This window comes from Arachis hypogaea, chromosome 20 (genome assembly GCF_003086295.3).
Source record: "Arachis hypogaea cultivar Tifrunner chromosome 20, arahy.Tifrunner.gnm2.J5K5, whole genome shotgun sequence".
NCBI classification, from domain to species: Eukaryota; Viridiplantae; Streptophyta; class Magnoliopsida; order Fabales; family Fabaceae; genus Arachis; species Arachis hypogaea.
Genome location: NC_092055.1, coordinates 116476406 through 116548494, shown reverse-complemented (window position 1 = coordinate 116548494; position 72089 = coordinate 116476406). Strand labels below are relative to the sequence as shown.

Sequence of the window (72089 nt, the reverse complement as noted above, 5' to 3'; positions counted from 1 at the left end):
CATCGTTTCATGCGTGCGCGTATGCCATGCGTGCGCGTGGAGTGAATTTTTCTCAATCCTTGATTTTCCATGATTTCTCCTCTTGCATGCTTTTCCTCTCCATCCCTTTGATCCATTCCTAGCCTTTCCATCCTGAATTCACTAACAAACATATCAAGGCATCTTGTAGAATCAAAGGTGAATCAAAATTAACAATTAAGGGCCTAAAATGCATATTTTCACACTTAAGCACAAATTAGGAGACAATCATGAAACCATACTATTTCATTGAATAAATGTAGGTAAAAGGTCATAAAATTTCCTAAATTAAGCACAAGATAAACCCTAAAAATAGGGTTTATCAACCTCCCCACACTTAAACCATAGCATGTCCTCATGCAAAATCAAGAAGGAAACAAAGGGTATCAACATTTATTCAATGCAAACTAACTAAATGCAACCTACCTAAATGCAACTATCTATATGAATACAACTACTTGGTCAAAATAAATCAATTCCGAAGAGAACATATATAGGCACAAGGGCTAAGGCAATAGGAAATCTAATCCACAATTGAATTGAGTTATTAGATATTTTTATAAACTTGCAAGAAGAGATGATCATAGTTGGAGACATGTAGTTGAGCAATCGAACCCTCACCAGATGTGTATCCGCTCTAGTCGCTCAAGTGTTTAGGGTTGATTCTCTCAATTCTCTCCTAATCATGCTTTTCAAGATTTGTTTTTCATCTAACAATCAACATTTATTTCATGCATGCATACAATTATCATGAGGTCTTTTCATAGGTTGTAATGGGGCTAGGGTCAAGGTAGGATGCATATTTGGTCAAGTGGACTTGAAATTTGAATCCTTGATAAGCTTAGACTTCCCACCTAACCTATGACATCCTATACAATTTCAAAGCTAACCTAACTACCCATTTTTCAATTTTTCACATACTCATGCATTTCCTTTTCATTTCACAACACTTATGCATTGATTCTTATTGAACTTTACTTTGGGGCATTTTTTCCCTTTTTATTTCTTTCTTTTTTTCTTTTTCTTTTCTTTCTATTTTTTTCTTTTGTTTTGTTTTTCATATATATATATATATATATATATATATATATATATATATATATATATATATATATATATATATACTTTCTTTTTCTTTATCATTCATTTTTCTCTTTTTTTTTTCTTTTTCATTTCAAACTAAAATATATATAAGAGCATCAATGCATATGGTTTTACATTTAATTAACACATGAGTATGTACCTAATTTCTAAATATAGAATTACAAAACAAAAACACCATTTTCTCTCAACCAATGTCCCAAGTTTCCCACACTTGAATGACACACACTAGCCTAAGCTAATCAAAGATCTAAATTAAGGACATTTATTATTTTTCGCTTCAAGGCTTGTAATGTGCTAAAATTAAGAACAAAGTGGGTTAATCGTAGGCTCAAAGTTGGCTAACAATGGAAGATAAAAGGTAAGGCTATTTGGGTGAGTGAGCTAATGAAACAATGGCCTCAATCATATAAATGCATAAATACACAAAATAATGGATATATAGAATTAAACAAATCAAGGATTACAATCATAGGAAGAGAACAATGAACACAAGAAGGAAATGAAGTGGTTATAAGATGTAACCACACAATTAAGGCTCAAATCTCACAAGGTTGTGTGTTCTTAGCTCAAAACATATTCCATAATATATATATAATTCAAGCAAGTTCAATGAAAAGTTTTCACTCAAATCAATTGGAATGTCAATGCCCTATAGATAATTTCCTCGAAAAATTTCATTATTTTGACTAAGCTTATTTTGTATACATATGCAAAATTAAGAAAATGAAACTAAAAATCCTAAGAAACCTAAAAATGAAATGCACAAGTGTTGGGCTTAGAAAGTTGTCACAAAAAAAAATGCCGACTGGTCGGATGACCTCCCCACACTTAAAAGTTTGCACCGTACTCGGTGCACTCAAAGATGAGCAAGGGGGTACAACGACTCTTCGGATTGCCACATTCAGCTGGTAGATCAACCGGTTGTTGCTTGTTCTTTCTTTCGCTTCCGTTTTTGCTTGTGGTGCATCATTCATGAAAAATAGAGAACAACACCATAAGATGAGAAAATACAAAGCAAAGAAGCGTAAATTATTGGAATGAGGTAAATCACTAGAATGGGGTGAGTGAATTAGTGTGACATTAATAAAAAATAGGTGTGTGACTTCTAAATTGCACGCGGTTTAGAACACACACTAGCATGAAAGGTGATGTCACAAAAGAAGCATGCACGTCACTCATCCTAGCGTGCTTGAGATGCTCCAAACTTGCGGCGAAGACAACCAAACAAGCGATAAAGAAGCTTGAAAGCATTCAAGCCAGAAACATATGGATGCATATGATCATGAAATACAATGCATTAAGATAAATGCACAACATCCATCAAGAAATTGCCTAATCAAAGAAAAGGATTCAAATCACATGGTGGCCAAATCATGCAATTCAAAAAAGATTAACAAGCTTGAAGGCAAAGTCATATGTACTTGGTGTTCACAAAATTAAGCATTAAAAACTCAGACCAAGTAATAATTAATAACCTCAACAAGGAATCCTACAACGAATAACAACAATGATTATGCTAAGATAGCATTCAATTAGTAATAAGCAGCAATATATAGTAAACAAAATCAATAATCCAACACTTATCATGAAAAATAGAAAATTAAACAAAATTTAAACCATCAAAATAGATAACTAACTAAACTAACTAATGGTTGATGGTGTATGGTAGTGTTGGATGAGGTATAGGAGAAGGGAAGAAGAAAGGAGAAGAGAAGAAATGGAAAGATGATGAGAAAAGAAGATGGATAAAATAAGGGCATTCACGCGTACACGTGCATCACGCGTGCGCGTGGGAATGGTGCAGTGGAAGCGATGCGTACGCGTATATCATGCGTGCACGTCGATGGCTTATTTGGAGAGCGACGCGTACGCGTCGTGTACGCGCACGCGTGAGTTTGTTTTGCGCGAAAGGCACAATGTTCGCGTGATGTAGGTACAACTCTCGGGCAAATGGCTTGGAAGTGAAATTTTTGCATCCACGCATACGCGTGGATGGTCGAAAATGCTTGTTCCATGCGTGCACGTGATGTACATGTACGCGTGGGTTGGTGCTATATTTTTCAAAATTTTTCATGTTTTTGTACCAAACCAAGCATTCCAAACCTCCAAACAGCTACCAAAACACTATAAAACCTTATTTAACATACCAAACTACCAAATAGACTCAACAAACTAACCAAACATGAAATTAAACTAATTACCAATATGTACAAAGAGAGAAAAAGGAAAGATTTTACCATGGTGGGGTGTCTCCCACCTAGCACTTTTATTTATTGTCCTTAAGTTGGACATTGGGTGAGCTCCTCTCAAGGTGGCTTGTGCTTGAATTCATCTTGGAACATCCACCAATGCTTGAATCTCCAATAAGTTCCATTCTTTAAAAATAATGACTCCAAGCCTTGATGGAGTTCCGCACAAGCTAGGGGCTCCCAAATTGGATCCTCATCGCGTAATCCGGGGTCCCACACTTTATTTTCACACCCGTCTTGAAATTGATCATTATTGTTCCAACCGGGTGGCAAGCAGGATGAATTCTCCATGAAGTGCCCAAAAATCCTCCTAGACCCATCTAGTTGAGCACTATTCCAACCTTTATATTTCATGTTTGATGTATCAACCATAATGAGCCTTGATTTACAATGCCAACCACGAAACATATTTCTCTTACGCTTCATCCCGCAAAGTGTTCTAAGTTGACCATCCGTTTCAATCAAGCCATATTCAAGTGGGATAATATAGAAATAAGTTTTACCCACTCAAATGAAGGAGTAGATGGCAACCTAGGCAAAGACGCTTCCAAGGGTCTTAACAAAGCGTATCCAACTCCCGTCCTTCTCTTTCTAAGGATTTCTACCTCTTCACAAGTTTTCTCAAATGTAATCCTTTGTTCAACAATTTTATAGAAGCCTTTTCCCTTACTCGAACTATAAATGGGAGGGTGAGAAAAATTTACCTCCATAACGCTTTCAAATCCACTGGGGGAAGGTTCTTCATGCTCAAAGGATTCTTCACCACTAAGACTTGATGCTTGATCTTCATCACCAATGAAACTCAATTCTTGCTCTATCCCGTCCAATTCTTCATATGGAACATGCCTTAGAGGTTGTGCACATTCCCCCTTAGCATCAAATTCAATCATCTTGGAGGGGTTTTCTTCAACTCTAGGTTCCCATGGAGGTTTTGCATCTCCTAAGTCTTCAACCACTTCTTCCTTGTCTTCAACAATTATAGCTTCCTCTAATTGTTCCAACACAAAGCAATATTTCTCATCATCCAATCTCTTTTTCATGTTATGCTCTTCCTTAGATTCTTCACATGTAGCCATGTGAGTTCCTTGAGTTCCTAAGCATTGGGATGCTAACCGGTTTACCACCTCGTCCAAGGCGGCCGTGAATTACTATACATCCCTTTTCATCTCCTCTTGCCCTTGAAGAAGAACACCAAGGATGTCATCCATTGGAGGTTGGGGTGGATGAGAGGGCTCATTATCTTGGGGAAGGGGTTCATAATAGGAAGGTGGTTCATCATAGTAAGGATGTGGTGGTTCCATGTTCTCCATTTGTTCTTCTTGTTGCTCAACACACTCCAATCCATTGTTTTCAAGTTGAGATTCTACAATCCCCTTCAAACTACCCTCTTCGGTTGCTCTCCCGCAATCATCCGTGGACATGTGGTATGAGTCCCATGCATCTAACTTTTGATGGATGGTTGCTTGAAGCCAGTCCATTGCCTCCTTAAAAGATGGACATGGATACTCTTCCATGGAGGGTTGTGGTGGAGAGTAGAATTCATCTTGTGGTTGAAAATTAATGTATATTAGAGGTGGCTCATCTTGGTCATGGTATGGAGGAGGTGATTCTTGGAAGTATTGAGGTTGGAATGGTGGTGGTTCTATATGTGACTCATATAGCTCAAAAGGTGGTTAGTATGGTAGATATGGATTAGGGTCATATGGAGAGTATGGTTGAGAGTTATGGTAAAAAGGGGCTTGTGAGTATGGTTGAGAGTTATGTTGAGGATAAGGTTCATAAGCATATGGTGGTGGTTCTTGAAAGTCACAAGGAGATTCACCATAACCATTAGATTGATATGCATTATAGAATGGCTCTTGTTAATAGTGCATTGGTGGGGGTTGTTGCCAATAGGATTGATCATATGCATATGGCTCCTCCCACCTTTGATTGTCCCATCCTTGATGCACATTCTCATTGAAGCTTCCATTTCCTACAACATAGTTTTAATCACACTCATAGCCAAAGTGAGAATTCATAATGAAAAGAGAAAATAGAAACAAAAGCTAATAAGAAAGAATGAAACAAAGTCCTAAAACTAGCAAAAACTAACAAGAAATCCAAAAATCAAGCTATTCACAATATTCACATATATACAATAACCAATAACATAACACCATTGCAATTCCCCGGTAACAGCACCATTTTGATGATGGATTTTTGACGGTTTAGAATTCACAAATGAAATCTCGTTGCTAGAATAGTTTCTAAACCAACAAAGAATCCTCTCATACAAAAATTTGGTTGTCACAAGTAACAAACCCCTATAAAAATAACCGAAGTATTCAAACCTCGGGTGGTTCTCCCTAGGAATTACAATAAAGTGTTCTTGTTATTGGTTATGAAGTATGTTTGGGGTTTTTGAAATAATAGACAAGAAATATAAATGGCAAAAGAAATAAACTAACATTTAACAATGCTCTTGGCAAGGTATGAGAACTAGAAGTCCTATCCTCATTATCCTCCTCAATTGTGACAACAATTGTCCATTTCTCCCACTTAGTTAACCTCTAACTATGAAGGAAAGTCAAGTGGATGAATTAACTTGATTCCACAAGTCCTAGCCTAATCATGATGAAAGACTAGCTTTAGTGGCATTCAAGTTAATTAGCAACTTCTAATTATCAATCAACAAAAGAATTAGATAACTCAAGAGTCACTAATTACTCTACCTAGGCCAAGAGGAGAAAAACCTACTCTATAATCCAACCAAACATTTTGTCAAACACTTGGGATGCATAAAAGGAAAGTAAAATCAAATTGCAAGAATTATAAATCTATAACTACTAATTGCAAGGAATTAAACAACAACAAAGCAATTCAACAATACAGGAACATGAATCATAAATTGCATTAAAAGAGAAATAAGAGGAACAAGAGTGCATCAACATAAAAGTAGAGAATTACAAGAATTAAATGTTAAACTAGAGAGAAGAGATATAGAAGAACAAGAATTACAAAAGAGAAAGTAAATCAAAGCATGAAATTAACCTAGATCTAAGAAATCCTAATCTACCTCTAACCTAATTCTCGAGAGAAGAGAGAGCTTCTCTCTCTAGAAACTAACTTTTCCTCCAAAACTAAACTAAACTAAACTAATGTGTCTAGCTTGTTGATCCCTCTTCATTCCTTGGGTTAAATAGCATCAGAAATGAGTTGGATCTGGGCCTGGGAAGCCTAGAATGCACCCCCAGCGTTTTGCCTTTAAGTGAGTCACGTGCGAGCGTCGACGCGTACACGTGGGTTACGCGTGCGTGTTGATGAGCGGATAATTTATACGCTTTTTGGCACTATTTTTAGTATATTTTTAGTATATTTTAGTTAGTTTTTATTATATTTTTATTAGTTTTTATTTAAAATTCACTTTTCTGGACTTTACTATGAGTTTGTGTGTTTTTCTGTGTTTTCAGGTATTTTCTGGCTGAAATTGAGGGACTTGAGCAAAAATCTGATTCAGAGGCTGAAAAAGGACTGCAGATGGTGTTGGATTTTGACCTCCCTGCACTCAAAGTGGATTTTCTGGAGCTACAGAAGCCCAATTGGTGCGCTCTTAATTGAGTTGGAAAGTAGACATCCTGGGCTTTCCAGAAATATTTAATAGTTCATACTTTGCCCAAGATTTGATAGCCCAAACCGGCGTTTCAAGTCGGCTTAAGAATTCTGGCGTTTAACGCTAGAACTGGCATAAAAGCTGGAGTTAAATGCCCAAACTGGCACAAAAGCTGGCGTTTAACTCCAAGAAAAGTCTCTACACATGAAAGCTTCAATGCTCAGCCCAAGCACACACTAAGTGGGCCCCGGAAGTGGATTTTTACACTAAACACCCTAGCTTACTCATTTTCTATAACCCTAGGTCACTAGTTTACTATAAAAACTACTTTTAGTGATTCATCTTGTACCTCATGACACTTTACACGTTTTTTATATTGTATTCTCTACGGCATGAGTATCTAAACCCCATTGTTGGGGGTGAGGAGCTCTGCTGTTCTTCATGAATTAATGCAATTACTACTGTTTTCCATTCTATCACGCTTGCTTCTATTCTAAGATATTCATTTGCACTTCAACCTGATGAATGTGATGATCCGTGACACTCATCATCATTCTCGCCTATGAACGCGTGCCTGACAACCACCTCCGTTTTACCTTAGATTGAATGCATATCTCTTAGCCTCATGATTCAGATAAGAGTCTTCGTGGTATAAGCTAGAATTATTGGCGGCCATTCCTTAGATCCGGAACGTCTAAATCTTGTCTGTGGTATTCTGAGTAAGATCTGGGAAGGGATGACTGTGACGAGCTTCAAACTCACTTGTGTTGGGCGTAGTGACAGACGCAAAAGGATCAATGGATCCTATTCCGACATGATCGAGAATCGACAAATGATTAGTCGTGTGGTGACAGCGTATTTGGAACATTTTCACTGAGAGGACGGGAAGTAGCCATTGACAACGGTGATGCCCAACATAAAGCTTGCCATGGAAGGAGCCTTGTGTGCATGAAGAAGAAGATAGTAGGAAAGCAGAGATTCAGAAGACAAAGCATCTCCAAAGCCTCAACCTGTTCTTCATTACTGCATAACAAGTATTTATTTCATGTTCTTTTACTTTTTACAATTAAATCTGAGAATTATTAATATCCTGACTAAGAGTTACAAGATAACCATAGCTTGCTTCAAGCCGACAATCTCCGTGGGATCGACCCTTACTCACGTAAGGTATTACTTGGACGACCCAGTGCACTTGCTGGTTAGTTGTGCGGAGTTGCAAAAGTGTGATTGTAATTTCGTGCACCAAGTTTTTGGCGCCGTTGTCGGGGATTGTTCGAGTTTGGACAACTGACGGTTTATCTTGTTGCTTAGATTAGGAATAATTTATCTTTGTTGGTTTAGAGTCTTTTATTTGAGTTTAGTTTCACATTTTAAGTTTGGTGTCAATTGCATGCTTTTATTTTCTTTTAATTTTTTGAATTTGCTTGTTCCTAGTCCTTTCTTGATCTTTAAAAATTCTAAGTTTGGTGTCTTATTTGTGTTTTCCTTTAAATTTTCGAAAATTTGTGTTTTATCTTCTAAAAATTTTAAGTTTGGTGTTTTTGTGCTTTTATTTACTTAAAATTTTTTTTAAAAATTTGTTCTTAGTGTTCATCTTGATCTTCAACAAGGAATCCTACAACAAATAACAACAATGATTATGCTAAGATAGCATTCAATTAGTAAGAAGCAGCAATATATAGTAAACAAAATCAATAATCCAACACTTATCATGAAAAATAGAAAATTAAACAAAATTTAAACCATCAAAATAGCTAACTAACTAAACTAACTAATGGTTGATGGTGTATGGTAGTGTTGGATGAGGTATAGGAGAAGGGAAGAAGAAAGGAGAAGAGAAGAAATGGAAAGATGATGAGAAAAGTAGATGGATGAAATAAGGGCATCCACGTGTACGCGTGCATCATGCGTGCGCGTGGGAATGGTGCAGTGGAAACGATGCGTACGTGTATATCACGCGTGCGCGTCGGTGGCTTATTTGGAGAATGACGCGTACGCGTCGTGTACGCGCTCGCGTGAGTTTGTTTTGCGCGAAAGGCACAATGTTCGCGCGATGTAGGCACAACTCTCGGGCAAATGGCTTGAAGGTGAAATTTTTTCATCTACGCGTACGCGTGGAAGGTCAAAAATGCTTGTTCCATGCGTGCACGTGATGTACATGTACGCGTGGGTTGGTGCTATATTTTTCAAAAATTTTCATATTTTTGTACCAAACCAAGCATTCCAAACCTCCAAACAGCTACCAAAACACCATAAAACCTTATTTAACATACCAAACTACCAAATAGACTCAACAAACTAACCAAACATAAAATTAAACTAATTACCAATATGTACAAAGAGAGAAAAAGGAAAGATTTTACCATGGTGGGGTGTCTCCCACCTAGCACTTTTATTTATTGTCCTTAAGTTGGACATTGGGTGAGCTCCTCTCAAGGTGGTTTGTGCTTGAATTCATCTTGGAACATCCACCAATGCTTGAATCTCTAATAAGTTTCATTCTTTAAAAATAATGACTCCAAGCCTTGATGGAGTTCCGCACAAGCTAGTGGCTCCCAAATTGGATCCTCATCGCGTAATCCGGGGTCCCACACTTTATTTTCACACCCGTCTTGAAATTGATCATTATTGTTCCAACCGGGTGGCAAGCAGGATGAATTCTCCATGAAGTGCCCAACAATCCTCTTAGACCCATCTAGTTGAGCACTATTCCAACCTTTATATTTCATGTTTGATGTATCAACCATAATGAGCCTTGATTTACAATGCCAACCACGAAACATCTTTCTCTTACGCTTCATCCCGCAAAGTGTCCTAAGTTTTGTGGTGAGTATCCCACAGTCCTCTGCCTAGTTTTCATTTTTCTCTTTAAATTTGAATTTGGTTTGGGTTTTGAGAAAATCTTATGATTTTGGTTGTTTAGGAGTGCTCTAGTATGAGCCATTGGTGAGTTCCATCAACCAATTTTGCGGGTTAAGGTAAGGAACCCTCTAATCCTTGTGATTTATCAATTTCATGAACCCTAAGTTGATTATAAGTGTGAAAATTGATTATGTTAGAGTATTGGGTGATTTTGGTGCACAATTAGAAGATTGATATTGCTTGAGGAGCCTTGGTGAGACTTGGAGATAAGGGTTGGTAGAGACTCTCAAGAAGAAGCTCAATTATTTTGGCTACAAGAGGTATGGTTTAAGTTTCATTTAAGTACCGTGTGGTGTGATGAGAATTCCTAGGCTAGATGCCCCTAGGATTAAGTTTGGATTGTGTAAATGGTTGGTACTAATATGCATAGTTGATATGTAATGTAAATTAATGATTGGGTTGAGAATTGTGTGAATTTGTATGTTTGGTGTGTTGAGGATTTGATGAATTGGATAATGAATATCAGTTTGTGGAATATACATTTAAATTGTGAATTTGGGCCGGAGGCCATGAATCCTGGGCTGGAGGCCGGAAAGAGGTAAGGAAGGTAAGTTGATGTGTGTATTGTGTGATGATATAAGAGATTGGATGGATTTTAGATATTAAATGTGTGAATAATTGGTTTGATTATTGAATAATAAGGTTTGAGGAATTGAGGTGTGGAATTTGATAGTTTTGTGTGAAATTGTGTAGATGAAGTAGGTTTAGTTTTGGTTGAGTGTAATTATGTGAATATGGTTGGGTTGTAGTCATTTGGATGAGTGGAAATGAATTTGGCTTGTGAACATTAGAAAAATTGGTAATTTCTGTTTTTGGGTAAAAACTGATTTTTGACCAACTTCGGTGGTCCGTAACTCGGTCCTCAGAGTTAGGAATTCTTAAAAATTTAATTTTTATGAAAGTTCATTCAACGACCTTTCCAATGGTACAGAAATGGTTGAAAAAGGAATTTTGTAGAAAAAGTTATGTGTGTCGGAAGTTTGGGGTTTGAAAATATAATCCTGCAGCTTTTTAACTTAGTAAAATTTTTAAGAAAATGTACTCCGATGCGCACGCATGGCTGACGCGCACGCGTCACTCACGATTTTTACTCTCTCACGCGTGCGCCTGGCCGACGCGTACACATTGATGTATGGATGCAAATGCCCAGTAGAAAATCCAGAGAGTTGCGCTGGTATTGTGTTGGTTTTGTGCGAGGAGCACAAAACGCACTCACGCGTATGCGTGGATGATGCGCACGCATCACTTGATCTCTCTGCTTTCCATGCGTGCACATAGACGATGCTCACACGTCACTTCCTTTTCCGCTTTCCACGCGTGCGCATGGGCGATGAGCACACGTGACTCTATTTTCAGCAAAAGTTGATTTTGAGTTTTTAAAGCCGAATTTCAGACTTTTAAGCCTCCATTCTCACCCTTTAAGTCTTAAAGCCTTATAGTAGGCCTAGAAATGAGAAGTGACTAGGAAGGGTGGTAGCTTGAGGGTGAAGTAAAGGGAGAGTAATGATGAATTATCATTAATAATGATTGTATGAGTTGCTGAGGGTGGTGATGGAAGTGCAGTGTATGCCGTGAGCCAAAGGACTGTATTTAATACTGATTATTGGCTGGTTATGGGTTATGTTATGAGTCGGATGTCTATGATAAATATTGATTTATGGCTGGAAATGAAAATATGGCTTTGAATGATTGTTTTATCTTGTGCTCTCTTTCTCGAAAGTGCGACCCCAGAGAGATGAAGGAAGGTGAGGATCCCCTTCCTTGTTCCTCCTGGTATTGTAAAATCACTCCCAACGAGATGATGGAAGGTTAGGATCCCCTCATTGGTTCCTCCTGGGCATATGAGAACGTACCTCCTGGGTAGATACAAGGGTTGTGGTTGCGTCCCACTTGTTCCATGTTGGTTAGTATAGAGCTCCCCGGGTGGACGCAAGGGTTGTGGTTTTGCCCCCACTTGCCCCGGGTTATGATGAATGATGTATAAAATGTGTAATTATGTGATGTATAAGTGATGATATGGTCACGATGAATGATTATGGACTGTTATGAATGAATGTGAAATGATGATCTAAGATATGAGTTTCCCTGGATGAAAGCAGTGACTAGCCACCACGTGCTCCAGGTTGAGACTCGATATTTTACTGACCCTATGTCATAAGTGTGGCCGGACACTGTGAAAGTTCTGGATGAGCTCGCCCCCGTGGATAAACACCAGTGTGGGTGTTGTATGATTATGATTATGATTATGTTTATGATTGAGAATTACTCGAGTTGGGGATGCACGACAGAGGGACAGTCCAATGGTTAGCTACCAGGACTTGTCGGGTTGGCTTTATAACCAACAGATGAGACTCATCAGCCATAAGGCAGGCATACATCATTTGCATATGCTTGAATTGTTTGCGTTTGCCTATTTGTTTTGGATTGCTATATCATATATGCTATGTTACTTGATTATGTGCTACTTGTTCTGCTTGTACTTTAATTGTGTATTGCTTGCCTGTATTACTGTTATTTGTATAACTGAGAGGTCCCTCATGCTGGTGTCAGTGGATATTGAGGGCTGTTCTTGATAAGATGAGTTGATGATGTAATTGAATAATGATGATGATTATTGAATGAGGTAATTGAGCTCCCTGGGTAGACACAGTGATGTGATTTCACTTGTTCCAGGTAGAGAATGAGATAATTTGAGTTCCCTGGGTAGACGCAGTGAAGTGATTTCACTTGCTCCAGGTAGAAAATGAGATAATTTGAGCTCTCTGGGTAGATGCAGTAAAGTGATTTCACTTGTTCCAGGTGAGGATATGAGGTAACGATATAGAATTGCTAAGACAGAATGGCTGGGGATGGTTTCGTTTATAATTCTAATTGTGAATTATCAGAGAGTTAGAAAGTTGGGAAGCATGAGGAATATGAATCAGATATAGCATTCCCTTATGACAGTTGCCTATTCATGGATTAGCGAGAACATAAGAAGAATATTTGGTGAAAGGAAATTTAGGAGCTCAGTGAATTTTTATTATAATGCATTATATTTATTTGGCACTTTTACCGTATTGGGAACCCATGGATCGGGGATTCTCATTCCGTATATATCTCTTATTTTTAGATGCAGGTCCAGGTGCTCAGCAGTGAGCTGTGGTTTGTCTGAAAGACGGCGAAGAACTCTAAGATCTCTTATTTACTTTTGCTTAGATTCTCTCCACTTTTGTTTTTAAAGAACTCATGCTATGTATTTAATCCTTTTGAAACTTGCCTATAGAGGCTCTTATGTTTCTTTTGGGAGAGATTAGGAGATACTGTTGTCAACTACTTTCATACTGTACCCTAGCCGGCCTAAACTTCATAGGTCGCGACTAGTGGCTATTTACTTATATTTTATATCTATATAATGTCCTTCTCTTACTCTCCTTAATGCCTTTAGCTGCATATCGCTTTTGACTTTATGCTTTATCTTTTAGTTGTCGATACTTGAGTGATACGACTTCGCGATTTTATTTTTACTCTTTTCAGGCTTCTTGATTAATACTCCTTTCAATCTTACTTACAGTTATGTATTAAAAATCTCCCTTAAGAGTCGTACCACCTTATTATCATTGACTTATGACTCGAGCATAAGGATTTGAATATTAGGGTGTTACATATTTTGCTCGAGGACGAGCAAAGTTTTTAAGTTTGGTGTTGGAAAAGCTTTCCTTTTTGCTTTTCATTTACACTCATGGCACCCAAAGTCGGAGAATCCTCTAGAAAGAGGAAACGAAAAGCCATAGCTTCCACCTCTGAACCTTGGGAAAGGAAGAGATTCCTCACCAAGGCTCATCAAGACCACTTCTATGAAGTAGTGGCAAAAAAAAAGGTGATCCTCGAAGTACCCTTTAGGCTCAAAAAGGATGAGTACCCATAAATCCAACAAGAAATCTGGAGAAGAGATTAGGAAGTCCTAACCAATCCTATCCAGAAGTTGGATTACTACTGGTGCAAGAGTTCTTCGCTAATGCATGGGTCACTAAAAGGCATGATACTAGTGTAAACCCAAGCCCTAAGAATTGGCGCACCATGGTCCGAGAGAGACTCTTGGATTTCAGTCCGGAGAGTGTAAGGGTGGCGCTCAAATTACCACAAATGTTGGGAGACCCACACTCTTACACTAGAAGGGTCAAAGTCTTATCATATATTACCTTTTATTATGTTTATAGTTATATCATTGTTTGATTTGCATTTAGTTTATTAGCACACACTAAGTGCAATTGTGCATTCTCCAAGTTATTACTATATTTGTTTTGAAAAAATTGAAATAATATACACCAACAGTAAGTTCTTTTAACCTGAAGTTAATTTTTTTTTATTTTGGTACTGGTTATTGATGGCTCTTTTACAACTAAGATTCTTAGAACTAAATTGACTACTTTATTGTTCATCTCTATGTATTTGCATAATTTACTTTAACAAACTTGATGGATGTTACTTAGCAATTGGAGAAAAACAACAATCTAAAAATATGTTGCAAGCAAAAGCATATTCCAAGTAAGAATAAGAATGTCTGTTTGGGTCTTTAAGATACAAAGAAGCTAGTCAACCAAATGGGATTGTATTTGTAAGACTCCGAATTTTTGCAAATTAAATAATTAGTTATTTATGAGTTATTATGTTTGTTGAAATTTTGTTTTTAAAAAAAATTATTTTAATAAAAATAATTAAATAGAATTTTATGATTATTGAAATTTAATTTAATTATAATTATTCTATAAATTTAAATTATTTATTAAAAATTATTTTGATAAGCACACATTTAAATTTATTATTATTGTTGTTGTTGTTATTGTTACATTATATATATTAATACGAGTATATATATACATTCCCAAGAAATATATATGTATGCACAAAGTCTCTAATTTCATGGTTATTCATTAAATCACCATTCATAATCATTATTGCCATAGTATCATTCATTTTTTTTTTGGTGAAGCCATTAAAAAAAAAAAACAAGGAAAAGAAAGAAAAACGTGGCTTGTATATATGTGTTACCTTGACACCTAATGCATGACTTAAAATCACAAATCACATTTGCTCTTCCTCTTGACTGAACCACTCTTAGAAAGAAAAGAAAAAGGAAGAACCGAGAGAGAAAGGAAATGTGAGAAACTATGGAACCTCTGAACTTTCGACTTCGATTTTTTTGTGATTCGTAACTCCAATTAAAAATTTAATTCGGTAAAAATGTTCGTATCCTCCTCCTTTTCATATTGGTGTTACTCTTGTCCGGTAGAAGTTAATGGTGATATAGCTGCCCTTCCCCTAGAGTTCGGCCAATTGGAGTTCTAGGAGGAACAGATGATTTTTTGTCGCTTTCCTCTTCAGCAGTTCAGTCAGAAAGTTTTTCCAGAGATTTCGTTGATTTTGATTTCATACAGAGGTAGGGGGTTTTGTTTTTAAAATTACAAGTTTTTAATTTAAAAATGCCAAAAAGCTTATTGAGTAATTGCAGATAATTTACATGTATTTTGTGTGTCTAATTGATGGGAATTGATTGTAATTGTGAGTGTTGGTCAATTTGGTGTTGCTTGTTAAATTGAAATGTGATTTGAGTTTATGAATTTGATTGGAATTGAGACTGTGTTTGATGCTGGAATTTATGGTTTGGAAGTGGATGGTAACTGATTTTGGTATTAGTATGATGGTGAATAGGTGCTAATGAAGGGCTAGTAAAAATACGCAAGAAGGTGATTTTGGTTAGTATTAAATGTTAAACGAGTATGGTCAGAGGGTTTTGTAAAGTTTGAATGAAGAAATAAATTTTCTTTAATTTCGAAAGCAAAATATTTGAAACGGGCTAATTTTATTGAAATAGAAAGAGGCTTAGCTTTAAAGAAAATGATTTGATTCTGTTTGATATTTTGAACGGTGTGAAAATTGAAAATGATTTGTTACTTGGAAATGTTTTGAAAAGGGTTTGAAAGGTAGTTAGGTTGGGACCCTTGAAGGGTGGCAAAGCCCGGATTTTAGAGAAAATGCTGCCAAATTTTTATAAAATTCTAAGACTTTATTTAAAGTATTATTTAAAAGTAAATCTAATTTAAGAATATTACTTGATTTTGATTTATTACGAAAAGAGTTTTGTTTTCAAACTGATTTATTAAGAAAAGTATAATGTTTTAAACTGAATCTTTTGAGAAGGGATTTTGCTTTAAGTTATGTTTTGAGTTTGGTTTGATAAGAAAGAAAAGAAGAAGAAGAACGAAAAGTAAAGGAAAAAAAAGATAATTAAAGGAATCTCTGCCACAAGAGAGCAGAGAATAAAGATTAAAGAATATATTAACTAAAAGGATCTCTGCCGTAGGAGAGCAGAGAACAAAGATTAAAGGAATATATTAATTAATGAAATGACTGCCACAGGAGAGCAGTTGTAACATTGTTTGGGCCTTAGTGCCAAATGTAAAGTGGGGACGCCTACACACTGAGAACTGTTTTCCAGAAGTACGCTTATTGATTTGGAAAGTCACACTATATGCGGCCTAGCCGTACGACTTAAAGTCACACTGTATGCGCCTAGCCGTACGACTTATAAGCACACTGTATGCATCTGGAAAGCCATATCTGAGACTCGTGCCCGGGTAATGTCGGAAGCGGGTAGGCAACCGACACATGAGCTCATGGCCTGCGTTAGGGATAGACATGCATCATCATTGTTTGCACATTTGCATTTGATTGTGTTTGCTTATCTTGTCTCTCTGTGATTGTGCTGTTTGTCTTATTGCTATTTGTTTGTGTGTTGATCTGTTTCCTGTACTATTAGTTTGTGTGTTGAGGTGACTGAGAACTGAGGTTGTGATTGAGATTTGTCTTAAGTTCAGAAATTTAAAGAAGGTAATTAATTATATAAAGCAATAGTAAAAAGTATTTTCAAAAGGTTTGACAAAAATATAGTTTTATTGAGTAAAGTTAATTATGTGCATTTTATTTCATTACTCTTACGACATTCCCATTTTCTACTGAGAATGCGTGATTTGTTCTCACCCTAAAATCTTCCACCCTTTTAGTGACACAGGTTCGAAGACTCAGTTTGAAGCTGCAAACGGTTATTAGTTTTATTTGAGTTAAGTTATGAGTTGAGTTGCTTTCATAGAATTCCCTCGCCTTTGTTAGTTAAGATTTTATCTTATACAGAGGGATAGGAGTTGTATTTGAGTTTGATTTGAATTCTTTTGTATGATATTTATTATTCTTACTAATTATGTGACTAGTATTGCTTGGAGATTTTTTTATATATGATTTTAATTAATAGAAACAAAACTTTTCGGCTTCTTCTTAAAAATTGAAACGTGAAATCGAACTAAATGCTCAATATTAAATAGTAAATACGGAAAATAGGTCAATAACGCCTCACTTTTGGTACGATCATGATGTGCTGAAAGTTAGGGTGTTACAGTATTAAAATATTTTAGTTCTTTAATAATGTTCTTTTAGTTCTCTTAGTTCTGCCTTCAATATATTTAGCATGCTTTGGGTCTTTTGGGATTAAATTCATGCCTACATTGTCTGTATTTTGTTTCTTGATTTTAGATTTTTGTGAATAAAACAATGAACACCAGATTTTTTTAATCATTAAATCTTAAAAAGGAAAGACAAGGAAAAAAAAACAACTAAAACATAAATAAAAAAATATAAAAATTTCAAAACAAAACAGGTTTTTATTTATCTTACCAATTAGATATTTGCTTTGTGTCTTCATTTCCTCTTATAGAAGTATAGACACCTTTGAAACCTAATGTAAATTGATGGATTAATTTCTCTATACTTTATGGGAATCATTATATATTTTTTATTAGTATTTTAAATTCAAAGAAAATGAAATAATCATGTAGATAAGTGAAGGTGTCACTTGTTTACTTAAATTATTGCTCTAGTCTGATGCAGAGATGAGTAAGATTGAAACAAAAAACTTGCATGGATGTGGATTATGCAGTTTATTTGCATATGGCTATGTATACTAAAATATGTAATGATTATGTTTAATGAAACTCCATTATGTATATATGTACAAATGATTTGGATCCGGATATAGACGAGCCTGATTGGAAATATAAGATTATAAAAATGTCTTATGTATGATATTTAGAGGTATAGAGACTCAACCCCAAAGTTGACCCTTTTTATTTTTGAATGAAAATTTAACTTTTCATTTAGAATAAATTAGAGTGACTTTTCCACAGAATAGGTAATATTCAAGATGGTGTAAGACCCGGTTAATTAATGGCTAATTAACTCATAAATGAGAATTTATTCTAGAAAGCCAAAAATATTATTTTTATGGCTAAATGTGATAGAGGAAATTGAGACGAGAATTTCGGTACCAATTTTATAGAAATCGGACCAAGATTGGACCGAACGGGCCAAACCGGACCAACCGGACCCAAGGTGGGCCCTTGGCCCAACATAACTAAACCAAAACCCTAGTTTTCAGCACTCTCTCTCCTCACACAACACCAAAACACGCTGAAAATTGAGATGGAAGGGGGAAGAACACTCTCTCAACTTCCTTCTCTCACTTGATCTTCAAACCACCATAACTTTTGATCTAGAGCTCCGATTGCCGCTCCGTTTGCGACCACGCGTTCACCGCGGAGAGCTCTACAAAACCCATACAATCAATCTTGAGGTAAGCCACGTTTTACTGTTCGAAATTCCAGCCCTTGATTTCGAGTTTCATGAGCAAAAATGTTGAGATTTTGGGTTCTTTGATGTTATAGGACCCAACTCTCTTGAAGGAGAAGGTTAATCTTGTCTCCTTGGACCTTGGGTGTGGTAAGATTCTCAACCCTAGTATAATTTGTTGTTCTATGATGTTTGGGTATTGAGATGTTGTGTATGGGTATGATGATTGTGGCTTAGGTTGTGTATATGTGAATATTGGAGCTTGATTGGTGATTTTGGAAAGCTTGGAAGAGGGTTTTGTGTGATAAAATCTGTTCTTGGAGGTGTTGATACCTTGAGAGCTTGTGGACAAGTGGTTTGGAAGTGCTCCGGTTGAGCTTGGGGAATCGGCTAAGGTATGGTTTCGGTTTCCCGTATCTAATATGTAATGTGGTAGGAAATACTTAGGCTAGAGGCCCTAAGATAGGCATTGAATTGTTGATGTTGTTGAATGATTGAGATATATGATGTGGTCATATATGTGATGATGATTATTAAGGCCTTAGTGGTATGATGTATGAGAAATATGCATGTTGTGATATATACTTGATGATTGGTTATGGTTGAATTGTGGGTTGAACCATGTTGATGGTGAGTATGATGTTGATTGTGTACAATAATAATTTACTGGAATTGGTGTTGTTGAGAATTGGCATGAGGAATAGTATATGATATGTCAATGTGTTTGAGTTTGAGCCACTTGGGTGAAGTGGGGTAAAATGATGAGATAGTGATTTTGGTAATTTGTGGTAATGTGTGTCAATGTGTGAGTTGAGGAGGCTTGATGTTGAATTTGATATATTTTGATTGATTTCAAAGAAAAGGGATGAACCTAGCATGTTTTGATTGGTTTTGAAAAGAGTTGGAAATGGCTTGTTTTGAAATTGGCACTTTGTGGTTTTGTATGAAAATATGGTTTTTGGGCACACTTTGGCGGGACATAACTTGGACTACGGATCTCCGTTTTGTACCAAATCTGTTTAGAAATGAAATTGGATCCGGGATGTCCATGCCGTTCAAAGAACGGGTGAAAAACGATTTAAAATGAGGAAGTTATGTCCGTTGGAAGATTGGGGTTTAAATCTGTGAATTCTGCAGCTTTTAACTTAGAAAATTTTTAGCAGAATGACCCCTTGCGCGTGGGCGCACCTGGCGCGTACGCGCCGATCTTCCAGAAAGCGCCATCCACGCGTGCGCGTGATGTGCGCGGGCGCGCCGATTGTGCTGCACCCAATGCCCAGCCATTTTCCAGAGAGTTATGCCAGAACTGTGCCAGTGTTGTGCCTGGGGCACGAGAACACCCACGCGTACGCGTGGTTGGCGCGTGCGCGTCGATTGGCAAATCTTTAATCCACGCGTTAGCGTGCATGACGCTTGCGCGTCGATGAGTTTTTGAGGCCATCCACGCGTGCGCGTGGAGTGCGCGTACGCGTGGCCCTGTTTTCATCCCAAAGTTGATTTTTGAGTTTTAAAAGCCAAATCTCATACTTCTAAGCATTCGATCTCACCATTTATGTCTTAAATCATTATGACATGCCTAGCTATTAAAAAGGGGCTAGTGAATGAGGTAACTTGCGAGTGAAGCAAGGGAAAAATGAATGATCAATGAGGATCAAGATGATTATGTGAGATGCGGAGGATGGTGGTGGAAGTGCTTGTTAAGCCATGGGCCGAAAGGCTATAATTGCTAATGAAACGGCTGGTTATGGATTTAACCGTGAGCCGGAAAGGCTGTGTATAATATGAATATTGGCTGGTTCTGGACTGAACCGTGAGCCGGATGGCTGATATGGATGTTGATCCATGGATGAGAATTCATGCATGCTTATGCTGAATTATTGATAATTGAGATTTGCACTTCCACTATCAGAGGCACGAGATCCCTGGGAGGAAGCAGTGGCTAGCCACCACGTGCTCCAGGTGGAGGCTCGAGACTCTGTTGACCCTATGTCGTAAGTGTGGCCGGGCACTGTGAAAGACCCGGATGAGCTCGCCCCCGAAATATTCACCAGTGAGGGTGATGGATATGGATCATGTTTATGATCAAGTTTATAACGAGTATAACTCGAGTTGGGGATGCGCGACAGAGGGACAGTCCAATGGTTAGCTACCAGGACTTGTCGGGTTGGCTCTATAACCGACAGATGATATCATCAGCCACTAGGGACAGGCATTCATCATATGCATACTATGTGAATTGTTTGAGATTGCCTATTTGACTGCATATTACTTGCTAATTGTCTAAATGTCTTAACTGCTCCTATTTGTATATTCTTTGTCTGATATAACTGTGTTTGCTATAATATACTCCTGCTGGTGGTTGGGAGGTTTGAAGGAATTGGAAAGGGAAGTATTAGTTAGACTGAAGAATCTTTAGTCAGATACCCTTATATGGTTTAGCTTGTTTATAAGCTTTGATATTATCTGGAGGAAGTTCTAGGATTGCCTTTGGCTTTCCTCTATTATTATGTATTATATATGTGGAAGCTGTTACCGTGCTGGGGACCTCTGGTTCTCACCCATGCGGATTTTATGGTTTTCAGATGCAGGACGCGAGGCTTCTCGTTGAGGCATGCTGGAGACTTCTGGATTAGCGAAGATCCTTTGTTCTTGGGACTCTGTTTTGGTTTATATATCTTGTTTAGATACTTTTATCTCCATTAAATAATACAAACTGTGATGACTCCTTCTAGAGGGGATTTTGGAGAATAGGTTGTATGTATTTGTGTCCCTTTGGGTTTCCTTTGGGGTTTCCTTATTTTATTATATGTATATATTATTATGCTCGGACCGGTTATCTTCGCAGCCGGATTTTGAGTCTTGATATTCCCGTTTTTGACACTCTTTATATATATGATCTTGCGTTAGCTTATCCTTTGCTCGTTACGTTATCGATCGGAGTGTTGCGCGTTCGAGTTACGGTTTTTGTTTACCCCTTTTTCTACAAAGGCTCCTAGTTATAATCAATTATTCATACTACTATACGTACTAAATTTTTGTTTTAGAGGTCGTAATACCTTGCCATCTCTGAATTATGACTTAAGCATAAGACTCTGTATGGTAGGGTGTTACAGATGGTATTTCTTTATTTGTCATGCTAGATCAGTTTATTTTTAATTTATTTATAACTATTAGTAATTTTTGGTTCTGTGTCTCTGTTCATTTAGTTTTTGATCATTGATCACTTGAGTAGTCAAAGTAGATTTGCTTTTCTCTTATATCAGATTTACAATTTATTTTTTTTTCTTTTTTTAATGGTTTCTATTGTATTAATAAGCTACTAGACCAACTTAAATAAATTTGGTTACTAAAATAACGAGTATTTTTTGCCACAAGAAATTTTTTCTATTTTGTCAATTCATATATTATTTATATCAGATGATATTATGTCTCTTGTATGGGAAAATATATAGCTTGTCCTTCAAAATTGATACCTCTGGAAAATTTTGCTTTATAAGAGTAATGACTAGGCTCATTAGTTATGAAAATTTACTTATCTATTTAGAGCGAGGATCTCAACAAATACGGGACTTGAATAGATAGTTACAATGTTTCGCCTTGAAGAAAGCTATTAGAATTTTCCACTCTAGCATGGATTTGAATCCTAACAAAGTGGAGGGTGCATTAAGTTATCAATTGAAGGTATATGATTGTGTGGTGATGTGTTTGTTTTTTTATAAATTGTAGGTGTATGTTGATTTTTGGGAGATGGAGCCGTTGGATAGCCATTTTTTTGGAATAGACTCCGATGAGGAGTTCCCAAGAGGAGACAATATAGATTTTCTAGAAGACGATTTGGAGGCTGATGAAGATAGACCTCAAGATAAGAGAATAGCAGAGCTGTCACGAGAAGATATCATGCAACTTCAGTTTACAGATGAGGAAGCTGTTTATCGATTCTACAAGACTTATGCAATGATGCACAGTTTCACTATGAGGTTGGATGAAGTCAGACACGATAGCGATGGTTGCATAATTATGCGCCAAATTGTTTGCAATCGGGCGGGCTCAAGAAAGGAAGAGGTTGAAAAGGATGAAAGAATCCAGGAACACCGACCCCTAACTCGAAGTTGTTGCCGGGCAAGAATTTGTGCAAGACTCGATAGAAAAATTTATAAATGGAAGGTTGTTTCGTTCTATGAAGAGCACTCTCATGGATTAGTTGATCCACTCGACGTTAGCATGATGCCTAAGTATCGCACATTTAGTGTCTCGGATAAAACTCAGGCGAAGAATTTGCACGACATAGGCATCAGGACCTGTCACATCTTGGGATACTTGGCTGCTCAAAAAGGTGGATATGCAAACTTGTCATTCAACCAAAAAGATATGTACAACCTCATTACTCAACATAGGAAGAAAAAGGTGAAGGGTGGTGATGCAAATGTTGTAATAAGCTACCTGAGAGGTAAAGCTGGGAATGATTCTTATTTCTTTGGCAAATCGATTGAAAAATTTGTTTTGGGCTGATGGGACTAGCTGTATTGATTATGAGTGCTTTGGGGATGTCTTGATATTTGATTCGACTTACAATAGGAACGTCTACAATAAACCACTTGTGATATTTTCTGGTAGCAATCATTATGGATAGACCGTCATATTTGGATGTGGTCTTCTTGTTAATGAGGATATTGGTTCATACAAGTGGCTCTTGGAAACTTTTTTGGAAGCAATGGGGAATAAACACCCTATGGCAGTTGTCACTGACGGAGATCTTTCAATGAGAGAAGCTATTAATCAGGTCTTTCCTTATGCAACACATCGACTATGTGCATGGCACTTACATAGGAATGCATGCGAGAAGGTTAAGAATAGTGGATTTCTAAATGACTTCAAGAAATTGATTTATGCTAATGTGAGTGTTGAAAAGTTTCAGGTCATGTGGGGAGACATGGTGGCGAGGTATAATTTATCAAGCAATTCTTGGGTCGACCAAACCTATGAGTTGAGGAATTTATGGGCTCTTGCATATTTGATGGACCAATTTTTTAGGCGAATCAGGACAACATCTCAATGTGAAGGGATTAACTCTCTAATAAAAGCATATGTGAGAAAGAAAGATACCCTTCTTGAATTCATCAATAACATGGAGACCGTTGTTAGCCATTACAGGAACAATGAAAGAGTTGCAGAGTTCAATAGTAAATATATCGATCCAGTACTTGTGACTTCTTTGCCGACACTTGAATATTTTGCTACAAAGACTTTCACTCGTAACATGTTCTGGGAGGTCAGGAAGGAAATTGAGGGTGCTTGTGCTATGAATACAGAGTTGGTAATTTAGGATGGTGGAAAACTATACTTCAAGTGTAACAGTTTTGGAGTGCCAGAGATTGATCATGTGGTTGAGTTTGACAGAGTTGGGGGGATGTTTCGTTGTGAGTGTCTATGGTTTTTTGAAAATAGAGGGATTCCCTGCATGCACATATTCGCATGCCTAAAGCACCAACACGTTGAAGTTATTCCAGAAAGCTTAGTGTGCAAGCGTTGGACGAAGAATGCCAAGAATGATTTCATGAAGTCAAACGTCGACGATCCAGGTGATTCTGATAATGTACTAGAGTGTCGTTTGGGTGTGTTGGGTGCTGAGTGTTCTAGGTTGATGGATGTTGCATGTAAGAACTCAAGTGATTTTGTTGAAACAATGAATGATGTTGTCAACACAATTACAAAACTCCAAAAGCGAGGTGAAAATCCACGAAATCGTAATTTAGACGATGACTACGTTGTTGACCCATTGGTGGTGAAGAGTAAGGGAGCTCCCGTGAAAAACTCAAAATTTAAGCAACAGAGAAGGTGTTCAAACTGCGGTGTGACAGGACACTACAACAAAAGTTGTCCTAATGTTCCTGGTAGAATCCCAAAGGAGCCGGTAGACGATGATACAGAAAAGAATATCAGCAGCCATCTCGACATCCTCACTAAGGTATCTCATACTATAACTATGTCTAGAATTTCGTTGTATGGTGATTCGGCATATTGTGTTTTGGATTTATAAACTATGTTATTTTTATGATGTTGTAACGAAAGATGATGTTTGGTTTGTGATCAGTGCAAAAGACATGACAGTGTGAAAAATCAGCAGAAGATGGAAAAAGATAGGAACATTGGTGGTGGAACAGCACCAACCTCAGCAGCTAAATCAGCTTTTACTGATCAAGTGAAAACATCAAGTCCTGGTCCCAATATCCCGGTTTGTGCATCTACAAGTAACGAAGAGTTTGGGATGAGTTCCAGAACGGCTGAGTCTCCTGTTGTGGCCCCTGAAACTGGAATGGCAGATTGAAGATGATTCAGATTTTGGGATGATTGGTAATTTTGTACCATTTACTAATTACTAATTACCTTTTATTGATGTTTTTTATAGTTTGCATTCATTGAGTGATTTGACATTTATTGAACTAGGAAGATTATGTCATTTTACTCATTTACTATCAAATTTTTGAAATTGCTTTTTGACTTATTCTATCAATAACAGAACTTGAGCTTAATTTTAGTTCATTTGATGTGTCCCCATGTACTATAGTAAGTAATTACCTATATTCCTAGTAAAATATGATGCAATATTTTATCCAGGTTTGCCTGACTCTTGATGGGGATTTGAGCATTATCTGTGCACTAGTATTGAGCACGAGTTGTGATTGATCATGGATGCACTGGTTTTAAATATCGAGTGTTCATTACCTCTAAGTTATTTAGTATCCGCAACTAATTAATCCAAGTTGGGATTGATAATGCCAAGTTTGACATTGAAATTAATGAAACATTTCATTGTACAGAGTAATCCATATATATATAAGTCAAAATTCTATTAGTTATGTTAATTCTTACTTTCACTCACTTTCACTCCACGAGTTGTGATTGATCATGGATGCACTGGTTATCTCACAAGATTGCTATGCATCTTCACACTCACTTTCACTCCCCGATCTAAACTCTGCTTCTACGCTGTGAAATTTGTTATTTTTCAAGGATATCAACATGTGATCATATTGGAAATCACGAATTATTAGTTAATACATCTACATAATTTTAGCTTTTCAATAATGACTTAGAGACTTAGAGTATCAATTAAAATAACGAGTAAAGTATTTTAGTCCCTAACAATTGACTTCAGTCTTAATTTTAACTTTAATATCTGAGACGTTATTTTTTCTAGTCCCAAATATTTTAGTCCATCCTATTTTAGTCCTCTACTTAAAATTAAATTGTTTTCAAAAATTTATTTTTTTTGGTATATTATCACTTTTTTCATTTACTAAAATAGGATAAAATAAGACATTTAGAATAAAAATATGATGTTTAAGATGTTACTGAAAAAATTATCATGTACACTACCACAAGAACGGAGTTTAGCCACCAAATTTTAACTATGAACGCTAAATCGTGATAAAAATAAATGAGCGTGTCTTTTATTTATCACCAAATATGGTTACAGTGGTCACCTCTTGCAACAAACAATATTTTCTGTACTCCTCTAATTCTATTCCCTCTCTGTACTCCCTGTCTAACATTAACGTGCCATAACCGTCATGTCTTTAATAAATTTATTAAGCTATAATATTATTTTTTAAAATTATTCTAATATTAACACAAATTTTTAAAATTAAATTTAGATAAAATAAAAAATTATAAAGATAATTCAAATATTCTAATATTTGAGCTACTTAAAAAGATAAAATTTATTTAGCTAAAATAATATAATTTGGATAGATAATAAAAAGTTCAGTAATTTTTAAGTAGAAAAAAAAATTTTCAATAAATCTTTTAATAAAATAAATTGTTTTATCATTTGTTAGATTTTAAAAATGAGGATAAGTTGAAAAAAATAGTCTTTATTTACATGATTTACTACTCACTACGTATCTTTGTGAATACTGTACTCTTATTATATACATAATTATTTTTTTAAAAATTATTTTGTGAAATTATAAATTAAATTTTTATTTATACAATTATTTTATTGGTATATATTATTAATTAATTATTTTATAACTATTTTAAGTCATAAGAAAATTAATACTAATTAATTTATGAGTAATTACTCACTTGTATAAAAGTTCATAATTTTATTAAGTAACAAAGAAATTGATTTGTAAAACTTCTTATAATAATTTTTTCGGCTGGTACGTCTTGACTTGCTCAATGGAGCTTTTCCCATTGAAATAGTACCCTGCTTTCTCTGATGCTTAGCGTCTCGAATTTTCTTGGTTGGAGGACTGGTTTTCAAATTGTTAGTTGCTGACCAGTGCTCCAACCAGCTTAGAACTGAATTTGGATCTCCAGGAACATATTGCAAATGCAAGGCCATTATAGTAGTTGATGAATCAAGACGCTGAAATAACATACCAACGTTTTAACATGCTCAACATAATGGACATATCAAAAAGAAAATTGCAAGAGCTTAGAGTTACATGATGTAGCAACAGAAGACCCTTTTTTCAAATTTGAGATGAAGAAATATTGTTAATAAGAAATGGTACACATAGAAACACATCACTTTAAGATAGGCAATCATATTTATCTTGATGATATGAATTCCTACAGCTCCTACGTGATTACATCACGGGTAATCAGTGCCTTTTACCCATCCAATCAATACCGCAAAATGCTTTCTTTAAACAAATTAGTAGATAATAAGTAGCACCCATTCAATTAGAGGTGAGGACCTACAGTCTGGTGTCAATAATTAATATTACAGAACCAAATACAATTATAGGCCATTCATTCTACAGTTGAATTCTAGTTTCAATCAAACTCTTGTCACATTTACAATAAAAGATACATGCTACAATACAGCATATCCACAATAAGTAGGCAAACTTTGAATAAAACACAAATTATCATACATGGTACAATGTAAGTTACCTTTCGGATGAAAGCATTTGCTGACAGATTTGTAATTTTTGTAGCTACAGCAATTGGCTTGACAGGTTTGCCATCCTAAGGCACAAGTAGTTGAGAAGGAAAATTGTTAGCAGTTAAATAAAACAACATACTTGCAATCTCCCCCTTCTGTCTCTACAGATTTAATACACAGAAACTTGAAGCCAAAAATTTCATATTTTAATGGAACCATTTAACTCTACTTTGACCAAGTTAACAAACCAAATCTCTATTCCCTTGCATAGTGCCCTCCTCCTCAGAGAATTTAACACATGATAATAGTTTGAATATCTCACTCATCAGTCATACAATTGAACACTTTATGTAAGACCCAGAACTTTTGAAAAAGGGCTATCATGAGCTAATTTCAAATTCAGTATTTTTGTAGCTTTAATTTCAGAAATTTCTTTATTAAAGAAAATTAAAGCAAGTTTCGATTAATTGAATTTGAAATAAATTAAGATTATTATCCAATTTTACAATTATTGAATTATTTTTTATATTCAAATTATAAAGTTGGTAGTTGTGAAATAATAAGGATTTTATATGATTTGGACTAAATAATTAATATTTTAAAATATTAATACTACTGTTTTGGGAAAATAAAGGATTCAATTATATTATTTCTGATTATTGGATTTGAACATTTTATTGAAAATAATTGTGAAATTGATGAACAAATAGTATTTTTATACATTATTATTGTTGGATTGAAATTCATTTCTAATTATTATATTATCCCTAATTTTATTTGAAATTACAAAACTACCCTTAAACCTAATTTTATCATAATCCTAATCCCAAATTGGGAAAAACCCTAACCTTGAAACCCTACCCGGTTACCCGTTCTTCCCGTATGTCCCAGCAGCCACAACACACACGGTTTCCCCAAAGTGAATGAAAGAAAGAAAGAAGGGGCAAGTAGGGGAAGGGGCCGCGGAGGAAGGGAGGAAGAAAGGAAGAAGGCCGTGCTGGCGTGCTAAGCTGCACTGCCACCACCGTGTCACCGCCGACCCATGAAGCTGCCGCCAGAACTGCGTGAAGGACAGAGGGAATCCGAGAAAGAAGGAGAGCGCCAGAAGAGGGAGGAGCTCGTGCCCTCCTCGCGAATCGCCGCTGCCTCGCGTCGTTATCCTCGCCGTGAATCCCGTTGACCCTGTTGCAGCCGTCTGCGCCGTCATCCTTGCCACGAAGACAGCACCGCCGTTGCCATCGTTGCACGAGGAAAGGAAGAGGCTCACAGTGGAGAACATGACGCGAAGAGAGGACGGAGCATGAGAGGGAGACAAAGGCCGCATTAGAGTTGTTCTGCCGCCTACGCCGTGCCCTACCACCGTCGCCGAGCTTCCATAGCTGCCGCGTTTCACCGCGGTTGAGGGCGTCTCCACCACCGCATGTTGGCCGACGATATTGCCGATCTGCTGCTCCGCAGTGCCTAGCTGGAGCTTCTGTTGCTGTTGCCGGAGATCGGTGGTTGCCGAAAAATACCACTGTTGTTGCTGTTGAAGGAGGGAGAAGCCGTGCCGCTGTTCTGGCCGCTAGGAGGAGTCTCTTGGCCACTAGAAACACCACCGGGGATGCCGTTACTTGGCTCAGTCACTTCTTCTTGGTTGCGGTAAGGGTTTTGTTTTTGGCTTTGATCCTTTTTGAATTCTTGAAATACTGTAGTCACTGAATGTTGCTGTAGCCATCGTCTGGGTCGCGTGGAGGGAGAAAGAGCCACTGGGTGTTGCCGCACCTGGCCTCCGCCGCCTCTGTCACCAGAAACAGCCACCGAGTCCTCTATTTTGGTAAGAATTCCTGAGTCGAAAGGCCTTTTTGTCACTGCTCTGTAAACTTATACTGAGGCGTTGCGGTGTTGTCCATCATAGGGTTGTGGTTTTGTGCTTGCATTTTTGTGCTCGGAGTTTGCAGCTGCCTTGTTTTGTCATTCCAGTAGGTATTTATGTTTCGAAAATCTCCGCGTTATTGTTCTGTACATGTATTAAAGCCTTTATGATATTATTGTTCTTAGGATTTAGCAACCGAGGTTGCTTGTTGTGATTTAGAGCTATTTATGCTGGCACGAAAGTGTGTGGGGCTGTGCTTTGAAGCTGCAGTTGATTTTGGGTCGAGACGAAAGGCTTTCGGAGAGGCATTTGGGTTATGGTTTCAATTTGTCGAGGTAGGGGCTTATTCCGAAAATTATGTTTTATATATTGGAATTATTACATATGGATACTGATGTGAGACAATGTATATTTGGTGATTGTATCAGTCTTATGTATTGTTTGGTTGTCTTGAATGATTATGAATGTTTGTTTGACTGGATTGTTGTTCGGCCTTGTGAAACGGAATGTTTTTGAAGCTGATTCTTTTAAAGATTTGGGATCGAGTTTAATCCGTTGGAAAATTATTTGAGTTGAGTTGAGTTGGTTTTCTTGATAATGTGAAAAATAGAACACACTTTTGGATTCAGCCTGGTTTTCTTTAGTTGATTTGGTTTTGATAAATGAATTGTTGCTGAACTGTTTCTTTAACGTTTTGGAAATGAGTTTAATCGGTTGATAATGATTTGATTTTTGACACAGTTTCCTTGAGATATGAAAATGAGGTGACTGTTGGATTTAGCTTGCTCTTGAACTGATTTGGATTTGGACCGTTGAAAAGGATTGTGGAACGGTTTAGTTGGGACCCGAACCGGGTGGCAAAGTCCAAGTTTTAGGAGAGGTGCTGCCGAAATTCCGATAAATTCTGGGATTTTATTAAAATGCTATTTGGAAGATTATGAGTTAAACACTTCTACTATTTTATTTGAATTATTAAGAAGGGGATGACTTATGCTTTTGAAATGAATTATTAAAAAGGAAGTTGTGATTTAGTCTTGTTTCTTAAGAAAAGTATTATATCTCCCTTGTGAACAAGTTATTTAGATGAAACTTATGCTTTAAGGCTGTTTTAAATGTGAAAAGGGTTTATGTCTTCGAATTTGACTTGAGGGTTTCAATTAGAGGAGTTTCAGTGACTTTTAAAGAACCTGAACGTCTATTGACAAGTTTCATTCTAAAATGTTTTGGGAAAAGTGTTAAGTACTCTTTAAATTCTGAATTTTTGCAAGACTAAAATAATTTTTGAGCAGTTTGAAACACTTTAGAATTTATCATGGGGTTAAAGCTGGTTTTGTTTAAGTGAAGAAAATGGCTTTGAAAGGAGTAATTGATTACATGACTCGGTTTGGCTCAAATCCTATTTTATTACTCAAATCAGGAAGCCAAGGTTTTAATGATTTTAAGTGAATTTGAGGAAATGAGTTATGTTATTCTCCTCTAAAGACTTGAGACTCTGCCGAGGAACTTTTGTTATAAAATCCCGTTGTTGGATGGATGATTTTGAATATTTCAAAAGCGATCTTTAATTTGCCATGATTTTAGAAGTTCTGGAAAGAGGATGCCGAGAGTGGCTTTGTTTTTAAAAAGGGGAACTTACTTTGAGTAAAATGGGCTTATGAGCCTGAAATGATTTGAGGAATAAGAACTTTAAAGCCAAGGTTGAAAAGAGTTGAAATTTGATTTCAAAGTGAAGTGAATTGAGAAAAAGTGATTTATGGCTTGAATGCTGATTTTATGAATTTGATGATGTTGGATGGTGGAAGTGCTATTTTTTTATGAGCCGGAATGGCTGTGTATGATAATGAATTTTGGCTGGTTGCGGAATATGTTGAGCCGGATGGCCGACTATGAGTCATGAATTTAAGCCAGACGGCTGAAATGAATGTTGATTTATGGCTGAGAATAAATGCATATATGCTGAAATATTGATATTGTGATTTTTCACTTCCAACTATCTGAGATACGAGTTTCCCTGGGTAGAAGCAGTGGCTAGCCACTACCTGCTCCAGGTTGAGACTTGATACTCTGCTGACCCTATGTCGTAAGTGTGGCCGGACACTGTGAAAGTTCCAGATGAGCTCGGCCCCGTGAACATACACCAGTGAGGGTGTTGGATGTGAATTATAATTATCTCTTGTGAATAACTCGAGTTGGGGATGCACGACAGAGGGACAGTCCAATGGTTAGCTACCAGGACTTGTCGAGTTGGCTTTATAACCGACAAATGATATCATCAGCCACTAGGATAGGCATGCATCATATGCATCTATGTGAGATTATTTGGGTGTGCATATTGTACTTGGTTTGCCTTTGTGATTACTTGTGATTAACTGCTAATTGTTCTACTTGTAGTAACTGTTTGTTTGTGCTTGAACTTTCCTAATTGTGTTTGCGACTGAGACTTTGTTGGACTGTGGTAATTGATTGTTGTTTGGGTTGTTTGGGCCTAGTGCCGTGGTTGATCATGAGGTGGGCCGAAGGCCATGTCTGGTTGATATTTCTGGTTTGGAAAAGTATGAAAGGCTAATTTGGTTCAGCATAGATGAACCTTTTGAAAGGCTTTTGAATTTTAAATGAACAGATTCCTCTTTCAGAAAAGATTTCAAATTTTTCTTGATAGTAAACCTTTGCTTTTGAAAAGATGCATAAGGCAGTTATTAATCACTGAAATGATTTTATCTTGCGTATCCTATTATAGTAATTCAACAACCCTATAGTGAGAACCCTTTCAAGGATGATGTTCTCACTCCCTTACAAATTTCCCTTTTCAGGATATGGACGCAGAAGTCACGAAGATTTTATTTATATATATATGTGTGCGTGTGTGTGTGTGTGTGTGTGTGTGTACTCTTTATGAGTTTTGTAAGTTGTATGGTATGTATGGATGTACGTTACTGAACAAAAGTATTTTTGGAGAGGTATTGCGGTTTAAAGTTTTAAACAGGCTCATATTTTAGTATTAAATAGTATAAGAGTCGTCGTAATGTCCGAGCTATCAGAGTCCCGCAGCCGGAAGCGTGAGCTTTGATAGTTAGGGTGTTACACTTTACACCACAGGGAAAAAAATCAGAAGAGCACCAAGAGAAATATAAAAGATATGATAAGAATTTAGTTCTTGAACCTTACCGAAGACTTCAATAGATTGCACTTATCTTGGATTTCAAACCCAACAACAGACTGTCTGACTCTTCTGCCACGAACAAGTGCTTGTAACTTGACAATGCCATACATACAGCATAATGTAGCCACAGCTTGTCTCGTAACAAGGTGCCCACGAATAAGTGCTTGCAACCTTATTATGCCTTTTAGGGCCCTAAATGCCCTTCGTGCCTTCATGAAAGATGTTTCCGTAAGAAGACATAATACCAACTATGAAATGAAACAATTTACAAGAACTCACACAATCAAACCCTGATCCACGTATTCTCTTTCAAGTACATGTTTTTCAAATATTGGAGACAGAAGCAGCAGAAAACTTAAGACAGCAACAAATGTTTTTCTAAAATATGGAATTCCGCCACGAGTTTCACAATAATGGGAACCAGGGAGCATTGGATTCCATGAAAGATACAGTTAAGAATTATTGAGATATGAAGAAAGTAATTATAACTTTTATTTTGTAAACCATAAAGGTAAGAGTGACATAAAAAAGTAACAGATAACCTTTTCAGGACCCTAAAAAACCCAATATCATGAGGAGAGGGTGAAGCATGAGAATGCCATAGACTTACCCTTATGATCTGATTTGGAAGTAGAGGAAAAGAAGATGGTTTAAGTGCAAATCGGGGAAGTGGCGATGCTTCAAACAGTGAAGTGATAATAATCAATTATGGACCCTTAATTATTGGCAAGCACAGCTAACTAAGTAGTAAAAACATAGAATTTCTTGTGCTATAGGAATCACATTCATTAACCAGTTAGCATCACATAAATGCTCCAAACCCAAAGATCATAACGAGCAAAGATCATAACGAGCAAGGATCATGGGACTCAATGGAGGATATATATTTACCTATATAATTCGTGGAGATAGCAGTAACATTTACTTTGATAAATTTTCAAAATTGTTAGGAACTACATCTACAAATAATAATAGGAGAGTCATCATTCAAATGCAATAATGTTATATCATATGTGTATGTAATATCATATACTATAATTCTGTAACTACATCAAAGTAAATAACACATATGATCATTTATAAAATAATACCAATCTAGAACACTTACTAACCTACCATTTCAGCAGCATATATATCTCTCCAGTTACTTGTTTCAGGAACTATATGTGTTACTGGTTTATCAATTTCGACTAATTTCACGAAGCTAATATCCCAGATACAAACTCATACACCCTACACCCTTAGAACGGTATAACCCATAAAGGAAATTCAGAGAATAGATAAGAACCTTGAGAAGATGAGAAGACCAATAGGGAAGACTTGAAGAGGTTCTATGACGACAGATTAGGGTTTTTCCAATTTTGGATCCTACAGTCACCAATCAAGTTCACACGAAGATAAAGGGCGGAGCAAGAAGTTGCGTTTGTAGGTGCTGAGTGAATTGGCGGAGCAAGAATTGGAGTCTCAATAGATTTAGGGTTTGTCTTGACGTGGGTGGTACAATTTGGGAGGTGAAATATAGTGAGACTTGAGAGTAACGATGAAAGGCGGAATGCATTCGAATAGCCTTTTCTTTTCTTGCAATTACCATATCTTTCTCATGGAAGATTGTCTTCTCAATGATGATCACCGAAACTTTGATTTTTCTTTTTGTTGCTTTTTTGCTGTCCAGTCCCCACACGTAGAAGGGAATTGGAGAAGAGAGGATATTGGATTTTGATAATCCATTCTTGCCGAAAAATTCCTGCTTTGGCTCTCTGAGGGAACTAAAACAATATCGAATATTTAAAGAAGTTTTTTTTCCTGCTTTGTGTGCTTCATTTTTCCAACTTTTTTCATCACCAACAACTCACAATACATACAAAAACTTTAATTAAAAAAATAGGTACTAATCACTAATCTATATTCTTTCAACCACACATATCAATCCCACGGTCACTCAACTTTTACTTCTTGTATTCAACCGCTATCATCATCATCAAAAATATAAAATCATTGCATATATCATACATTAATAATAATAAAGTCTAATAACCCTTCATTCAATTTATAAGGTTGCAACATTTCATCTTTTTATTTTACATTTTTAGTAAAATTAATGGAAATAAAATAATACTGCCGAAAAAAAATGGCAGGATTAGAAACAAATAAATGGAAATGATTTTAATATGAAGTCTTACTAAAATAAAATAACAAACACTGTCAATGTATGAAATTCAAAATATCTTAAACTTAGACAAATTAATAAAACTCATATCATGAAGATAATAAATGGCTGCTTTTCAATTTATTTTGGTGGCCAATTTCTTTGCGGCATCGATGGTGTTTTCTTTGGCCTTATTGTAATTACTCAGCACTAAATCTAAGGCCAGTCGCATGCGTGCAGTATCGTCCACTGGCTGCATGTTGTAAAATTAATAAATTAGTGAAGAGTCTATTTAATAAGGATACAATGTCAGCAATTATAATGTTATACTCACTGGTATGATAAATAAATTTCTGGCCTCAGCATATAGCTGCCATCTAGAAACCCACATCCCAAAATCAAACCTGATGCATATGTATTAAATATTAGCTTCACTTTTGTTAGATAGTTATTTGAATTTGCTTAAATTCATATAGTAACTTGTCTTACGAGTTTTCTTGTTGTGGAAGATTATGTGGATAGTAGATCCAAAATTCACCGAGTTGATATGCAACTTCATCCAAATCTGATTTACCCTCTAATCTCTCATCAAGAAATTGTTCATGAATCATCCAGTCAATGAAATTTGCCTACATTGACAGGAAATATCATTATAAGTAATTGTTGCTGAAAATTAAATGAGTTATGGGCAACAAATTTAATTTAGAAGCATGAATAACTCACTAGTTGTCGAATCTGTCGCTCCCTTAAGGTTTTTCTTGATCTTTGTTGCATCGGATCTACACATATCTACTTCCTCTTCTTCACGTCAAAACATAATAAGTACCAGCGTTTATAGTTGTCCTTAATTGGTACATAAATCTAAAAATCACAAAAACTCAAAAGTATAAAAACATATCATGGCAAATGATAGTAAATGGGTAGGTTTTAAATTTAAAACAAATACATTAGCTACCTTTGATAAGATGCTAACATCAGATAAATATGCTGAATGGTCCATTACCACAGCTGTTGGTGGGTAGCAAAACGAAAGTGCTTGTTCCGAACAAGTTTTACAATCAAGAAAAATTGCGATTCAAATTGGTTGTTTTATGACACCATATAGTAAATTTTGACTTCCTATGACTTACTGAGACCCTAGGCGGAAGAAACCATATCTTTGGACCTCCAGAACGAATTTTTTCCTCATGAGTCGTTGTGCATGCAACCATTGTTAATCTCTAGCAAGATTAAAGATAACAAATAAAATTAGTATCAGAGGTTTAAAAATAAAAAAATTTAAAGTGGAATTTAGAGTTTTACATTAGCATCTATCTGTCGCATAGGCTTAAGTGCATCGAATGATCTTCTACAACCATCTACACCTTCGTGTACAAGTATTTCCTTGTTGTTGTAATAATAATAATAATAATAATAAATAATCTTACCACATGAAATAAAATGTCTAACAACTTTTATCTATATGTATATTAACAAGATACTTACTCGGGGGGAGTCATTAGCATTATATAAATATATAGCTACCATTGATTCTTCTTCATTAACGAGCATTTCTTTGGGGATTTCAAACGTCAACTGAAATATAAATAATTATGAAATCATAGGCAAATTATTCATACTGAACATAATACTAATAAAATAATTTTTACTTACTGGTATTGTCAATGAACGCAACCTTTCACTTCACATTTGCCAACATCCAACTCATATAGTTGTCCATCACAATTAGTTGCCTGCATATTAGATATATACATTACAAACATTTATTTAGATCATTTTCAGTTTTATTAAACACAGATTTTTATTGTTCATATGTTACTATATTCACTTACTATTAACCATGAAATTCGCCGTTGGCAAATTTTTAAAAAAAATACTTAAAACAGAGATAACTAATTTTTGTTACTTACCCTATTGCCATTTGCTTCTTCACCTCCAGAAGTAGACATTACCCTATTTGCAGGAAGAATTAATGTCTCGGTCAAATTCTGAACTCTTGGCGTATCGTCCTTTGGACCTCTTGTTTTACTATCAAAATCTTTGAATCAATGTATTCAGTTAAACACTGATACATAGGATCTGAGAGTAAATTTAAATGTTGATTGCTGACAAATAAATTGTCGAAGGAGGCTTGCGTGTTCTCATTGAAAAGAGTTTGGCTACACAAGTGCGAAACTAAATTATAGTTAACAGTTTCTTTTGTTTTAGACTATCATACATGTCTCTTCTTGTGAGAAAATACCAAAAAAAAAATAGCATAAGAAGAATCTATTTAATAATAATTTAATTTACATAGTCTTAAAATGTAAAAAATAAAACTAATAAACGAATACTAAAAAAATAATTGTAAGACAATTGACTTTTATTATTGTAAAATTATATAGTTGTTAATTTTAAATATTTAGTAATAGTTAATTAATAAATTTATGCATAAAAATTAGTAATACGGTACAAATTTTAACCAAGATGTAACTAGCAAATTTGTCCGCGATTTACTTACAAATCGATAAATCTTAATGCTCTAGCCCGACTAATTGAAATGTTGCAGTTTATTAGTATCAAGTATTTCTTCAAGACTAGTGGAATGAAACATCTTATGTTTTTGGAAGAATAAAGAGATAGTTTATGAGATTTTTTGTTCAACATACCACTCTTTTATACGTACTTAATATTCAAAAAAATTTTAATTAATTAATTAGATTAATATAATATTACAAATATTATTACATTTAAAAACTTAACGTATTAATTAATTAATTAATGTTATACTAATATAAAATGATGTATTTTTATCAAAATCAAATGTTATGATAAAATACTACATAGTATAATCCGTTAAAAAAAATTTTCATAAAAAAAGTATTTTGATAAACGAGCCATAAAAATTGTAATAAAATAGAAAATAATTACAATATAATATAAATTAAAAATATTCTTAATGTACTCAAATATATGATTACTTATTTAACATGGCTTAAATTGTAACATATTTGCTGAGATTACCATATTCTAATTTTTGTTTGACCGTAAAAAACTTGAAAGTACTCTATAAAAAAAATTATTGTTACTGGAGTTTAAAAGTAAAGAAAAATTGGTGAATATTTTTTTAATGTAAAATAACTAATATACAAAGTAAATTAAAATAGGAAGCCATAGTTGTTGTTAGAAAAAATTGATTATAAAATAAAACTTAGGTAAATTTGTTTATGTAAGATAAGTGATTAATATACATATGTCGTGCTAAGTTGAATTGAGGTTGAGGTCGGGTTTTAAACATAAATCGTACTAGGTTGGGTTGGATTTGTTAGTAGCACGTAGAACATGCTAGTCTATGCTGATTTAGGTTGAAAAAAAAAAAAGATAAAACTCTATGCCCTACCACATTTCATATACATCTTGATGTACAATATAATATCTAACAAATATTACCCTAGTATGATTTAAATATAAATTGATTTAGGGGATTTACGTTTTCAATTTTCATTTAGGAGAATCAAGTCACTACAAGAAAGTACCGGAATAGCGACCGATTTTAGCGACCAAAAAAATTGGTTGCTAATAGCGATACAGAATTTTCAGGACCAAATCAATTTTGGTCGCTAAATCGGTCAATAAATTACATTCAGCGACCGATTTTAGCGACCAATAAATTCGGTCGCTAATAGCAACTGAATTAGCAACCAATAAGTTTTAAATACAACCAAAATAAAATCGGTCGCTATTTTTTTATTTAGCGACCGATTTAGCAACCAAAACAGAAATAATGTGTTTAGAACTATTGACCACAAAAGCGGTCGCTATTTTTTATTTTAGCAACCGATTTTGCAACTGATAGTGAATTAGGGTGAACAATTGTTTGGTTGCTAATTCAGTCACTTAATTAATGGTCGCTAAATCGGTTGCTAATTGTTAATTTAGCGACTGATTTTAGTGACTAAGATAATCGGTCACTAATAGCCACCAAATTAGCGACCGGCTAGTTTTATACAACTAGAATATAAACGGTCATTAAAATCGGTTGCTATTTTTTAATTTAGCGACCGAATTAGCAACCAAAACAAAAGAAAGAATGTCCTTGGACTCTTGGTCACAAAATCGGTCGCTATTTTTAATTTAGCGACCAATTTTGCAACCGATTTATAGGTAAATAGAATAACGTGATTGGTTACTAATTCAGGTGCTAATTTTTAAATTAGCGACCGATTTTATAAATTAATCAGTCACAAAAGCGGTCGCTAAGTAAAAAAAAAAAGATAATATCTAAATTAACCAATCTAACCCTAAGCCACCCACACCATTCTCATCTCCTCCAATCTTCTGCTCGCGTTGAAGTCTTTTTCGCCGCCGTCTCTTGAGGTCCTGTCGGCATCGTCTTCTCCGGTCACGGTGCTATCTCCTGAGGTCTCCTCGTCATCTTCTTCCTCCCACGGAAACCACCGCCTCACCTCCTGCCTCCTCCACCTGCTCCGGCCAGGTTCACACATTCTCTCTCTCTCTCTCTCTCTCTCTCTCTCTCTCTCTCTCTCTATCTCTCTCTCTCTCTCTGACTTTCGAATTCTTTTTCTAATTATCGCTTTTCGTCGTTCGCATTGAGGCCAGCTCATGGAGGAAGAAGCAAATCATATCTGTTTTAAAAGAGGTAAATAAAAACGCTTTTCCTCTCAAATCAGACCTGTTTTCAGTTTTTTTTCTCTGTTTTTGATTTCTTCATTCTCTGATCTAATTACATTTCTTAACACACCACAATATATAAAAAATTTTCAATTACATTTGAATTGTTTTAAACCTAGCTTGAATTAAATACTGTATATATATAGTGTCCAATTTGAAGCATGGCCCAAACACGAAAGAGGAAATGTAGCATACACAAGAGGCAAGGATACATATATGAGTGATCATGCTTTGCATACATTTAATTAATTGCAATTGTACGTGCATATATAGGAAAGGGAATTGGAAAATGTGTTTCTATTGATTTTGTACGTTGATTACTACTTCTGCATTATTATCAAAGTATATTACTCCACCGACATTTTCTTCTAAATGTGTTATGATTTATGAAGATTGAGGAGAGAAGAACAGCTTTGTTAATTTGTTTTTATTAATTATTAAAGGGAAAATTCTGCATCTTAGTGTTAGTGGAGTAGACCACTAATGGGAGAAATGATTAAGGAACTAAAGAAGGAACTAATATGACTAAGCATAAAAAGGAAACAATATGACACAGTCACTGTGTATTGAGGGGAAAAATTGCATATAATACTGTTGAGATATGATTAATTTTGTTGTGTCTATATTTTAGTAACAAGATTTATAGTGTAGATTGCTATATAATATAGATTCAAAACTCAGAGAACAGAGAATAGAGATTGAATGCATAAGAGAAGACAACCCTCTTTTATAGCTTTTGCAAAGCTCCACATGCTACAGATCTGATATATAAAACTTGGTTATGTAAATTTTTCATGAAATTTCTACTATTTTGACTTTATTGTTAGTTTGGGAGCTATATTTTGGTTGTAGTTAGTATAGGGTCAAGACCAATTGGTTGTTCAAATATGTTGTCTTCTAAATTATAATTGTGAATAAATAAGCAAACTAGAATAACATGTGCTTAGAGAGGAGGAGGTTATATTTCCATTATGATTGCATTGCTTTTGAGTTAACTTGATTAGTTCATATATTTGATTTTATGTATTTATTGGGAAACCAACTTCAATAAGAAATAATGGATGAGTTATGATCTTGAGGTTCTGTCCTTCATAAGGTATGGCTTCAGATTTATGTTTGTTTATCAAACTTGTTATAGAGGGGAAATTCTATTTGACAATCCTTTTGCATTCTGATAGTGTTCATTTAATTTCTTATTTGTTCTACCAATTTATGCATGACTATTGATTATGGAATTCTTTTTTATTTTGATTCTTTTGAATCCTGTTTCGCTCTACATGCTTGGCCGCAAATGCTTGAGGTTCTGTCCTTCATAAGGTATGGCTTCAGATTTGTGTTTCTTACATGATCTTAATTGTTTAGAATGTAAGAAACTAATTCATTTTATTATTGTTTTTTCCAGGACACTTACAAATCCTGTTTCAGCTATCAAATGCCTTGAATCCATAAAGGAATATGTTTTTTTTGCATCTGAGTATCCAGTGATCATAACTATAGAAGATCATTTAACAAAAGATCTTAGAGATATATTTGCAGAGGTATATATGCATTTTAAGCTTTTCTTTTGTTATTATTCTTTAAATTCTTCTAATTTCATTTCTTTTTTGTTTCTTGCAGATGGCAACTCAGTTTTTTAGAAAAGTGCTTTTCAAACCTAAAACAGGTTTTTTGAAAAAATTTCCTTCACCAAAATCACTTAAAAATAGGATAGTTATATCCACCAAGCCTCCAAAAGAAAGCTTCGAGGAGAATCGAATCAAGGACAACGAAAACTCTTCTCCTATGCAGAATGGAAGTGATTCATCTGAGGAAGAAACATGGGGAAAGGATTCCCCAGATTCCATGGTGAGAATTTATCTAAGATTTACTTAAATAATGATACAAACCCTTGTGTTCTAAATTCTAATGTTACTTCATTCTTCATGTTTCAGCAAAATGAAAGTGATGGTGATAATGAAGGAGATAACAATTCATGTGAATGTGACAAGAAATCATACCAATAATTTTCACCTGATTACAAAAGCTTAATCACAATTCAGAATAGAAAATTAAAGGGTAGTTTGAAGGATAAACTGAACCCTGATGGTGGTCTTAGACGCCTTAGTTGGAATGAGAAGACCCTTCTAAAGGCCTTAGAATCTCATAGAGCAGACATTGTTAGGTACACAAAAATGTTCATCACATCACATTCTATTACATGTATTTTATGAAAATTTTGGACATTCTTATTTCGAACTATTATATTTTTCAAGTTCACCCAGAAAAATATATTAAGGGTATATTTGAGCGCGATGCGAGTCAAATCCACACATTTTAAACCACATATTGGGTGGATTTATGGAGCTCAAATGGTTGCATTCAATATGCAGGTTAGGGAACTATTTATGGTTGATGTAAACTCCGTTAAATTAGTAAATAATTAGTCAATAAATTAATTTTTAATAAAGAAAGTTAGAAATGTGAATATTATATTAAATTAGGATAGAGCTGATCAAAACAAGAATTTTGACACTATTTTCAAAGAATTCGGCCCAAGATTGGACCGAACGGACCGAACCAGTTGAACTGGGCCCAAATTGGCCCCGTAGGCCCAACCGGCTCAACACTTAAGTAAACCGAAGCCTCTTCTTTTCCCCAAATCATTAGAAGCAGCACTGAAAGCTAATAGGGGAGAGGAGAAAAGAAAACATTTCCAAACCCTTACGCTAATTTCAAATCCCTGTATCTCCTCCATCCGAGCTCCGATCGCCGCACCGTTTGTAGCCACACGACCACCGCGTCGAGCTCTATAATTCTACCGGAACAATTTCATAGGTAACTCACTTTATTGCTCTCATCCTCTTCTTCCCCCAAATTTTTGAAAATCATATAGAGATGTTGAATTTCTTTGCTTTTTGGTGTTTTAGGATCCAATTAACTTGAGGAAAATGTTCACTCTTGCTTATATGAAGCTTGGGTAAGGTGAGAATACTATAATTCTATCTATATATTCTGAATTTGTGTTTTGGATATTAAATTGGGTGTATATGTGTTATGAATGTGTATTAGATTGTGAATAAATAATTGGAGCTTGAAATTGTGGATATTAGAACTTGGAGGAAGTTGTTTTATTGAGCTTTTGAGGGGCTGTGTTTATTTTGGTGAGTTGCCTTGGACAATACGTGGAAGCCGGCCAAGGTATGGTTTAGGTTTCTTGCATTTAATATATAATATTCTATGAAAACTTAGGCTAGATGACCATAGGATAGGTTGGAATGTGTGTGCATGTATTTATTGCTTAGTGTCTTGTTAAGAAGTATGTTTTGGTTTGATGCTTTGTGGCTGGTTGGCGAAGCTTGATGGATTGTTGTTTAGTGATTTGAGGATATAAACATATAAATTTAGGACTTGTGAGCTATGGTTTTGGTTGATGGATTTTGGGAAGTGTATGTGTATTATTGTTAATTTAAGGTATGAACTATTATGGTGGTTATTTTGATAACAAGGAAGTATATAACATGTTGATAATTGTAGGTTTGGTAATGAATGGAATGAGGTTTAAGAAGTTTGTGAAATTTTGGTTTTGGGCCGAACTTCGGCGAGCTGTAACTTAGCCTTCAAACCCTCAAATTGTTCCCAACTTGTTTTAAATGAAAATTGGGTTCGTGAAGTTTATGCAGTTCGAAGAACGGATGAAAAATGCTTTAAAATTATTAAGTTATGCTCGTCGGAAGTTTGGTTGAAATGATGTAAATTCTGCAGCTTTCTAACTTAATCAGATTTTTTTGGGAAAACGTATGCCCATGCGTACGCGTGGCCCACGCGTATGCGTGGCATGGAATTTTTGACCGTGCGTACACGAGTATCCCTATGCGTACGCGTAATGGGTCAACATGCATTTCCACGCATATGCATGATAAGGGGATGCGCGCGCAAGCTGCCGTTTTACACTCCCATGCATACGCGTGAGCTACGCGTACACGTGACCCATTTTTCAGCAAACATGATTTTTTTGAGTTTTAAACTCTATTTCAAACTTCTAAACCTCTATTTTCATTCTTCTAGTCATAAATAATAGTATTAGACTTAATAATCAAGTGAAGTTAGGAAATAGGGATAACTTGGAGCTGAAGTAAAGCTGAAAAAGTGACGAATTGAATATGAAATGCTATGAATGATTATGTATGATATTTGGCTTAAATAATCGAATGATATAAGATACGAGATTCCTTGGGTAAAGTACCGTGGCTTGCCACCACGTGTACCAGGTCAAAAACTCGATACTATGTTGACCCTACGACGTAAAGGTGACCGGGCACTTACAAATTTCCGGGGATGTTACCCCCATTGAGCAATATTGATTATTTGAGAAAAAGCTATGCATAGACTCTTGGGGATGCATGTCGAGGGACAGTCCAAGGGTTTAGCAAACCAGACTTGTCGGGTTGGCTTGATAACCGACAGATGAGACTCATCAGCCATAGGACAGGCATGCATCATGTGCATATTACTTGAATTACTTGTTTGTGCATTAACTGGGTGTCTTAAGTGTATTTGCTATGTTAAATGTATATTTGTTACCTGCAATACTTGTAACCTTCTTATGCTTGTCTTTATCTGCTTATTTGTCTGTGATATGTTGACGAAGATAGAAGTATTGAGGAAAGGCAGTGGGACTTAGATTTAAGATTAAGTTAAGTTAAGCTTAGATACTCTTAGAAAACCACCTTTTATGGTTTCTGTTTAATACTTTAAGCTTTATAATTTGAGTGTCGGCGTTCTAGGATTGCCTCTGGCATTCCCAGGACCTTATATCTTATATGTGTGGCACCTTTACCATGTTGAGAACCTCTGGTTCTCACCCAATGCTATGTTGTTGTTTTTCAGATGCAGGTCGAGAGGCACCTCGTTAGGCATCTGGACTTTTGAAGCGAAGTGGTTGTCGGGTTACTTTTGTTGTATAGTCATGTATATATATATATATATATATATATATATATATATATATATATATATATATGTACTTAGTGTTCTCTCCGCATGACTTGTTCCTTTTGACCCTTTTAGAGGCTTATGGAGAGACAGGATTTTGTTTATGTAAATTTGGGTTTTGGATATGTATATATATGTGTATATATTCTCCGGCCAGCCTTGACTTTGTGGGCTGAGTCAGGAGCTTGCTATTTTGTATCTTTGGCCTTCTATTCTTACTTTTATTATCTTATACGTGATAGCTATAGTTTTCTTAGTAAGAAAGTTAACTCGTTTTCTGAGCATTCCATTTTTATTTTGAAAATTTTATTTCACCTGTTCTTCAAGGCTCCTAGTTTATTATATTCTTTCTGATATTATATGTACACATTTTATTTTAGAGGTCGTGATACCACACCACCTCTGTTTTACGACTTAAGCGTAAGGCTCTGTGTGGTAGGATGTTACACTTGAGGCTAAATATTTTCAGTTGAAGAACTTAAAATGAGATTACTAATATATGTTATGTTAAAAATTTGAATGTAACAGGGGCATGGAAAACAACTATGGTTGATGCAAGGGATGTTCAGAGCAAATGGAGGATGTGGTTATGTGAAAATGCCTTAAATTCTAATGCAAAAACATACATCAGTGTGACAATGATTATGATCCTAAAGTTAAAATGCTAGTGAAGAAGACATTAAAGGTAAGCATGTATCAGTTATCACTACCATGTATACTATCAAATTTCTCTTGTTACATATTGAGATTGATCATGATATCTTAATAACAGGTAAAAGTGTACATGGGGAATGGATGGAACTTAAATTTCAGTCCTACACACTTTGATAAGTGTTCCCCCTGATTTTTTTGTAAAGGTCAGTTCTAATGCATAAGTTATGTTGAGTTTTATTCTTATAACGTTAATTTAGATAGTGTTCAGATTTTTTTTCTAGGATATAAATACAAAAACAGTAGGTATAAAAATACATTTGATAATTAAGATAAGAAAGAGATTCATGTGTAATTATTTTCATGTAAAATTAATAGTTAAATATTGTTAGATGAATTGATATGTTCAATTATGGACAAGTGGTTCCCCGTTTGGGAAGAAGAGTTTGAATTCCCGTTAACAGTTCCAGAGCTTGCTTTGATGAGGATACAAGTGAAAGACAAAGATCAAGGCAAATATGATTTTGTTGGCCAAATATGCTAGCCAGTTTCTTGTAGTGTGAGGTATATATTTATCTGCAAATGGAAAAACTCAGACCTGGATTTATCTGAGTGACAGATCACTGTACATGAGTCACCACACCAAGAACAACTCAACGTATGTTTTAGTCTTAATTATAATTTATCTTCAATATGTGATTTGCTCTTATTCATTGTTTGCTCTTATTATTTCAGAGGGTTTATGGTGAGGAACAAAAGAAGTGTGCAATAACAAAATGGACCTGAGATTGAAGCTGCCACCTTGTGGTGATGAGAAAGAAGAAGAAAGGAGGAGGAAGCTGAAGAGTTTATTATCGGTGATCAAAGATGGCAGCATCACATATATGTAGTATAACATAAATATAAATTCGTTGTATTTGTGTGGATTTGTTTCTGCCATCATTTTCTTTCTCAATACATATATGTAGTATACATAAATATAAATTTATTTGCATTAGAATTCATTTTCCATTTCATCTTTATACGATTTTACTTTTGCCTTTATTTTGATTTTCAATAATTGTTGGCATTTAATCCTAATAAATAGTTATCTATCTTTAATTATTTATATATTTTGTTGAATTAGAATTATATTTAAAAATTAAGTTTTAATACTGATATATGCAAAATTTAGTCAAAATTTATAATTAGGAAGCAGCAGTAGTAACTGATTTATCGACCGATTTTGAAATTTTGAAGTTAGCTATTAGCGACCGATGTAGCGACCGAAAAATTAGCGACCGATTTAGCAACCAAAATATTGGTTGCCATTTAGTGACTGAATACCTCAGCGACTGATTTAGCAACCGAAATATTAGTTGTTATTTAGCGACCGAACTTGTTAGCGACTGATTTAGCGATCGAAATTATTTAGTATGGGTTAGGTCGCATTGGTTGAAAATTGGTCGCTAAAATCGGTTACTATTTTGAATTTAGCGACCAAGGTTTTAGCGACCACCAGAATCGGTCGCTAAGCGGATAGCAAGCGATTTTCAAGAAATATCGGTCGCTAAATCGGTCGGTATTCTGTTAATTTCTTGTAGTGAGTAAATTTAATCATCTTTTATTTTAATTAAATAAAATAACTTTTAGGATCTATGTATAGCCATCATGTAAGACCCAAAATTTTTGGAAAAATCTTATTATGAGCTAATCTCAAGTTTATTTATTTATTAAGGACTTTATTTTCAGAAATTATTTTATAAAAAGTAATTAAATTTCAGTTTTAATAATTAAAATAGAAATTTTATTTAATGTTACAATTATCGAATTATTTTCTATATTTAAATTATACAAATTTAGTAGTTATAAAACAATAAGAATTTTATAGATTTGATTTAAGTAATAGAGATTTTGGAATTTAATATTTTAAGTTTTATTAATAAAAATTAATTAATCATATTATTGTATATTTTAAATTAGAATACTTGATTAAGAGCCAACTAGTAAATTGATAAGTAATAGTATTTTTAAAAGCAATTTTTAGAATTTATTTAGGTTTCAAATAAATATTCTATCCCCAAATCAAAAACCCTAACCATAATTCCCAATTTGATTTTACCCTAAATTCCTAAATTATTTTTAAACAAACAAATCCTAACCCCTTTAACCTAACCCTAACCGCCTTGCAACCTCCCCCCAAACCTCAACACTACCCTCACATTTCCCCTTCAGCAGCACAACACACACACTCTAAAACAGAAAGAAAGAGGAAATGGAAATAAGGAAAGGGATGAGAGCAGAGGCGGATCCGAGAGAGAGGAAGAGAGCGTCGAGGGAGGAGCTGTCCGCACCGCCATCACGCGTCACCGTCGCCAAGCCTCATCGCCATCGCCACTGGGGCCGCCGAGCCTCGTCGTCGCCACTGGGGCCACCGAGCCCTCACCGTCACTATTGGGTCGACATCGCCGCTAGTTCCACCGAGAGGAGAGTTCGCGCGAGAGGGAGGTGACGTCAAGAGAGAGAGCCGCGCAAGGAAGGGGAGTTCTGTCCAACCGTCACCGCTACTGTCACGAGTTGGGGGTTGTGCCGCCAAAGCTCTGTCACCATCCATGGAGCCGCAGGTGTGCATCGCCATCGAGAGGAAGAGCGCCACGCTGAGGGAGAACCAACTGGAGAGAGGAAGAGGCGTCGTGTCTGCTGCGAGCCCGCCATCGTCACCCTCATCGCGACTTGTCACCGCCGCTGTGAGCCTCTTCTCCTGTCATTCAAGGATCTGTGCTCCGTCGCCGTTTTGCCACCGTTGGAGCTGCCATCTCCTTGGTAAGCTTTACCCCTGTTCTGGTTTTTCCTCATTGTCGGTCAAAATCCTGGTTACTATAAGAGTTGTTACTGAGATTGTTTGTGCCAGGGATTGTTTATCTTGAGTTGCTCTGTCATACGCCACCGTCGGAGCCATCATTCTGCTTCTGCCCCTCTTGCTCTGAGTTGTTCCATTGTTGCAGCAAGTGTTGTTATTGTGGCTGCTCGATTTAGTCGCACCTCTTTAGTATGGTAAGTTATTCCTTTATTCAGTTTCGAACTTTGTCATTCAATATTTTATTATATATTGTTAAGATTCTTGCGACGTTAATGCAATAGGATCGAGATCCAGTCACTGCACGTTGGTGAATTTAAGTTACTGCCGTGGGTGCAAATACCGTGGAGCTGAGGTTGAGGTTGCGGTTGCTGCTGATCAAAGGTCGAGAGGAAAGGTTTTCTTTGATGTGTTTGTTTGTGGGTTTCGACTTTCTGAGGTAGGGTTTTTCTTAAAATTTATTTTATATTACAGAGTTGTGATAAATAGATATTGATGCAAAAAGATATACTTCTGTGATTATATTTGTCTTGTGGATGTGTTGGTTTGTTGGACTGGATTATTGGGTGCCTGATTGCGTGAGTGGTGTATGGTTCTTGTTAAAAACCGGTTTGAAATGTTATTTATTTGATTATTATGAAAGGTGGATTTTCTTGGTTTTGGAGTTTACTTGGTAATATAAATGAATCGATTTTGGAAATAATTTGAGATATGAAAATAAATTGATTTTCGGAGCGGTTTGATTCTGAGTTGGTATGATTTTTATAAATGATTTAATATTTGAGCTGATTTGCTTTTAAAAAAGAGTTTTATTGTTGGAATTGGTTTAATTTGAAAATAATTTGACATTGAAACTGGTTCAACTTTGGAAAATGTTTGAGAATTGGAAAAGGTTTGAGAAATGATTGGATGGGACCCGAGAAGGGTGGCAGTGTCCGAATTTTAGAGGAGATGCTACCAAAATTTTATAAAATTGAAAGTTTTATTTGAAGTAATTAATTAAAAAGATTTGTTTTTAAGCATTTTATGTTTTAAGATTGATTTATTTATCAAAGAAAGAATTATGTTTTGAATTAGGATTGTTAATGGATGGAAAGAAAAGAAGGATGATGAGGATTTTCTTTGAAATATGGTTTTTGAATGAATTTGGAAATGAGATTTGGATTGATGAATGATTATGATGTTGAGAATGTTGAGATATGATCTTTGAATTATTCATATGGCTTATGAATTTGAAATATCTGAGATACGAGGTTCCCTGGATTAAGTGTCGGGGCTTGCCACCACGTGTACTAGGTTGAAAACTCGATACTCTGTTGACCCTACGACGTAAGTGTGACCGGGCACTATATAAATTCCCAGGAATGTTACCCCCATTGAGAAATATTAATTATTTGAGAAAAAACTATGCATAGACTCTTGGGGATGCACGTCGGGGGACAGTCTAAGTTCAATTCAGACTTGTCGGATTGGCTGGATAACCGACAGATGAGCCTCATCAGCCATAGGACAGGCATGCATCATATGCATTTGTATGCTTTGCTTGGGTTTAAACGGGTTTTGGTGTGCCTAATTGTTAAACTGTTCTTAACTGCTACCTGAACTATTTGCTGTAACTGCTACCTAAACTTGTGCTTTCCTTGTCTGTCTTGCCTGTGTTTGTCCTAGTGTGCTACATTTGAGAATGAACTTTGGTGCTGAATTGATGATTGAGTTGATTGGTTGCGTGGTTGGTTTCTGATTGAGATTTTCTTATGAGAAAATAAAGACTTTGGACTTCCGAAAGATTAAACATTGTTTCTTTGAAAAGGTTTTGAACAATTACCTATTAGTTTTTAAAAAAGATTCATAAGGCAATGATAATCACTGAGCTTGAAAACAGTTTTCTTATTAAATATCTTCTTATAACAACTTTGAAACTCCGTGGTGAGACTGTGTGGTTAAGTTCTCACCCCCTACAGCTTTACCTTTTCAGGAACCGGATGAAGAATCATTATGAAGAGTTATACTGCGTTTGGTTTATATGTTGCCCGGATGAAGAATCATTATGAAGAGTTATACTGCATTTGGTTTATATGTTGCTGTATTAATTAGATTATTTTCTTCCCTCGTCTTTGTTATTACAATTTTGTAAGAGGGATATGAGTTGTATGTTATATATATATATATATATATATATATATATATATATATATATATATATATATTATGTAAGAAGTCTTGTATATGAATCTATGCCTGCTTGCTTTTTTTAAGATAAAGTATTTATTTCCAATTTTCAAAGAAATCAGCGATACGGTGTTGAGTCACAGGCTCCTATTTTAATATTAAATATATAAAGTAGTCCTAATACTTCTTGCTATCAGAGTGGCGCAGCCGAAAGCATGACATTCTGGTAGTGAGGGTACTACACATCATGTTAAATTAAGCACTTGGAATATATTTTTTATTATGAAAACAAACTGATCCATTTAAATTGAGAAAATATAGTTAAATGTTTATTTTAATTGAGCTTAAAATTATATTATAATTTAAAATTATTAAGGATAAACAAAACTATGTAATATATTGAACCAGCTTAATTAGCGGTTTTTATTCAATCCTAAAAGATAAAAAAAATTAAATCTCAAAACAAAGTAAAATCATATTTTTCTTAGGATTTTATTTTTTTTATTGTATTATAAAAAATGTAAATAGATATAATTCAAATTAATAAATTTAATTTAGTTTTATAAAGTTGTTTACAGTCGTATTATTAAATTTATTTCATTAATTTTATTTAGTCGATTTAAAAAAAATAACAGTTTAAAACAGTTAAATTTTATCTACACAATAAACACAATGGAATTTTTTTAAATTAAAATTTTTTAAAAATATGTACTCTTATTGGTTTGATGGGTTAATTTAAATAAACGTATTCGTATTAATGAATACATGTACATGTATTTAAAATATTTAAATTGTAATATTTTGAATAAATATCCTATTTTTTTTGTTAAATTTTTGAAATTATGATTAACACTCATGTTATTGTAAATCATTTTGAAAACAATACAAGTACATTCGTTGGTAATCTTAGAATTAAATATAATATAATTTTATCATGTTTTAGAACCACAAAATTTTAATTTAAAAATAATAGGATTATTTTTATCACAAAGGCACACATATTCCTTTGATTTGTGCTTTGGTAGTGTGGGATAGGTCGTTACATGTTAATTATAGTAGATGGTGCGGAATAATTAGTTGCATATAAATCGCGCTACCATGATGGCGTAGATTTTAAAAAATAAAAGGGTACACATGCTACCTGGAACAAATTATATATAATTTAGATACTTTTTTCATAATTTGTGGTTTTAATCAGAAATACATAATTGAGATTTATCTAAAAGATACACTACAAACAGCATCTTGCGTGGTGATGCTTTCATTCTGCACGGTTTTCTTTTCTATCACTTTTTTTTGCGTTAAACTTAATCTTCAAAAAAAATAAAAACACATGAATAATGTCAGATTGATAATTAAATAAGTTAACAATCGAATAAAATTTTATAAATAATTGCTAACACGTAGACATAAAAAAAGGTATGGTATGGAATGAATAAATTTAAAAAAAATTAAAATAAAATAAAATTAGTCACCAAATAATTATTAAAAAAATTGACGTTACGACCTCTTTGAACTACTCCTAGTTGCACGACCAGTCATGGTGTCGCGTTATTCGTAATATGAGTGCTGAAAAGGAGTGGATAACAAAAAAAAATAAAACAAGTTAATAAAAAGGCTGAATAGTACTCACATTATTCTAACAGTTATTTATAAATGTCATGGACAAGAATAGAACAAAGCAGAGGAAAAGAATGCTAAAACAAATAATAGATACATCATCAAGGTAACCGATCCAACTTTATTCTACAACTGAATATGGTCGTTATATTATGATCGGTCTATGTGAATAATAGATCTAAGCCCAATTTTGTGTTTTTCTTAACATTAATTTAATTCTTAATTATTATCCTGTACTATTTAATATAATAGAAAAATACCATTTTATTATTTATTAGTACATATCTTTAGTACAAGATTTTAAACATTTTCCAAAATTTTGTAGATTGTTTTTAATTACAATTTTTAAATCATGAATCATTCATCCCTGTGTAATAATTATTCTGCAACATAACTCATTGAAAAATGTATTAGATTAATATTTTAGCGTATGTTTCGTGAAGAACGATGTAATCATTTTTTCAACTTCAAAAAGCTACACTACTCATATATGTTCCATGTTTATGACTATGAATATATTAGAATAAAAACTATTTATATGTTTTTGCTTTCAATTTTATTATTTTCGATATTGTAATTCCTAAAAGATATCAACTATATATTTTTAGTTAAAAAGGAAAAAATAAAGTACCTTCTTTGTGATAATTTTTTTATACGAATTAATTTTTATTAAATTTTATGTACTCTTTAGAATACGATATTAAGGTTTATTAATTATTTAGTATCTGTTGATGCTTTAAATATATGTTTGTAATTTGTGTGTTATGTGCAACATTTAAAATACAGCTTTCATGGAAGTTTAAATACGGGTAACAAGAAACAAAAGGAGGTGAACTCACCCCTTAACAAGAACCAGTCTCAACACGTTGAAACTCACTCACCACCCAACGACAACCAGTACCACCACCAGTGTGAAATTATTTTTACTAATGCAGTTGATAAGATGACAACAGCCATAACCTCTCTAACGAAAATCCTCGAAACACAAACACAAATGGCTTATCCATTGTATGCTGTTAATAGAACTAGATCGGACAATCCGTACATAGAAAATTTAGCTATTAATAATTCGACAAATATCAATAATTCAAAAACTGATAACAAAGTTGACATAGATAAAATAATGAGCAAATTCATTTGATCCCAAGAATGTCATAAAACAGTTGTACAACCCAGCCTACACAAATTCTCCCCTAGCAACAATTCTGATAAGCACGCAAACGACATTACTCCCCATGAAGATCATCTGAATTAGATTGGAATTCAAATACGGGAATATATATTGGTAAAAAGGGTACCTCATAATTTGTGTAGCCGCGGCGTTCATGTGGCCCGAAAATTCCACAGGTATGTGTAAAAAAACATGAACTTGTATTGTAATGACATTGTTTAGTATTACTATTTTTAATTTTATTGTTTAATTATACATGATGATGGCTTCGTGTTTGCAGTGGATGCTCATTAGTTTTAAACCATCGGAGGACATGATTCTAACGACGGATGAGCTTGCTTGTGCCGCTCATATTTTTGGCCCGAATTTAAAGTTCCAAGTTAATCGGTAAATCCTTATAACGCTATTTGATTTGATGCAAGTCTATTTTATACTTTGGTAACAACAATTTCCTGAAATAAATATTTGCATGTGTATTCGTAAAGGGATGAAGTACTGGTGTCAATTCGTACCTCATATGAAAATAGAGAAAGTTTAACCACGTTAATTCCAGGAGAACAAGTCATCCAAGATGTAAATATTTATTTTTTTATTATTTAACATGAAAAGTACAAAATGTTAATGTTATGTATCGTAAGATTAAAAATATACAAATATATTCATTTGTAGGTTATAGATTCCCTTACTTGCATTCTCACACAAGAGCATAAAAAGCTTAAAAAATTGTCATCCGTATGATTTCTGCCAACAACCTTTTTGGTAAGTTTCAGTACAAAAATACGTCGAGAAAATTTGTATTTGATATTTTTTGGATTTAAGTTTCAAGCAACATATGAATAATTTGATGTCATATTTTTTTATTACAATATAATCAGCAACTAGAACTTACATGGTCCAGACCACCCAATCAACTAAGAGAATAATATGCAGATAACATGTATAAGATTGAGTACTTGTCAAGGGTAAGTCCTTTAATTTTTAGTAAATAAAATATGATTTATTTAATCCAAATTGTATGTTTATCTTAATAGCATAGACTCACAATCCTCATTATTTTGTAAATAAGTAAATTTTTGTCCCCATCAACAACTTCAATGAGCATTGGTTCCTGATGATCGTAGACATGAAAAAAGAAAAGATCTTTGTGCTTGATTCTTGTAAAATACCAGATAGAAACTATAGTAGGCTATTATCAGTTGAAACTATGGTAAGTAGTCTAGTTTTATTTTTTTAAAAGTAAAATTAATTTTTCAACTTTTATTCTCTATTAATTTTGAATGTTTTGTATATAACGAAAAAAAAACACCACATCGTTTGAAATTACGATTTGAATTTGTATTTTAAGATCATTGCTATATTCGGTTTGTAAGTGATTTAGTAGTTTGTTTAATTTGAAATTAAGATTCATTTTTAACACTAATATCGAATTAATAATTTTTAAATTTTTTATAATCTAACCATTTTAGGCAGGTAATAAAAATCAACCCGTTACATTGCTTGCACTACAGTGTATCTAACCATATTTTATGTCATACAGGCTATATTTATTGAACAAATGTTAGAACACAAATCTTTCTACAATTTTAGTGAAATCACTGTACCTCGGATTTCTAAGTTTCGTATCATGGAACCATTTGACCTGCCACAACAGAGGAAAGGCTCGTAAGTAATATTATTTTAAAAAAAATTTACTTTAATGTCTATTAAGTTTGTTATGTACGAATCATGTGTTCGGTTAAACTGATAAAGTAGTACAATCACACATTTAACTAAACAGTAATAACTGCGGTATCTAGGTTGCTTAATGGTTGAAAGAGTGCGGGTGGACTGATAATTTTGGCATCACGGTAACCAATCTTATTCATTTTCTAAATTTTTTATTATTATTAGGAAAAATGTAATATATGTCTAAGTGTGTGTGTGTGTATATATATATATATATATATATATATATATATATATATTGCTTCGTACTTTTTAAAATTATTAGGTCTATGACAATGATAGGATGAGGCTAGCAATTGACTTGGTTAGCAAGGAATTCAATATGAAGAAGTCAGAAGTTATGGATAAGGCACATGCATATATGAAAGATATACTACAAAATCAGTCATGACTGCAAAAAGAATGAAGTTTTTTTTTTTCATCGCATTTTATATTTGCTGAGACATGTCATATTTTGTTATGCATTTTTTAGTTTAAGTCATTCTTTTATTATAGGATATTTTGTTCTCTAATCGAACCTACTGTTGAGTCATTTGATGTTTAGTTCTGTGCTTAATAAAAGAACTAATATCATTTAACTTTAATTTTTAGCTTTCAAGATAAATCCAAAGATATAAATTTTATGCGTTACATAATTTAAAAGATACTTATTATATAGCTATCTAATAATATTCTGAACTTAAAGTAACTGTTGTTTCTCGATAGTATTCAAATGACGAACATAATAATAAAAAGAACATTCGATTATGAAACTCAATCTCATCCTGAACATATGATATCATTTTTTCTAAAAATGTAAAACCAAGCAATAAAGTATACTTTAATTAATGCGTACATTAAAATAAATGTGAATTGTATATAGTAGAGCCACACGTGGAATTGCAATGGCTGCCTTTTGTCTCAATGTACTATATTACACTGCGACTTAAATACATAAATTATTAGTTAAAAAACTTACATTTATGTGTTTTTTTTATTAATTTAGTTCAAAATAATAAATTTTGAAATTATGATTAACGCTCATGTTATTATAAATCATTTTGAAAGCAATACAAGTACATTCGTTAGTAATCTTAGAATTGAATACGATATACTTTTATCATGTTTTAGAACCACAACATTTTAATTTAAAAATAAGAGGATTATTTTTATCACAAAGGTACGCATATTCTCTTGATTTGTGCTTTGATAGTGTGGGATAGGTCGTTACATGTTAATTATAGTAGAAGTTGGGGAATAATTAGTTGCATATAAATCGTGCTACCACGGTGGTATAGGTTTTAAAAAATAAAAGGTTACACATGCTACCTGGAACAAATTATATACAATTTAGATACTTTTTTCATAATTTGTGGTTTTAATAAGAAATACATAATTGAGATTTACCTAGAAGATACATCACAAACAGCATCTTGCGCGGTGATGATTTTATTCTACGCGGTTTTCTTTTCCATTTGTTTTTTTTTTGCGTTGAATTTAATCTTAAAAAAAAATAAAAACAACATGAATAATGTCATATTGATAATTAAATAAGTTAACAATCGGATAAAATTTTATAAATAATTGCTAACACGTAGACATAAAAAAAGGTATGGTATGGAACGAATAAATTAAAAAAAAATTAAAATAAAATAAAATTAGTCACCAAAAATTTTTTAAAATAATTTACATTACGACCTCTTTGAACTACTCCTAGTTGCAAGACCAGTCATGGTGTCGCGTTATTCGTAACATGAGTGCTGAAAAGGGGTGGATAACCGAAAAAAAATAAAACAAGTTAATTAAAAGGCTGAATAGTACTCACATTATTCTAACAGTTATTTATAACGTTTTGCATACTCGTTTGAAATTTAAAAAGTTATACTCTCTAAACAATAGGAGGTTTAAGTTAGATTTTTTTATTTTTAAATTACATCGACCACACATACAAAATTTGTTACAAGATTTTTTCGATGGCCTTTAACAATATTCAAATTTAAGTTACTTTTTGCACAAGGTGGCAAACCGTTAAAATTTCAATTTAAAAACGTTGCCTTTCAAATTTTAATTTAAATTTAAAATATAATTCAGATGAATTAACTTATCAATTTCACCGTAAATTAAAATCTAAATTGATCATTTAATAAAAAAAAGTTAAACATCTGTTTTTTATAATTTTTATCATTTCAAAAGAATATATTATATTAATTAACAAACGAATTAATTGCAATATTAATATTATGTTTACAAATTACTAGACCTTTATAATGAACTCTATTTTGTAACTGTTTTTTTTTTCTATTTATCCAATTCGTTCAAATTCTGTACCTGTTATTGCTTAAAAAAATCACTGTTGAAAAATAAAAGTGTATACTATATTTAGAAGAGCATGATAACTCTAAATACGTTTTGAACACATGACTACATGCAAGTAGCATTCGAACTAAATTAGAAGAGCATCATAGCTTCAGCTGCTTCATAAATGTTTTTAATCAAATAATTTAATGTCAACTAATTTTAACTGAAAGAACCGAATTAATTATTTTAAAATTTCAAAACGGCGATTAAGTTATTATTCGATAACAATAGAAATTGATATATTTAATTTTTAGCATGAGTATTTTTGGCATGAGTATTTAATTTTTTTTGTTTATATTTTTTGTTGTTGGTAGAACAAACAAAGACCCTCGGATCAGAACTAACTAATAGGAGTTAGAAAAAATTGCAGCATATCTACATTTGCTTAAGAAAATAAATAAAAAAAATTCAACCTAATCTTATCTTCAAGGAACCCAGGAAGAAAGAATAAGAAAGCAAGAGTTGGAGAGCAAAGACGGTGGGCGAGATCGACGGATGGGCGGTGGCAGTGGCTCGAAGAGAGGCTAGGGTTGGAGAAGGTGGAGTGGCTAAAACCAATAAATCATTTACAAAGTTAAAAACAGCAACAGCAGCATAGCCAAATATCAATTAGTCATCCATAATTCCATAGCTAAAATCAATAAGGCAACACACTACCATCATCTCTCAACGGGTCCCAATCAAAAATACCATTACCAACACCACAACATATTGAACAACATCCAAGAATCAAGAACAATCAGCAACAAAAAAACAGTAACAATTAATCACCTAAAACCAGAAATCAGTAAATATATCAATTAAAATTAAAAAGCAGCATACTCACTTCCTTATCAATTTAAAAGAGCAACAGCAGAGTAACAAATCCATTTTAAACAACAAAAAATCAACAATAGACGGTGAGCAGCTCCAACCCTCAACCAGACGACGTGCCGAGCAACAAGAGAATTGCTGGGTTCAAGACACAGGGAAGGAGGAGGCCACAGAGGCGCCGACAACATTAGACAGTGGCGGCAGAACCCTAATTTTTTTCTTAAATGTAGAACCCTAAGTTTTCATTTTTGAATCTAAGCTTTTCAATTCTTCACAAAGAGGGGGGTATTGGGGGAAGGGGCAAGGGGGTGGGTTAGGGTGACTCGTTTAAGCGTTTGTTTCTTTTCCTTTTTTCTTTTTTTTTTGTTAAAACTCAAAACGACAATGTTTTATAAGAACCAATCGATTCTTGATCCGGTACAAACCGGCAGGTAACCGGCCGGTTCAATAGTTTTCAAACGCTATTTATTTTGGCGGTTCCACACATTGGACCGGACCGTTTTCTTCGCAGGTTCCCGGTTGAACAAAAAATAATGTAACAGAAAATAAATCGTAGCTTTCAATAATAATCAACATACTTTTATCAAGCTACAATATTTGAATAAGATATTTTTAAGTAAATTTAAAAAAAAATATCACTTAAATTTGATAATTGAGTGTATTTTTCAAATGTGGGCAACATTATATAAATTTAAAACAAATTGGATTTTGTAACTTTAAAATTGATTTGTACAAAATTCAATATTTGAAATTAGAATTTCTTGAATATACTCAATCATTAGCCCTTATAAATTCGGAGCACCTCAAAAGTTTTTATAATTTAGCTATTCGTACGAGAAAAATCTTTGTAAATTTTAACTTGAATTAACTATTATCACAAAAACATGTCTTTGAGGGGGAGAGGTAGGAGGCCGCGCAAGGGAAGAGATAGATCTACCATCAATGTCACAAGCGAATCGCCAGAGCCTTGTATAATGTCGTGGACAAGAATAGGACAAAGCAGAGAAAAAGAACACTGAAACAAATAGTAGATACATCATCAAGGTAACCGATCCAACTTTTTTCTACAACTGAATATGGTCGTTATATTATGATCGGTCTATGTGAATAATAGATCTAAGCCCGATTTTGTGTTTTTCTTAACATTAATTTAATTCTTAATTATTATCCCGTACTATTTAATATAATAGAAAAATACCGTTTTATTATTTATTAGTACATATCTTTAGAACAAGATTTTAAACATTTTTTGAAATTTTGTAGATTATTTTTAATTACAATATTTAAATCATGAATCATTCATCCTTGTGTAAATAATTATTCTGCAACATAACTCATTGAAAAATGTATTAGATTAATATTTTAGCGTATGTTTTGTGAAGAACGATGTAATCATTTTTTCAACTTCAAAAAGCTACACTACTCATATATGTTCCATGTTTATGACAATGAATATATTAGAATAAAAACTTTTTATATGTTTATGCTTTAAATTTTATTATTTTCGATATTGTAATGCCTAAAAGATATCCACTGTATTTTTTATTTAAAAAGGAAAAAATAAAGTACCTTCTTTGTGATAAATTTTTTATAGGAATTAATTTTTATTAAATTTTATGGACTCTTTTAAATACGATATTAAGGTTTATTAGTTATTTAGTATCTGTTGATGCTTTAAATATATTTTCGTAATTTGTGTGTTATGTGCAACATTTAAAATACAGCTTTCATTGAAGTTTAAATACGGGTAACAAGAAATGAAAGGAGGTGAACTCACCCCTTAACAAGAACCAGTCTCAACACGTTGAAGCCCACTCACCACCCAACTACAACCAGTACCACCACCAGCGTGAAATTAGTTTTACTAATGCAGTTGATAAGATGACAACAGCCATAACCTCTCTGACGAAAATCCTCGAAAAACAAACACAAATGGCTTATCCACTGTACGCTGTTAATAGAACTAGATCGACAATCCATACATAGAAAATTTAGCTATTAATAATACGACAAATATCAATAATTCAAAAACTAATAACAAAGTTGACATAGATAAAATAATGAACAAATTCATTTGATCCCAAGAATATCATAAAACAGTTGTACAACCCAACCTACACAAATTCTCCCCTAGCAACAATTTTGATAAGCACGCAAACGACGTTACTCTCAAGGATCTCTTCAAACCAAATGTCTCCCCACGAGGATCATCTGAATTAGATTGGAATTCAAATACGGGAATATATATTGGTAAAAAGGGTACCTCATCATTTGCATTGCTGGGGCGTTCATGTGGCCCGAAAATTCCATAGGTATGTGTAAAAAACTATGAACTTGTATTGTAATGACATTGTTTAGTATTACTGTTTTTAATTTTATTGTTTAACTACACATGATGATGGCTTCGTGTTTGCAGTGGGTGCCATTAGTTTTAAACCATCGGAGGACATGATTCTAACGACGGATGAGCTTGCTTGTGCCGCTCATATTTTTGGCCCGAATTTAAAGTTCCAAGTTAATCGGTAAATCCTTATAACACTATTCGATTTGATGTAAGCCTATTTTATACTTTGGTAACAACAATTTCCTGAACTAAATATTTGCATGTGTATTCGTAAAGGGATGAAGTACTGATGTCAACTCGTACCTCATATGCAAATAGGGAAAGTTTAGCCACGTTAATTCCAAGAGAACAAATCATCCAACATGTAAATATTTATTTTTTATTATTTAACATGAAAAGTACAAAATGTTAATGATATGTATTGTAAGATTAAAAATATACAAATGTATTCGTTTGTAGGTTATAGATTCCCTTACTTGCATTCTCACACAAGAGCATAAAAAGCTTAACAAATTGTCATCCATATGATTTCTGCCAACAACCTTTTCGGTAAGTTTCAGTACAAAAATACCCCGAGAAAATTTGTATTTGATATTTTTTTTGTTTAAGTTTCAAGCAACATATGAATAATTTTATGTCATATTTTTTTATGACAATATAATCAGCAACTAGCACTTACATGGACCAAACCACCCAATCAACTAAGAGAACAATATGCAGATAACTACATGTATAAGATTGAGTACTTGTCAAGGGTAAGTCGTTTAAATTTTAGAAAATAAAATATGATTTATTTAATCCTAATTGTATGTTTATCTTAATAGCATAAACTCACAATCCTCATTCTTTTGTAAATAAGATTTTTGTCCCCATCAATGACTTCAATGAGCATTAGTTCCTGATGATCGTAGACATGAAAAAAGAAAAGATCTTTGTGCTTGATTCTTGTAAAATACCAGATAGAAACTATAGTAGGCTATTATCAGTTGAAACTATGGTAAGTAGTCTAGTTTTATTTTTTTAAAAGTAAAATTAATTTTTCAACTTTTATTCTCTATTAATTTTGAATGTTTTGTATATAACAAAAAAAAAACACCATATCGTTCGAAATTACGATTTGAATTTGTATTTTAACATCATTGCTATATTCGGTTTGTAAGTGATTTAGTAGTTTGTTTAATTTGAAATTAAGGTTCATTTGCTAACACTAATATCAAATTAATAATTTTTAAATTTTTTATAATCTAACCATTTTAGACCGGTAATAAAAATCAACCCGTTACATTGCTTGCACTACACAGTATCCAACCATATTTTATGTCACACAGGCTATATTCATTGAACAAACGTTAGAACACAAATCTTTCTACAATTCTAGTGAAATCACTGTACCTCGGATTTCTAAGTTTCGTATCGTGGAACCGTCTGACCTGCCACAACAGAGGAAAGGCTCGTAAGTAATATTATTTTAAAAAAGATTTTACTTGCATGTTTATTAAGTTTGTTATGTACGAATCATGTGTTCAGTTAAACTGATAAAGTAGTACAATCACACATTTAAATAAACAGTAATGACTGCTGTATCTAGGTTGCTCAATGGATAAAAGAGTGCGGGTGGACTGATAATTTTGGCATCACGGTAACCAATCTTATTCATTTTCTAAATTTTTTATTATTATTAGGAAAAAATGTAATATATATATATATATTGCTTCGTACTTTTTAAAATTATTAGGTCTATGACAATGATAGGATGAGACTAGCAATTGACTTGGTTAGCAAGGAATTCAATATGAAGAAGTCAGAAGTTATGGATAAGGCACATGCATATATGAAAGATATACTACAAAAATAGTCACGACTGCAAAAGGATTGAAGTTTTTTTTTATTTTCATTCCATTTTATATTTGCTGAGACACGTCATATTTTGTTATGCATTTTTTAGCTTAAGTCGTTCTTTTATTATAGGATATTTTGTTCTCTAATCGAACCTACTGTTGAGTCATTTGATGTTTATTTCTGTGTTTAATAAAAGAACTAATACCATTTAACTTTAATTTTAAGCTTTCAAGATAAATTGAAAGATATAACTTTTATGCATTACATAATTTGAAAGATACTTATTATATAGCTATCTAATAATATTCTGAACTTAAAGTAACTCTTGTTTTTGGATAGTATTCAAATGATGAACATATTAATAAGAAGATTCACATTCGATTATGAAGATCAATCTCATCCTGAACATATGATATCATTTTTTCTAAAAATGTAAAACCAAGCAATAAAGTATACTTTAATTAATGCGTACATTAAAATAAATGTGAATTGTATATAGTAGCAGCCACACGTGGAATTGCAATGGCGGCCTTTTGTCTAAATGTACTATATTACACTGCGACTTAAATATGTAAATTAGTAGTTAAAAAACTTACATTTATGTGCTGTTTTTTATTAATTTAGTTCAAAATAATAAATTTTGAAATTATCATTAACGCTCATGTTATTGTAAATCATTTTGAAAGCAATCAAGTACATTCGTTAGTAACCTTAGAATTGAATATGATATACTTTTATCATGTTTTAGAACCACGACATTTTAATTTAAAATTAATAGGATTATTTTTATCACAAAGGTACGCATATTCTCTTGATTTGTGCTTTGGTAGTGTGGGATAGGTTGTTACATGTTAATTATAGTAGAGGTTGGGGAATAATTAGTTGCATATAAATCGCGCTGCCACGATGGTGTAGGTTTTAAAAAATAAAAGGTTACACATGCTACCTGGAACAAATTATATACAATTTAGATACTTTTTACATAATTTGTGATTTTAATCAGAAATACATAATTGAGATTTACCTAGAAGATATATCACAAACAGCATCTTGCACGGTGATGATTTCATTCTGTGCGGTTTTCTTTTCCATCTCTTTTTTTGCGTTGAATTTAATCTAAAAAAAATAAAAACACATAAATAATGTCAGATTGATAATTAAATAAGTTAACAATCAGATAAAATTTTATAAATAATTGCTAACAAGTGGACATAAAAAAAGGTATGGTATGGAACGAATAAATTAAAAAAAATTAAAATAAAATAAAATTGGGCACCAAAAATATTATTAAAAAAATTTACATTACGACCTCTTTGAACTACTCCTAGTTGCACGACCAGTCATGGTGTCACGTTATTCGTAACGTGAGTGCTGAAAAGGAGTGGATAACAGGAAAAAATAAAACAAGTTAATAAAAGAGCTGAATATTACACACATTACTCTAACAGTTATTTATAATGTTTTACATACTCGTTTGAAATTTAAAAAGTTATACTCTCTAAACAATAGGAGGTTTAAGTTAGATTTCTCTTTTTATTTTTAAATTACATCGACCACACATACAAAATTTGTTACAAGATTTTTTCGGTGGCCTTTAACAATATTCAAATTTAAGTTACTTTTTGCACAAGGTGGCAAACCGTTAAAATTTCAATTTAAAAACGTTGCCTTTCAAATTTTATTTTAAATTTTAAATATAATTCAGATAAATTAACTGATCAATTTCACCGTAAATTAAAATCTAAATTGATCATTTAATAAAAAAAAAGTTAAACATCCATTTTTTATAATTTTTATCATTTCAGAAGAATATATTATATTAATTAACAAACGACTTAATTGCAATATTAATATTATGTTTACAAATTATTGGACCTTTATAATGAACTCTATTTTGTAACTTTTTTCTATTTATCCAATTCATTCAAATCATGTACCTGTTATTGCTTAAAAAAAATCACTGTTGAAAAATAAAAGTGTATACTATATTTAGAAGAGCATGATAACTCTAAATACGTTTTGAACACATGGCTGTATTCAAGTGGCATTCGAACTAAATTAGAAGAGAATCATAGCTTCAGCTGCTTCATAAATGTTTTTAATCAAATAATTTAATGTCAACTAATTTCAACTGAATGAAACGAATTAATTATTTTAAAATTTCAAAACGGCGATTAAGTTATTATTCGATAACAATAGAAATTGATATATTTAATTTTTAGCATGAGTATTTTTGGCATGAGTATTTAATTTTTTTTGTTTATATTTTTTGTTGTTGGTAGAACAAACAAAGACCCTCATATCAGAACTAACTAATAGGAGTTAGAAAAAATTGCAGCATATCTACATTTGCTTAAGAAAATAAATAAAAATAAAAAATTCAACCAAATCTTATTTTCAAGGAACCCAGGAAAAAAGAATAAGAAAGCAGGAGTTGGAAAGCACTGACGGCGGGCGAGATCGACGGACGGGCGGTGGCAGTGGCTCGAAGAGAGGCTAAGGTTGGAGAAGGTGGAGTGGTTGAAATCAATAAATCATTCACAAAGTTAAAAACAGCAACAGCAGCAAAGCCAAATATCAATTAGTCATCCATAATTCCATAGCTAAAATCAATAAGGCAACACACTACCATCATCTCTCAACAGGTCCCAATCAAAAATACCATTACCAACACCAAAACATACTGAACAACATCCAAGAATCAAGACCAATTAGCAACAAAAATAAAAAAGCAGCAACAATTAATCACCTTAAACCAAAAATCAGTAAATATATCAATTAAAATTTAAAAGCAGCATACTCACTTCCTCATCAATTAAAAAGAGCAGCAGCGGAGTAACAAATCCATTTTTAACAAAAAAAATTAACAATACACGGTGAGCAGATCCAACCCTCAGCCAAACAACGTGCCGAGCAACAAGAGAATTGCTGGGTTCGAGACATAGGGAAGGAGGAGGCCACGGAGGTGCCGACAATGATAGACGGTGGCGGCAGAACCCTAATTTTTTGTTAAATGTAGAACACTATGTTTTCATTTTTCAATCTAAGCTTTTCAATTCTTCACAAAGAGGGGGGTATTAGGGGAAGGGGCACGGGGCAAAGGGGTGGGTTAGGGTGACGCGTTTAAGCGTTTATTTCTTTTTCTTTTTTCTTTTTTTTGTTAAAACTCAAAACGACAACGTTTTATAAGAACCTGTCGATTCCTGATCCGGTCCAATCTGCAGGTAACCGGCCGGTTCAACAGTTTTCAAACGCTATTTAATTTGGCGGTTTCATACATTGGACCAGATCGTTTAATTCGCCGGTTCCCGGTTGAACAAAAAATATTGTAACAGAAAATAAATCGTAGCTTTCAATAATAATCAACATACTTTTATCAAGCTGCAATATTTGAATAAGATATTTTAAGTAAATTTAAAACAAAAAAATATCACTTAAATTTGATAATTAAGTGTATTTTTCAAATGTGGGCAACATTATGTAGATTGAAAACAAATTGGATTTTGTAACTTTAAAATTGATTTGTACAAAATTCAATATTTGAAATTATAATTTCTAGAATATACTCAATCATTAGCCCTTATAAATTCGGGGCACCTAGATCATAGATAGTCAAAAGTTTTTATAATTTAGCTATTCGTATGAGATAAATCTTAGTTAATTTTAACTTGAATTAACTGTTGTAACACCCTAACTACCAAAGCTCGCACTTCCGGCTGCGCGACTCTGATAGTTCGGACATTATGACGACACTTATATTAATTAATACTAAAATATGAGCCTGTTTAAAACTTTAAACCGCAATACCGCTCCCAAAGATACTTTCGTTCGATAACGTACATCCATAAATACCATACAACTTACAAAAACTCATAAAGAGTACATCCATATATATACATAAATATATATAAATAATATTACAAACATAATACAATACAATTCCTATCCCTCTTACAGATTATATCAAGATAAAGGCGAGGGTGCAGTAAACCATAACTAAAACAATACAGAGCATCACAACAACAATTAAATAAGCTCTTCGTAACTTCTGCGCCCATATCCTGAAAGGGGAAAAATGTAAGGGGGTGAGAACATCATCCTCGAAAGGGTTCTCAGTAGAGGGTTTTTGGGAATTACTGTAATAGGATACATGAAGATAACCGCACCAGTGATTCATAACCGTCTTATGCCTCCTTTCAAAAACAACGGTTTACAATGAAAGTAAAGTCGGAAATCTTTTCGGAAAGAAGAACGGTTCAATTCTCAAAAACTCAAAAGCCTTTCAAAACGGTTTATCTATGCGGAACCAAAATAGCCTTTCATAATTTTATTCCAAACCAGAAACACAAAAGTGAAATCAACCATCGATTCACCTCATTCCAACCACGGCCCTAGGCCCAAACAATCCAACCAGCAACCAATCACCACAGTCCAACAGAGTCCCAGTAGCAAACACAAATAGAAGGATGCAAGCACAAACAAACAGTTATTGCAAGTAGAACAATTAGCAATTAGTCACATAGGCAAACCAAGTATAATATACACACCCAAACAATGTCACATAAATGCATATGATGCATGCCTGTCCCTAGTGGCTGATGATATCATCTGTCGATTACCAAGCCAACCCGACGTGTTCGGTAGCTAACCCGGACACAGTCTCTCTGTTGCGCTTTATTATCATTAGAGGGTATCTGCGCCCTGTCGCCATTAGAGGGTATCTGCGCCCTGTCGCCATTAGAGGGTATCGGTGCCCTGTCACCCTTACAACCAGAGAGAAAACACAAGCATACTCGCATACAACATTCATCTCAGCCATCCGACTTAAATTCACAATTCATTCGATTGCATACATGCATTTATACTCAACCATGGATCACCATCCATCTCAGCCATCCGGCTCACGGTTCAATCCAGAACCATCCAATTTATCAATAAATACAGCCCTTCGGCTTAAGTTCATAATTCATAATCAGCCATACGACTCACAACTCATTCGACAATCAGCCATAGTTCAATAGCATACACGGCCATTCCGGCTCACAACAAAGCAACACTTCCACCATTCAACATCATCAAATTCATAAAACCGGCATTTAAGCCATAAATCACTTTTCTCAAGCCATTTCACTTTGAAATCAAATTTCAACTCTTTTTAGCCTTGGCTTTAAAGATCTCATTTCTCAAATCATCTCAGGCTCACAAGCCAAATTTACTCAAAGTGAGTTCCCTTTTTAAAACAAAGCCACTCTCGGCATTCTCTTTCCAAAACTTCCAAAACCATGGAAAGTTAAAGATTTATTTTGGGAACATTCAAAATCACCCATCCCACAATGGGATTTTATAACAAAGTTTCTTGACAGAGTCTCAAGTCTTTAGGGGAGAATAGCATAACTCATTTCGCCGAATTCATTTAAAATCATTAAAACCTTGGCTTTCCGATTTGAGTAATAAAATAGGATCTAAGCCAAACCGAGTCACGTAATCATTTACTTCTTTCAAAGCCGTTTCCTTTACTTAGGCAAAACCAGCTTCAACCCCCATGATAAATTCTAAAGCGTTTCAACTGTTCAAAATTGTTTTAGTCTTGCAAAAGTTCAGAGTTCAAAGAGTACTTAAAACCTTTCTCAAAACATTTCAAAATAAAACTTGTCAATAGACATTCAGGTTCTTTCAAAGTCATTGAAACTTCTTTAATTGAAACCCCCAAGTCAAATTCAAAGGCATAAACCCTTTTCGCATTCAATCAGCTTTAAAACACAAGTTTCATCTAAATAACTTTCTCTTGAAAGAGATACAATGCCTTTCTTAAGAAGCAAGACTAAATCACAATTTCCTCTTTACTAACTCATTTCGAAAGCATGAATCATCCTTTTCTTGATAATTCAAATAAAATAGCAAAAGTCTTTAACTCATCATTTTCCAGACAACATTTCAATAAAGACTCGGATTTTATAGAAATTTCGGCAGCACCTCCCCTAAAACTTGGACTTTTGCCACCCGGTTCGGGTCCCAACTAAACCGTTTCTCATTCCTTTTCAACAGCTCAAAACCATAAATCAATTCAAAAGCAAGCTAAATCCAACAGTCGCCTCAATGGCATACCTCAAGGAAACCATTTCAAAAATCAACTCAATATCAACCGATTTAACTCATTTATAAAGCTTTAAAGAATCGGTTCCGCAATAAATCATTTATCAAAACCAGAGCAATTAAAGCGACCTAGGCTGGATTTCAAGAGCATTCTATCTTTCACATCATCAAATAATTGACTCAATTCAAACCAATCCTCAACGGATTAAACTCATTTCAAATATTTAAAGAATCAACTTCAAACATTACATTTCACAAGCCACACAACAATTCAGCCAAGCCAACATCCATAATCGTTCGAGTCAATCAAATAATACATAAGGCTGATACAATCACTAATTACACCATATCTCACATCAGTATCCATATGTAATAATTCCAATAATAAACTGTAGTTTTCGGAAAGCGCCCCTACCTCAAAATGCAAATCCATAACCCAAATGCCTCATCAAGTCCTTTTTGTCTCAAACCGAACTGGCGGCAACCAAAACCTCAGCTCCAAGCCACTTTCGCAACAGTCTCAACAACTCTAATCGCAACATACAACAACCGAAACTCAATCTTATAGCAATTAACGCCACAAACCTCAGCGTATGATAACAGAACGGTAACTAAAGGGCTTTCAAATCGAAACGCTTACCGAACTAAAGAAAGAGCGGCTGAACCGAAACAGCAGTGGTCTCTGAACCGGTTTGGCGGTAGCCCCGGCAGCCACCTCCAGCGGCTGCGGTGACCCGACTCCGGCAACGGTGACTGAAACCAACATGCCGCAACAATAAAACTCCAGAATCTCATAAGAAACGAAAAACAAATTCGAAACCCTTACCGGCATACTTTTTCCGGCGACGGCAGCAGGGTCTCAAGCGACAGAAATGGCCAGAAGCTCTGGCAGCGGTCCCGGAAGTCACAGAACCATCCCCGGCGGTCAGAATCACAGAGATGCAGCTCCCTTCTCCGGCAGCGACACCGGCGGCGGCCTGAACCCATTGACATCATCAGAACAGTCGGCGATGACCAGCGACGCGATGAACACCGCGACAGCCACAGTAGCAGCGGCGTCGCAGCAGCGGACCCCTCTTCACAGCGACCCAGCGGTGGCGGTTCTGGAGGAACGGCGACGGCAGCTCAGCAACGGCGATGACAGCAGCGTCGCCTTCCCCTCGCGCGAGCACGCGCGCTCCTTCTTTCTCGTGTCGGGCTCCTGCATCGCATCCCTCACGCTCGCAGTCCTGGGTTCAGCGCGGTTCAAAGGTGATCGACGGCGAGGTGCGGCGGTCAAACAGCGCCTCCTTCCTCTCCTGTTCTTGATCCGAACGGCGGTGACAAGGAGGATTCGACGGTGGCAACCTGCAGACACGGCGCCTTCCTCTCTTCGCACGTACCCCTCTCTTGGTTCTCCATCATCGGCGACAAGGAAAACTGACGGCGACGTCAGCACAGTCACGCGGAACGGCAGGGTGTGGGTCAACGGCGGACGCGATTCCATCTCTCTCTATCCGCGAGTCCCCTCTCTGTTTCCCCTCTTCTCTTCTTTGAACCCCTCCTTTTGCTTCGTTTGTTTCTTCCTTTCTTTTCCTTTTTGCCTCTGCATGTGGGTGTCTAGGGTAGAGGGGCAGCAGCTGCTGCTGCTGAGTGTGAGTGAAGGAAACCGGGTCGGTTAGCGGGTCACTAGGTTAGGGTTTCATTTTCAAAAATTAGGGTTAGGGGCATTTTAGTAATTTCACTAAAAAATAGGGATAATATAGTAATTAGAAATAAATTCTAATCCAATAATAATAATATATAAAATACTATTTGTTCATCAACTCTACAATTATTTTCAATAAAATGCCCAAATCAAATAATAAGAAATAATATACTTAATTTCTTCATTTTCCAAAATAGCAGTATTAATATTTAAAATATTACTTATCCAATCCAAATCATATAAAATAATTATTATTTTATAACTATCAACTTTATAATTCAAATATAGAAAATAATCCAATAATTATAAAATTGGATAATAATCATAGCTTATCTCAAATCCAATAAATCAAAACTTGCCTTAATTATCTTTAATAAAATAATTTCTGAAATTAAGGCTATAAATAACCATATGATTTTGAGACTTGATCATAATAAGACTTTTCAAAAGTTCTGGGTCTTACAACTGTTATCACAAAAACATGTCTTCGAGAGGGAGAGGTAGGAGGCCGAGCAAGGGAAGAGATAGATCTACCATCAATGTCACAAGCGAATCGACAGAGCCTTGTATAAATGTCATGGACAAGAATAGGACAAAGCAGAGGAAAAGAATGCTAAAACAAATAATAGATACATCATCAAGGTAACCGATCCAACTTTATTCTACAACTGAATATGGTCGTTATATTATGATAGGTCTATGTGAATAATAGATCTAAGCCCAATTTTTTATTTTTCTTAACATTAATTTAATTCTTAATTATTATCCCGTACTATTTAATATAATAGAAAAAAACCGTTTTATTATTTATTAGTACATATCTTTAGTACAAGATTTTAAACATTTTCCCAAATTTTGTAGATTGTTTTTAATTACAATTTTTAAATCATGAATCACTCATCCCTGTGTAATAATTATTCTGCAACATAACTCATTGAAAAATGTATTAGATTAATATTTTAGCGTATGTTTCGTGAAGAATGATGTAATCATTTTTTCAACTTCAAAAAGCTACACTACTCATATATGTTCCATGTTTATGACTATGCATATATTAGAATAAAAACTATTTATATGTTTATGCTTTTAATTTTATTATTTTCGATATTGTAATGCTTAAAAGATATAAACTGTATTTTTTTAGTTAAAAAGAAAAAAATAAAGTACCTTCTTTGTGATAAATTTTTTATACGAATTAATTTTCATTAAATTTTATGTACTCTTTAGAATATGATATTAGGGTTTATTAATTGTAAGATACAAGACTTTTAAAAAGTCCTAGGAATGAAAGATACAAGATTTTTAAAAAGTCCTATTTTGAACTAATCTCAAATCATATATTTATTTACAGTTTCAATTTCAAAAGTAAGACTTTTTAAAAGTCTTGTATCTTACATTAAAAAGAATTTTTGAAATTGAAACTGTAAATAAATATATGATTTGAGATTAGTTTAAAATAGGACTTTTTAAAAGTTTTGTATCTTACATTAAACTATAAATAAATATATGATTTAAGATTAGTTCAAAATAGCAAGGTTGCAAGAACCAGACCGGTAAAAAAATTGGTGAGGTCACTGGTTCAATGATTCACTGGTTCGATCGGGGTTCAACCGGGGTTCAACCGGTTTAATTAAATATTAAATAAAATTATTAAAAAACCTAAAAATAATTTTAAATATATAAATTCAATAATTTCTAACTTAATAAAATTTAAAATTTCACATAAATTATCCATTACTTAATATTAGAGGTTCACAAACAACTTTAAACATCAAAGTTTATAACTAAACAAAAAAAATGCACATAATGACAAACCCATATGTTCTACATTCAAAAGAAACAATTACTAGCAAGTTTTCAACTAATCAAAGGTGCAACTCATCAAAAATCATAATTATCATTAAGTGTTCCAACTAAGAACACTCACGTTGTTGTTCAACTGAGATTTGATTATATTATCCAAATCAGAAGTACAATGAAGGTGACTCGTTATAATAGATTGTTAATAATGGAACGCATTCAACATTCCACCTCGTCCTGCAGACCACAATTTAGCACAAATAATGAGGTTTTGCAACTAAGCATTAGGTTTAACCATGAATTACATGTGGAAACGTACCAAAGAATGTTAGAAACATAAAGCAAGCTAAACGAAAAAATTTCCAAAACAATGTCATTGCTTTCGAGGCTATGAATGGCTGCTGGTCAAGGATGTTATGCACATAAAACATTAAACATGTTTGCCACATGAACCCGCCAATGGTACCATGATGTAATGAACATTTGGGTCTTCTAGTCATCTGCTTATCTCAATACCAGAGGAGCAGGAAATTACCGATGCAGAACAAGAAGGCAAAATGGTGACAACGCCATATTTTTTTATTTTAACTTCATTTTTTGGAGATGGAAGGTTTAACCGATTCTACAACCACCTGTTTTAAAAGAAGAAATCATGAAGCAGCAACCAAAATCATGTAATCCAGCATGAACAAATAAATAATTCATCAACCAAAATCATGAAGCAGCAACTCATTTCATCATGAACAAATCATGAACAGA

At 34.2% G+C, this 72089-nt stretch overlaps 2 protein-coding genes and 1 long non-coding RNA gene across 11 annotated transcripts; all 3 read left to right on the top strand.

The window, feature by feature from the left end:
* The first annotated feature begins 28275 nt into the window (after positions 1 to 28275).
* On the top strand, positions 28276 to 32459 carry LOC140182542 (uncharacterized). Of its 9 annotated transcripts, none has more exons than XR_011878320.1 (6): positions 28276 to 29083; positions 29156 to 29258; positions 29340 to 29403; positions 29483 to 29632; positions 30039 to 30177; positions 32108 to 32277. XR_011878320.1 is itself a non-coding variant. In XM_072229510.1 (4 exons), the coding sequence occupies exons 1-4, from the start codon at positions 29046 to 29048 to the stop codon at positions 32291 to 32293; spliced, it is 477 nt and encodes a 158-aa protein (XP_072085611.1). In that variant the 5' UTR covers positions 28283 to 29045; the 3' UTR covers positions 32294 to 32459. The 9 variants fall into 9 exon arrangements, 2 of the variants coding, with proteins under 2 accessions (XP_072085611.1, XP_072085612.1); XR_011878323.1 differs by having other exon boundaries at positions 28283 to 29083; positions 29340 to 29407; XR_011878321.1 differs by lacking the exon at positions 30039 to 30177.
* Positions 32460 to 38845: 6386 nt separating this feature from the next.
* LOC112784247 (phosphoinositide phospholipase C 2) lies at positions 38846 to 41512 on the top strand. Its single transcript, XM_072229903.1, has 5 exons — positions 38846 to 39077; positions 39203 to 40591; positions 40677 to 40812; positions 40892 to 41119; positions 41206 to 41512. Exons 2-5 carry the CDS (start codon positions 40491 to 40493, stop codon positions 41275 to 41277), a joined length of 537 nt encoding a protein of 178 aa, XP_072086004.1. The 5' UTR covers positions 38846 to 39077; positions 39203 to 40490; the 3' UTR covers positions 41278 to 41512.
* A 730-nt stretch (positions 41513 to 42242) lies between these two features.
* LOC112784248 (uncharacterized) lies at positions 42243 to 45907 on the top strand. The gene is made up of 4 exons (XR_011878695.1): positions 42243 to 42451; positions 44141 to 44930; positions 45018 to 45554; positions 45632 to 45907. It is a non-coding gene; the product is annotated as an uncharacterized lncRNA (long non-coding RNA).
* Positions 45908 to 72089: the final 26182 nt, after the last annotated feature.

Coding starts and splice junctions, on each gene's coding strand:
- LOC140182542 (XM_072229510.1), top strand. CDS start 29,046: ATGCCGTTACTTGGCTCAGTCACTTCTTCTTGGTTGCG. Junction 29,259..29,482: donor CCACCGAGTCCTCTATTTTG/GTAAGAATTCCT, acceptor TATTGTTCTTAG/GATTTAGCAACCGAGGTTGC. Junction 29,633..32,107: donor TATGGTTTCAATTTGTCGAG/GTAGGGGCTTAT, acceptor TTCCCTTTTCAG/GATATGGACGCAGAAGTCAC.
- LOC112784247 (XM_072229903.1), top strand. CDS start 40,491: ATGACTATTGATTATGGAATTCTTTTTTATTTTGATTCTTTTGAATCC. Junction 40,592..40,676: donor GAGGTTCTGTCCTTCATAAG/GTATGGCTTCAG, acceptor TGTTTTTTCCAG/GACACTTACAAATCCTGTTT. Junction 41,120..41,205: donor AGGATTCCCCAGATTCCATG/GTGAGAATTTAT, acceptor TTCATGTTTCAG/CAAAATGAAAGTGATGGTGA.